Below are 72,089 nucleotides of genomic sequence, written 5' to 3' on the forward strand. Positions count from 1 at the left end.
CGAAGGATGCAAAGAACGTATACTCAGAAAATTATAAGCTGCTGAAGAAAGAAAGAAAGGGAGGAAGATATAAACAAGTGGAAGCACATACCATATTCATGGATAGGAGGAATTAACATAATTAAAATGTCAATATTACCTAAAGGTATCTATAGATTCAATGCAATTCCTACCAAAATGCCAGTGTTGTATTTCACAGAACTAGAATATTCTAAAAATTTATACAGATAAATTAACTAACTTCATAACTTCATCAATTTTGAGGAAAAAAAGAACAAAATTGGAGGACTCACACTGCTTGTTATCAAACCATACATAGTACAAGTCCATAGTAATCAAAACAGCATGGTAATGGCATAAAAACAGGCATATAGATCAATGGAACAGACTAGAGAGCACAGAAATAAACTCACACCTTTATGGTCAATTAATATTTGACATAGAAGGTAAGAAACTACAATGGGGTGAAGATAATGTATTCAGCATGGGCTAGTCTGGCTCAGTGGATTGAGCTCTGGACTAGGAGCTAAGGGATCACCTGTTCAATTCCCAGTCAGGGCACATGCCTAAGTTGTGGGCTAGGTCCCTGGTGGGGGGTGTTCAGGAGGCAACCATACATTAATGTTTTTCTCCCTCTCTTTCTCCCTCTCTCCCCTTCTGTTTAAAAATACATAAATAAAATCTTTTTTAAAAGACAGTATATTCAATAAATGGTGTTGAAAACATTAGACAGATACAAGCAAAAAAATGAAATTAGATTACATTCTTACTCTACACACAAGAATAAATTCAAGATGGACTAAAGACTTAGGTGTTAGACTTGAAACCATAAAAATTCTAGAAGAAAACAAAGGCAATGAAAACTCAAATATTTCTTGTAGCAATATTTATTTTTTTCTGCTATATCTCTTCTGGCAAGGGAAACAAAAAAATGGGGTTACATCAAATAAGTTTTTGCACAGCAAAAAGAAAATCCATCAGCAAAATGAAAAGACAACTCACTGAATGGAAAAACATACTCGCCAATGATACATATGATAAGGGATTAATATCCAAAACTTATAAAGAACTTATAAAACTCAACACCAAAAAAACAAACAATCTCATTAAATAGTGAACAAAGGATATCCTGACCATGTAGGTCCATTGGTTGGAGCATTGTCCCATATATCACAAAGTTGTAGGTTCTATTCCCTGGTTGGGGTGTGTATGAGAGGCAATCTATCAATGTTTCCCTCTCACATCAATGTCTCTCTGTCTCTCTGTCTCTCTGTCTCTCTCTCTCTCTCTCACGCCCCTCCTTCATCTCTCTCTAAATCAATAAACATATCCTCAAGTGGGGATTAAAAAATAATGGCCAAAGGACTTCCGGCCAAGATGGAGGCATAGGTAGGCACACTGTGCCTCTTCCTACAACCAAAATTAAGGACAAAAAATTTTAGAAACAAAAAAATCCCCAGAACTGACAGAAAATTGAACTGTACAGAAGTTCAACAACCATTCATCCAGACTGGTAAGAGGGGCAGAGTCGGCAGCTGAGGAGAGAGGTCGTGGCAGGAAAAAGCAGTGGCTGGCAACCTGGGAGCAGGCAGCAGTTGGCAGACTCCAAGCACGAGGTGGCAACAAGCAGACCCAGTGAGGCACGCAAGGTGGCTGGCTGATCACAGTCCCACACTGGCGTGCAGATAAACCAGGCGAAATGAGCAGCAAAACAGACTGCGCAACCCAGGGCCACACTGCCAGGAAATAAAGCCTAAAAGCACTGATTGAAAACTCTTGTGGAGGTTGAGGTGCTGGGAGAGACTGCCAGCCTCGCAGGAAAGTTCGTTGGAAAGACCCAAAGGGTCCTAGAATGTACACAAGCCCACCCACCCGGGAACCAGCACCATAAGGGCCAATTGCTTGTGGGAACTGGCAAAGTGGACTGAAATCCAAGAGAGAGTGGAGCCACTGTTCCCTCTCTGACCCCACCCTCATATATAGTATCACAACCCAGTGACTGGGTTGCCCCACCCTGGCGAACACCTAAGCCTCCGCCCCTCATACGTAACAGTTGTGACCTGACTAAAACATTATGGCTCAAACAGAAGAACAAGTCAAAGCCCCAGAGCCAATACGTCTAAGTGACCAAGAGATAACCAACCTATCAGATGTACAGTTCAAAGCACTGGTGATCAAAATGCTCACAGAATTGGTTGATTTTGGTATCAAATTAGATGAAAAAATGAAAGCTACACTAAGTGAAATGAAGCAAAATGCACAGGGAACCAATAGAGATGGGAAGAAAACTGGGACTCAAATCAATGGAATGAACCAGAAGGAAAAAAGAAACAACGAAACACAAAAGAAGGAAGAAAGAAGAATTAAATATAATTAGGAGAGGCTTAGGAACCTTCAGGACATCTTTAAATGTTCCAACATCCATATCATAGGAGTACCAGAAGGGGAACAGGAAGAGAGACAAGTGAAAAACTTATCTGAACAAATAATAAATAAATAAATAAATTTAATCATAATAAATGATTATGATTAATAAATTCCCCAATCTGGCAAAGGTAATAGAATTCCAGGAAGTTCAGGAAGCTCAGAGAGTCCCAAAGAAGGTGGACCCAAGGAGGAACACACTAAGGCACATCATAATCACATCACCCAAGGTTAAAGTGAAGGAGAGAACTCTAGAAGCAGCAAGAGATAAGGGGACAGTCACCTACAAAGGAGTCCCCATCAGACTGTGAGCGGATTTCTCAAAAGAGACCTTACAGGCAAGAAGGGGCTGAAAAGAAGTATTCCAAGTCATGAAATCCAAAGACCTATATCCAAGATTGCTTTATCCAGCAAAGCTTTCATTTAGAATGGAAGGGCAGATAAAGTGCTTCTCAGACAAGGTCAAGTTCAAGGAGTTCATCATCACCAAGCCCTTATTATGTGAAATGTTAATGGGACTTATCTAAGAAAAAGAAGATGAAAAATATGAACAGTGAAAGGACAGCCAACTCACAGTTATTAATAACCACACCTAAAACAAAAGCAAACTAAGCAAACAACTAGAACAGGAACACAACCACAGAAATGAAGATGACATGGAGAGTTAGCAACAGGGGAATGGGAGGAGGAGAAGGGGGGAGAAGGTACAGAGAATAAGTGCATAGACAGTAGATAGAAAATAGACAGGAGGGAGGGCAAGAGTAGTGTGGGAAATACAGAATCTAAAGAACTTGTGACACATGGACATGAACTAAAGGGAGGGAATGTGTGGGGGGGTGTGCAGGGTGGAGGGGAATGAAGGGGGGGAAATGGGACAACTGTAATAGCATAATCAATAAAATGTATTTTAAAAATAATAATAATAATAATGGGCAAAGGACTTAAATAGACAATTCTCCAAAGAAGACATACAGGTGGCCAATAGATACATGAAAACATGCTCAAGGTCACGAATCATCAGAGAGATGCAAATTAAAGCCACAATGAGCTATCACCTCACACCTGTCAGAATGGCTATCATCAATAAATCAACAAACAACAAGAGCTGGCAAGGATATGGAGAACAGGGGACCCTCATGCACTGTTGGTAGGAATGCGGACTGCTGCAGTGACTGTGGACAGCAGTATGGAGATACCTCAAAAAATTAAAAATGAACTGCCTTATGACCCAGCAATTCCACTTCTGAGAATATATCCAGAGATATTCAAAACACTAATTTGAAAGAACATATGCATCCCTATGTTCATTGGAGCATTATTTATAATAGCCAAGATTTGGAAACACCCCAGTGTCCATCAGTAAATGAGTGGATAAAAAATTTTGGTACATTTACACAATGGAGTACATAAAAAAGAAGGAAATCTTACATTTTGCACAGCATGGATAGACCTGGAGAGCATTATGTTAAGTGAAATAATTCAGTCAGAGAAAGACAGATACCACAGATTTCACTTATATGTGAAATCTAATTACCAAAATAAACAAATGAAAGAGAAATGGCCTCATAGATACAGAGAATGGATTGACAGTTGTCAAGATAGGAGGTGGGGTGTGGGACTGGGTGGAAAAAGGTGAAGGGATTAAGGAAAAAAAAAAAAAACCCTTGTAGACCCCAACAACAGTGTGGGAAAGCAGGGTGGTGAAAGGTAGAAAAGGGCAAGGATGGGGATAAATGGTTATGGAAGGACACTTGACTTGGAGTGGTGAACACACAATACAATGTACAGATAATATATCACAGAATTGTACACTTGAAACCTATATAATTTCATTAAGCAGTCAACCCAATACATTTAATACTTTTTTAAAAAAGTAACTGCATCAATAACCAGAAGACTAGCCTGAAGAAAAGTGAAAATGAATACATGAAGTTCAATAGAGGGGCAGTCTCGAAACATCAGGCAAAATTAATGAAAGGAATGAGGAGGCTGTGACTAGTAAAAAGAAAAAGACTCAATGCAGACTCAAAAAGACTCAATTTGCCATCAAATTTTGATGTGGTTCCACTTAATTCAGTTTCAACGCCTGTGTCTTTAATTGTTCTCAACTGACCCTTTTCTTCTCTCCTGCTACCCTTTCTCAAATATCTACTACAAAGTAATATGAAAAATATGCTTTTGTGTAGCAGGATATTAACATAGAACTACTATGTCTGTTTTGGCTAAGACATCAGGGAGTTGGGGAGAGGTCCCTAAACTCCCACAACCCCCACTGGGAGTGTCAGCTGTAAATACTCACCAAAGCTAGAAGCCAAGGTCTTTGTAATTTGGAACCAGTCAAATAAATCCTTTTTTCTTACATTCCCCATATTTCCCCTTCTTCCCCATATTTCAGACTTGGAGGGATTGGAAGTCAAGGCTAGAAGGTGAAGATAAGGGAATAGCAGCTGGTTTGGGGAAGAGGAAAAAGGCAGCCGATGCTGCCCTTTAGACTGAAGGCTGGAGCTGAGGTAGAGAAGTTTTAACTTAGTTTTGGCTAGTTCATGATTCTTGATATTTTAGTTATGAAAATGAGACACTTTAAATAGGAATAGAACACAATATTGGACATGAGATGTCAACCAGAGGTAAAGTAAAAACTATCTTCGCAAAATGGATTTAAAAGAGGGATGGTACATGAATAAAAGTGCTTTTGCTATGCCTAAATGTTCTACTCCTTTAACATACAAGTCGAAGTTATAACCCTTGAGCAGAATTAAATGAGAAATTAATTTTTATGCTTTACTTTTTTTTAAGACAGGCTGCCTCTATTTTTTTTACAACCCACTTATTCCTTATAACCCTATAATTCATTTTCTATGGAAATTGCCTATACCAGTTATTGGTGGGTTCTATCAAATAATTTTTTAATTTTATTATAATGTAAACTGTTTCAGAAATACTATCACCAAGTGCAATCCAACCATTTCACTCTATTACTTGAAATAAAGTACTGAACAGTTATCAGAATTCTGCATTGGACTTGGCCAGATGTTTTCCAACTTGCCTAGTCCACCCATGACAAGGGACTAGTGCCTAAGTTAAACAACCATGAAATGCTGTGGTAAAGAGCTGGGTACATGACATTCCAATTACAGTTGACTCTTGAAGAGCATAGGCTTTAGGGGTGCTGACCCCTCGTGCGATTGAAAATCCATGTACAACCTTTGACTCCACAAAACCTTAACTACTACTATCCTGCTATAGACTTGAAGCCTCGCCCTCAAAATAAAGTCAACACATATTTTTGTATGTTACATGTATTATAAACTGCATTCTTATAATACAGGAGGCTAGAGAAAATATTAAGAAAATCATAAGGAAGAGAAAGTACATTTACAGTATTTATTGAAAAAAATAAGCATATAACTGGACCCTCATAGTTCAAACCCATGTTATTCAAGGGTCAACTCTAGTTCCAAGACAATTACTTCAAAGTAACTCATATGTTTGTTTTTTAGTTTCTCAGTTACATAGTATTCATCATAAAACAAAGGGAATGTGATCTATTCTTCGGCAGCAAATCTGTGGCATAGGAAGGCTTTTTAAAAAACTAACGGTGATTTGCCCTGGCTGGCATAGCTCAGTGGATTGAGCGCGGGCCTGTGAACCACATGATCACAGTTCCATTCCTAGTCAGGGCACATGCCTGGGTTGCAGGCCAGCTCCCAGTAGGGGACGCACAAGAGGCAACCATACATTGATGTTTCTCTCCTTCTCTCCTTCCCTTTTCCTCTAAAGATAAATAAATAAAATCTTTTTAAAAAAACTAACGGTGATTTAATCTCTCATCAAAGATACTGTCTTCTACCCTGAACAATGCTACCTGTTAATTCTGAAAGTAAAGAAACACCTTCCCAAAACAGTGGGATACAAAGTCTATATCCAGAAATCAAAGGCATTTTTGTATACCAACAATGAAACAGAAGAAGCAGAAATCAAGAAAAAAATCCCATTCGATATAGCAAAAACAAAAATAAAATATCTGGGAGGAAACCTAACCCAGGAGGTAAAAGACCTGTATGCAGAAAACTACACAACACTGAAGAAAGAAATCAAGGAAGACACAAATAAATGGAACACATACCGTGTTCATGGATTGGAAAAATTAACATCATCAAAATGTCCATACTACCCAAAGCAATTTACAGATTCAATGCAATACCTATTAAAGTACCAATGGCATATTTCACAGACATAGAACAAACACTTCAAAAATTTATATGGAACCATAAAAGACCCCAAATAGCAGCTGCAATTTTGAGAAAGAAGAACAAAGTAGGAAGGATCACAATACCTGATATCAAGCTGTATTACAAGGCCACTGTAATCAAAACAGCCTGGTACTGGCATAAAAACAGGCACATAGACCAATGGAATAGAACAGAGAGCCCAGAAATAAACCCAAATCTCTATAGTCAATTAATATTTGACAAAGGGGGCAATAACATAAAATGGAGTAAAGATAGCCTCTTCAACAAATGGTGTTGGGAGAACTGGACAGCTACATGCAAAAAAATGAAACTTGAGCACCAACTTACACCATACACCAAAATAAATTCAAGGTGGATAAAAGACTTAAATATAAGCCGTGAAACCATTAAAGCCCTAGAGGAGAGCATTGGCAAGAAAATCTCAGATATTCCACGCAGCAATATTTTTACTGATACGTCCCCTAGAGCAAGGGATATAAAGGAAAGAATAAACAAATGGGATCTCATCAAAATTAAAAGCTTCTGCATGGCTAAGGAAAACAGTATCAAGATAAAAAGAGAAGCAACAGCTTGGGAAAACATATTTGCCAATGATACCTCAGATAAGGGTTTAATCTCCAAAATATACAAAGAACTCATTCGGCTCCACTCAAAGAAGACAAGCAACCCAATCAAAAAATGGGCAGAGGACTTGAACAGACATTTCTCCAAGGAGGACATACAGAGGATCCAGAGACACATGAAAAGATGCTCGATATCACTAGCTATCAGAGAGATGCAAATTAAAACCACAATGAGATACCACTTAACACCAGTCAGAATGGCTATCATAAACAAAGAAACAAACAACAAGTGCTGGAGAGGTTGTGGGGAAAAGGGGACCCTAGTTCACTGTTGGTGGGATTGCAGACTGGTACAACCACTATGGAAAACAGTATGGAATTTTCTAAGAAAACTAAAAATGAACGTGCCTTTTGACCCAGCAATTCCACTCTTGGGAGTATATCCTAAGAACCCTGAAACACCAATCCAAAAGAACCTATGCACCCCAATGTTCATAGCAGCACAATTCACGATAGCCAAGAGTTGGAAGCAACTTAGATGCCCATCAGTCAATGACTGGATCAAAAAACTATGGTACATTTACACAATGGAATTCTATGCTGCAGAAAGGAAGAAGGAACTACTACCCTTTGCAACATCATGGATGGAACTGGAAAGCATTATGCTGAGTGAAATAAACCAGGTGGTGAAAGACAAATACCATATGATATCACCATTAACAGGGATCTAAACAAAACAAACAAGCAAGCAAAATATGACCAATGACACTCAGCTATGGAACAGGCTGACAGGGTCCAGAGGGGAGAGGGGAGAGAATCACAGGGGAAAAGGGGAAGGACTCACATGAACAAGTATAAAGGACACATGGACAATAACTAAGGGTGGGGAGCGGAAATGGGAGGGAGGCAGGAAGCATGGGGTGGGGGGAGGGCAGGGTTGTGAATATAAGACAGAAAGCTGTACTTGAACAAGAATTAAATTAAAAAATTATTTAAAAAAAAAGAAACACCTTCCTTGAGGGCAGATCTGGTTTCTGGTTAGTGTTTACTTCAAAGATCACGATTCTGAGTCCCCCTGCACCCTATGAAAACCTCTTACACTTTATAATTGCAAATCTACTGTTCTCCTCAATGAAAACGTGCAATGCAGGGACTAATTAGCTAAAGAAATTTCGTGTACTTATATTTGTGAAGACGGGAGGACAGGACTTACAAGATCAGACAAGGCAGGCAGCACACATTGCCGCTGGCACAGGCAGAGCTCTGAACTCCTTTTCCAAATCAGTGTTTGTCAGGCAAAAAAAGAGAGAACAAACAAAAATCCTGCCAAGAAGGCGGGAAGGTTTCAGAATGGACTCCGAGACATTTCACACATGAGCACAAAAACATCTTCACACTAAGTACTAAACACCACTCGAGTTCTCTCTCTAGAGGGAAAAGTATCCCTCCCCTTTGGTGTTGTCTTTAAGGACTTAAAAATGTGGTCCCCAGCCACCAAACATCTCATGACAAATACCTTGGACTGGTTTTACACCCTACCGGGTTCTGTTGAAATTCTTAATTTTGGCAAAATTATTTGACCTGTTAGTATGTTTATCCTACTTAACCTAGATAATTTGAACTAGCTTCTTAAGAGCCAGGAATGTTCTTTCCATCTCTGTCCCATGGCAACTGGTACCAATTAGCACTCAGATAACAACTGAATGACACTTGTTTAAATCTTCTTCACCTTAAAACAAGAGTTCACATATATGAACCCAAATACACAGTCCTGGGGTAACAGAAGCCTCCCCAAGATCTATTTGTCAAAATGATCTGCCCCGTTAAGATACCCAGTTATAGGAGGAAAGGGAGGGGCAGCTAAAAATGGTAGAAAAGGCAACTCTTTGGCTTTGGGAGCATTAGAAGGAATCTCCCTCCATTTCTCCATTCTCCAACATTCTCTATTGCCATGGGGAGCCACAAAGGGCCTCGGCAGCAGAAAACCCCCACAGGGAACCCCACAGGAGAACAGGCTGGGGTGACTGTGATTCTCATGTTGATTTGTGGTCAAAGAGGCACTTCTTTGGGAGAAAGTCAGAAACATGGAAAGGGTCACTTTGCAGGGAAATGAAAGGTTTTATGTACGCCTTTGGAGGCAAGAAGGGGAACTTTGGCTTATGTCTTTGTGCCCCCTCAGGGGGTATCCTCAGGCTCATAAAAGATACTCATGTTGAGTTCTTACATATGAGAATGCCAGAGATGTATCAAATGAGCTTTCTCCGAATGCTCCCCAGTCCTAAATCTATTTTCATCATGCCTCCCAGCTACCCCAAACCCCTTTGCCAACAACACCAACCACAAATGGGTAACGGGTGGGCTTGTGGAGTGAAGATTCAAATCTTAGATGGTGCAACATATTCAAAGCCCAGGCACTTCTTCCTACACCATGCAGGCCTAAGTCAGACCGGCAAATAATGAAATGTGAAGTAGAGTGCACCTTTCACAGAACTTACTACTATTATGGAAAAAGTATTCAAAGCATAGAAATTTGGTAAAAGGAAGAAAGATGCATATCTTTTCCACGCAGGGTTTGTTTGTTTTGTAATAAAAGAGGCTTAGAGACTTCAAGAATCTCTGTTGAAAATTAGACGTGGAGTATGAGCTATCCATACAAACCAGTTGGAAAGAAGTCAGATAACTTACTTTGCCTAATCAACACTTTAAACCTTCATCCTCAAACTCATAACATTTTCCACTTATTAAATTTGTCATCTGTGAAAATCAAAAGCTGATACTGTAAAAGATAGCCATCTAAGCAAAACATCCTTTAGAGGAATAAAACCACAGCTACTGTACAGGCAACAATACTCTCTATTATATTCAATTACTAAAATCAAAACAAATATAAAGTATTTAAAATGGGTCAGCTAACAAACACCTATTACTTACTGCTTAAGGGCTGTCAGGAAATATTTCACATAATAAACACGGGCTCACAAAGAGGACATTTTTATTGTTCTCACTAAACATAGAGCTGTTTCTCAGTCAGTAGTTACTCAATTCACCCTTCAACAACTCACCCACCTCTCTTCCAACCACTGCCGTCTAGGAGGACGTGCTGTGTACTTGGCGCTAACCCCATACTAGTGAATTTTAGTTTTCCATATTTCAAAACTTACCTTACACATCTGACAGTTTTAGGTGGTATCTCACTCCTTGTGATATTAATCAGACGTTAATGCGATATGTTAACAGTCGCATTTAAAATCTAATCCCCTAATCATTTTGTGCAAGTATGAATTAGCTTCTACAACACGGATTTCTCTCTGGAATAGCTCTCTCCTGAAGTCTGTTACTAAAATCTGCATCAAGAAAACTCCAAGCAAGAAAAACTCCAGAATCTCTTTGCCATTCCAAAAGCAATTCTGAAGTCCCACTGAGCAAAACGGAGTTTGAATAGTTAATTATATGCTGTTAAACACGCCAACATCCTTATCAAAGTGTATGTATGAGTTGGCCAGCACAGGAAGGCAGGTTGCTCACCTGCTTCCTGACTTTCACTGGCTCTGTCAGCAAGGTTATTGGGAAGATCAGGACATTCACAGGTGGCACAGACAGTGCTGGGAAGGTGGAGGTTTCAAAATAGCTTTCTGCTTCTACAGGGAGCATTACAGAAAGTCATTAAAGCTGTCCAACTGCCAGAAATGACTGCGGTAAGACGAGCCCAGCTGACAAGTGAGTGTCTCTCACCCCACCCCACACTGCCATCAAGCCAGCCTCCACTTCCAAGCTGCTTTGCCCGCTGCCTTGAAACCTTGAGAGCTTAATTCACCTGTTTAAAGACAAACCCAACCTAAACCAGGTTCTAAATCCCCTAAAGGCACAGGTTTTCAAATGCTCTATCGTGTAATGAGAATTACCTGGAGTGTCTCATCCTAGCTCTTTTGAATGGGGATGTTGTTGTAGGGCTGAGGCATGGGAATGTGCTCCTTTATATACTGCCCAGGTGTTTCTGGAAGAGTTAATGCCCTTTTAGAAACACTGATGTCAGGGAGTGCAGAGCGGGGAATCCACTCCCTACTGGAAAGGCACAAGAAATGACTGCTTAAAGGAAGTCAGACTGGTGTTTAAAGCCCCCAAGAATAAAAGCTACTGGGAGAAAAAAAGAATTGAAGTCTGTCTAGGCCTGATAGCTCCATCACATCTCACTTAAACCTAGATCAGGTTATACTAGCGTTTCTTCAAAAGCAATACACCCAATCCACTCAGTTAAATGGCAGAGAGGTAGAGAGAGGGAGAAATATAAAGAGAGGGAGAGAGGGGGAGGGAGAGAGAGATGTCACCAGCATGGGACTGATTCCCACTGTATTGAGGCCTTGGTGCAGAGAGAGCCAGGACTGAGGGCATGGTTATGGAAAGAGTAAGGAAACCTGTGTTTCTCAGAAGCAGGGAGCTGTAATACTTAAAAGCAGAGACTCAGACTCCAAAATGAATGCTATCTTTGTTTTTCATATCTCAAACCTCAGCTGAGTCCTTCACTCACTGGGAGAAAATTCCATGTGGCAAATGACCACACCGTTGCCTTCAATCTGTAAACCCAGAGGACAAGAGCTCACCCTCTATCTTATCTTCTCCTTTTTCACCAGTCTTCCCCTTAATTAGCTCCTTCTTGGAAAAACCTGGTGTAAGCCCATTCCATATTTGCTGGAAATATATTGATGTAGCCATAGGTATTAACTTCACTTTTGGAAATCTTATCTAAACTCTAAGTTGGCCTTCTAACAAGCATCTTAGAAAAGGAGATAAAACCAATGTCTCATACATTCAGTGGTCTGGCCAGGAATACTCTTGGAGGCATACCAGTGTGGAAACTTTACTTTCCTTCAGCAGAGATTGACAAGGCTGGCATGCATCTCTGACCAGGTCTGGCACCAAGCCTGTGGCAAGTCCTATAAATAAATCTGAGGCCTCTAAGATCTAGCCAAGACTTCTTAGGAAGAGATAGGAATTTAAAAAATATCAACCAAGATCAAGATTAAGCTAAAGTGAAAATATCCAGGGAAGGGCTAAGCCTTAGCCTACACCTGTCTGACTACAAGTGGACAGTGACCAGTCTGTCACCCCAATGCAGGATGCCTCCTTGTCTGTTAGAAGCAAGTCCACAGGGTGGGAGACATCCAGGAAGGACAAGGGGGAAAATACGGCCACTGGAAGAGTCAGAAGACATTCTTGGGTCCATGTGATTCACAGCAGTCCATGCAGGCAAAGAGGGCCTCAACAGAATGCCTGCAAATGCCTGCAATGACACTGAAGCTTCCAGACCCCTGAACTTGAAAAACAGAACAGCTCAAAGCATAAGAGTGGAAAAAATCTTGCCTAGGTATTAAGAAATCCCCATTGAAAGTTAACTTACATATTCATATATCATAAACTGCACCTATTAATGAGTCCCGGGAAGTCAAAGGGCCTTGTCTGTTCCAGTGTTTACTTAGTTGAAACACTAGTTAATTTATTTTTGGTATACTTATAGTCATTAGTATAAATCGATGATGAGTGTATATGCCATATTTCAGATATTTCCAGGAGTGCTGAAAAAGAAATTATGTCAACTGAAAGTGGAGATAGACGTCATAGTCAAGCCCTACTGCCACTCCCACTATCTTCGTCCTGACTCCAATTTCTGCACCTGACTTCCCAGCATTGCTATGAGTTGACCCTACTTGAATGTCTAAGTTATTTTCTAGCATCAGCATCTGTCCCAAGCATAAAAGCCCCCTGCTGTCATCACAGGATGCCATGTCATAATCCCTGTACCTCTTTACCTTGAATCATGCATTTTCTCTCACTAGATTGCTTTCGCCCCTCTGCCTTTCCCATTGCACAAACTGGGTCTCTTTTGATGGCAAGTGACAGAAAAACCCAACCCAAATTTCTCAAGTAAAAAAGAGAAAGTTTTGGTTTACACAACTAAAATGTACAGAGTGATACCGCTTTCAAGGACTCAAACAAAGCCCTCAGGTCCAATGCTCTGCCTCTCTCAGCTTTTCCCTGCACTGGGTTGGCTTCATTCTCAGTCATGCTTGTTCTTCATGAAGGCAAAAAAGCTGCAGTTAATAGAAAAGCCTCATCCCTGATCATGCAAAAGCTCTTGTGTGGAATCTTATTAGCTTTGATTGAGCTGAACTGGGTCACGTGTTTATTCCTCAGTCGACTGTGGCCTGAGGCATTTGCAGATGGCTCAGCATTTGTGTCGTATGATGCCCAAGGAGCCAACAGGGGCATCAGCACCTAAAATACCTGGGCTGAAAATGGCAAAGGGGCAGTTGGTTTCCCCACAGCAAAAGTAGAGAATTATTGTTTACTATAAGAAGAGGGGATACATGTTGGGTAAAAAACAACAAAAATGTGCTCCACGCTGACACATCTTTTAGGATCCAGCCATGTTTTCCTTCCTCAGTGGAGTTCAGAGTTCAAATCTAATACATTTTGTTTGTTGCACTAATGTTAATAACAAACAATTAGCTCATGTTAGATGGCTCTATTCACTACATGTTATGTGCACTACTGTTTTGTTTCTCTCGCTACAATGTAAGCTTCTCCTAGGCAAAGGCCATGGCATCTCTCCTTTTCTATTTCTCTCTATTGGTGCTCAGTAAATAATTCACTTTGTACTCAACACTGAGAAATTCATAGGCAGAGACACTCAGTAAACGATGTTAGTCCTGCTGCACAACTCAAGATGTAGAGCCCTCCCTGTTGGATGATTAGCTTGGATGTTATTTGGCAATATTTCTCTCCAAAATAACCAACAACAAACCAAAAAAAAGCAAGATTGTTTTCTTCCCCCGCCCTCCCCCCCACACTGTTCTCCACATCAACTCCATTGTTGAAAAGGAGGACCTAGCTGCAGCCTATTAGCTCTAGAGCAGGTCACACTTTCACCTCTCTCCTCAGAGTTCCCCATCTCATTCCGAGTCCCTGTGGGAATTGCTCAGCCCACATGCTGGGGGTTGGACTATATTGAAAATATAATAGTTGGTAGTGAAACAGGTCCTGGCTCTCAGCAAAGGCATTTCTAATTACCAATATTAACCAGTTCCTTGAATGCACAATACTTCCAGCCCAAGTATATTTCCACTCCCTGCTATTTCCATTAAATAGAAAAACGACAATTGAGGTGCTCTCTCTCTCTCTCTCTCTCTCAATCCCCCTACAACTAAACTTTTTATACTAGTCTTTCTAATACTACATTTTATTGAGCAATGGGAAAAAAAACTATTAAGTTGGTAGGAGATGAAAAGAAATCCCAGGAACCTAATAGCCTGAGTGCTCAGATGGGGGATTCAAGTCCCATTGCACCTTCTTAATCTCCTTGTAATCTTGAAAATACTATTTGAATATACTAAACTGCTTTCATATGATAGCTATGGGCTCAAGTTGCATGTTGAGAAATGAGACGTTGAAGATTTAAAAATGAAGACTGATCTCATATGTATTCTTTTTAATCATTCATCAAATATTTACTGAATTCTTGCTGTGTTTTGAGCATTGAGTTAAAAGCTGGGGATAGAACAGAGAAGCAATCAGATAAGATAGGTTGCCCAGGTAGTAAAGGTTTTATCCTGAGAGTTCTAAAAGAACAGGACGCACTCTCTCACTCCCACTGTGAGTTTGAACTAACCTGCAATGCCAACATTGCAGATTCTTGCTGGAGCTGTGATTCTTTGGTGCCCACGCACCTGCCCCCAAGCCCAGATCCACCATGGCGCTGTATCAAAGAGACTGCTCTGAGATCACAAAACAGCCTCAGTGACCTATGTCCCTTTCTGAGTTTTCAAAAATGACATCTTCAGTTTCAAACCAAAAAGTCAACCAGTGGGGTACTCATTAGGGGTCTCAGACTGCCATTTGCTTAAGGGCTTGCCTCACTGTTAAGATAATACTTGGTACGCAGAGGAAAAAGTACAATATAAATGCCAAACTTCTGGAGTGGTTGTTTTCTCATTTTCTATATCCTAATTCTTTATGCTGCCATTCTTAGGCTCTCCTGATCTGCAGAATCTTGCGTTCTTCCCATTGTCATTTAATCTGCCTGCAAAGTAGGATGGCAGGGCATGTTTTGCCATAAGGTGAGAGTCTGATTCCTCTAAGCTGCAGGATCCCTTCCAGTTCCATGATTTCATGAGGAACAGACTGGATATGGGAAATTATATGTAGCTAAAGTATTCTTTCAAGGCATCTAGTGAGAGCAATCTTTTCCCTCCGAGAAGGTAGCACAGGCCCAGTATAATGCCAGTGGGGTAAAGGCTCCAAGCCTTTATCCTGTCTACAGGAACACAAAGTGTCAATGCCAAATGTGAGTTCAAATCCCACCCAAGGAGATGGACCAAAACCAGGAAGACATCACAAAGAGACAAAAACTGTATGATTCCACTTCTATGAGGTACCTAGAGGTGTCAGATTCTTAAAGACAGAAAGTAGAAAGGTAATTGCCAGGGGGTAGGGATGAGGGGGATGGGGAGTTACTGTTTAATGGGTGTAGAGTTTTAGCTCTGCAAGATAAAAAGAGTCTAGACTTGGTTGCACAACAATGGAAATGACTCATCACTACCGAACAGTATGCTAAAAATAGTTGGGATGGCAAATTTTATGTTACATATTTTTAATCATGACTTAAAAAAACAAAAAACAAGGAGCCTAAGCTTGCTGCTGGGTCAAAAATGTTTCAGTGAGGACAGAAATGGAAAGCAAAGACCCAAAACAGGATTAGAAGACATTGGCTTGGAGCAGAGGCTGCAGTGAAGGGACAGTGCCCAGAACTGTTTTCAAAATCAGGGTTTTATATTCAAAATTTGCTTTCTTTGGAAGCTGACTGTGCAATACCGTCTGGCTGTCCCGGTTTGCAGGCACCAGTTGTGGTGGTCATTTGAGGCAGCGCTAAACACCTCCCAGTCTGCACTAGGGAGCAAAGGCATACGCACCTCAGATATACATGACGCTGAGCCATCAGAGCCAGCTTAAGAACAGAGCAAAACTTTTCAAATTGCTCTTAACATATTGTTTCTTGGGACCTCACCAAATTGGGCAGGAGTGTCAGAGAGAAAAGCCTTCTGGCTCTGGTTAATGTATGAAAAAGAGAAGGAAAGAATCAAAGAAAGAATCAACATGAAGAAAGAATCAAAGAAAAATATTGAGTATTATACAGTATCATACAAATTGTATTATTTGTTTGGAAAGCCTTTGTAATGGTTGTGATTTACCAATCAAAAATTGTCTGGTGACTCCAAACTTATGCCCGACAAGATTTTCGGGCTGCATCCCATTATACCGCCCTCTTTCAAGCCATCAGACTCAAATTTTCAACTGTCTGATAGCCATAGCTACACAGATGTGCCCCCTCAACTTCCAGCTCAACATTGCAAAACTGAGTGAGACCAAACATGCTTGTCCTCCTTGGTTCTATCGGCCATGGCCCCAGCATTCTTATAGTCAACCCAGGCTTGAGTTATTAGAATCAAAGAAATTCTTCTCGACCCAAAACAATTTGGGTGCCAAATGCCTGTGCTATTTGCTACACCCAGCTTCTCCTCTCCCCTGACTCTGCAACTGCCCTATTCCAGCCCTAAACACCAATCTTTTGCTCGGTGTGTTGCTGGAGCTTCCTAACCGGTCCCTTATTTGCTACCCAATTCTATTGTTAAATAGACACCTGGGTTACATGCTTACAGTCCCTTCTTAAATGCCTTCAGTGGCTCCCCAGTGTCCACAGATTAAAATGCAAACTCCTCAGCTCAGTTTCAGGTTTCCAAGCAACCTCTCCAAAACTTTCTCCATGTCCCCACCTTCCACTACATCTATTTAGACACCATTGCTATGCCACACTCGCTACTTCCCTAACATGCTGGGGAATTTTACTCATCTGTGCTTTGATTATATAATTCCCTCACCCTTATTATCTGCCCAGTCTTTTTCACTTATTGAAATTTTACCCATCTTTTACAGTTCAACTAAATATCATATTCTCCATGAAACTTAAGTTTTCCCATAGGAATGAATCATTTCTTGTTCACACTCAATTGTTATTAAATACCACTCATACCATATGTTATGTCCTAAGCCACAGGTCTATTCTCAGAAAACTTAGCATGAGATTTAAAGAAGATATACTGTAGTCTTTATGTTTTTCTTGCCTATAACTTGTTTACATTTTTTCTCTCCAGCAAGGTCATAAATTTCTTGATGGTAGAAATTGTGTCTCTATAATCTCTTTAACCAAGGTTTATAATAGGTGGAATAAACCACCCATCAATAAACTTCAACTGATTGAATGATAAAAATAAGTGAATAAATGGATGGAATAATTTATCTTTACATCTCAATTTGTTACACCATTACATTTTAGACTTTAAACGAAACAAAATTTCACATATTTTCATCTTTGAATTTCATCATCAACCAGGAACTCAAATTTATTCCTTTTCATGTTTTTAAAAGCCACTGAATTTCCTGAGTTATATTTGAAATCAAGACACACATGCATTCCAGAAATGTCAGGTACCTTCCTAAAAGGTTCTTTTCATTTTTTAAATACCAGTGTTGATGAGTTTATATGTCAGCTATAGAATATTATAGGCATTCATTTGGTGTAGACATTTCTAAAAATAATGCAGTAAAAAATTACTTTTCTTCCTAGTGCTGAATTGCATTTTAATTTTGCTCCTGTGGAGATGCTGTATGTGTAGGAATTAATGGCAGGATCTGCTGTTAATATATTCTAATTTTATTTTTAGGTAGATAACTGTATGGCTTTGAGGAAGGACAGTGCTAAAGAGAATTTCCAAAGATCCATCAGAAAATCCTCTATCATTTGTCAACATTTCCCTTAACTAATATTTGAAAGGTAACAGGAGGAGAAATGCAGGATCATCTTTGGCGGGTACAATAAACTATTGTTCAGAACTAGCCACACACTTTTCTATCCTAGTCTTGGCCATGTGACTCGTTTTGACCAATAGAACATTACAAGCTGTGTGACATGACCAGAAGCTTGAAGAACACTTACACAATTAGCCTTGGTCCCTTTCACTCTGACCATCTCTGTGAGAAGAGCGTCCACGGTGGGCTTGATGGTCCCAGGATGAAGAGAAACACACAGAAGACACTGCTCTAGCCAGACCACACCAGCTGGGTCCAACCTAGACAACACAGACACATAAGCTAGAAATATATGCCTATTGCAGGTGCCACTTAGATTTTATGATTGTTTGCAATGTAATAATACAGTGAGCTAATAACTATCTCCCTCCCTTCCTTCCTCCCTCATATCCCTTTAATCTGGCAAAAAACTATCTTCTCACTTTTAGACTGAGTTCCATACCTTATATCTTGTGCTGGACATCTTTTATTTGCCCCTCCAGATCCACTCTCTACTTTTCCTTCCTGCCTTCTGCCCTGGGATACTGAACTGGGTGAACTGCATCACTAGGCTGCCTTCTCTCAGACTTCCAGTTGGAATCACCCAATGGGGAACCATAAAAAAGACTGCTGGGAGGGAGAAGAGTGAGGTCAGTGCATTTATTCCCCTGATTCTGTGCCTCACTGTGTCCACTGATTAAGGATCATTTCTCTCAGGAAGGCCTCTTCTGCATGACTCTTTTTTGGGTCCCGGGAATGGTTTCCTCCCTTTTTTCTTTAAGCCTAGATTGGTAATAGTTCAATTGCCATGAATTCCAGGTTACTACATCATATGCTGTGGCGCTCTACACTCCAAAATATGAATCCTTACAGACAGTCTCTTTGCAAATACAAGGTCTGTGCAGAAACAGTCCAGCTATTGTTAATATAACGAGAACAGTTTATGTGACATTGAAGTAACCTGGCAGCCAAGGAGAGTGGACTGGAATGTGCATGTGTCAACAATGACAACTTCACTGTACTAGTCAGTGAGGGCAGTAGACACCATTGAGTGAGCATGTGTACTGTGTGGCCGTCACATTCAAAATGACTGAATGAATACAGCAATGAATCTGCATCAAATTTTGTGCTAAGCTTAAGCATTCTCCTGCAGAAACTTGGATGATTCAGAAGGACTTTGGGGATGATGCAATGAGTGCAGCATAAATAAAAGTGTGGCACAAATGCTTCAAAGGTGGTTGAGAGTCTGTTGAAAGTGAGCCATGTTCTGGAAGGCCCGCAACAAGCAGAACTCCTGAGAATGTTGGACGTGTTTGGGCTGCAATTGACAAAGATAGGCAACTGACAGTGTGAGGACTAGAGGCTGATCTAGGGATTTGAAAAACTATTATGTCCAAGATTTTGATGCAGGATTGTTACATGAAACATGTGGCAAAATTTGTTTCATGTCTTCTGCTACCAGAGCAAAAGGAACATCGTGCTGCAGTTAGAAATGTGTGAGGTCCTGAGAAGGGGACTGAGGCATCATTGTCCTATGTACAATGTTTCTTGTATCTTCTTCAGTAAATGTCTCTAGTTTTCCCATTAGATGGCTGGATACTTTCTGGGCAGGCCTCATATATCTCCCAGAAAATATCCTAATTTGAGCATCCCATTTCTGTCCTGTAGAGGTTCTGACTGACACATGTCCCCTCTTGGCCTGTCATACCTTCTGCCCAGTATGACTTTTCTGATGACAGCCTACCTATGGAATCTATTTCCAGGTGTCCATCATTTAGACCCCTGCTTTAATCAATCTGCTCCTGCTGATTTATTATCTCTGATCTTGGACATACCCAGTGATTCAATCATGGAACAACTTTGATAGAGTGTCTACTAAGTGTTACTAGGCACTGGAGGTACAGAAGTCCCTGCCTTAAGAACTTCATCATCTAGTGGGAGAAACAAATCAAATTAAACTTGAATATGGCAAGAACACTAATAGAGATATGCATAGAACACTATAGAACCCACATAAGAAGAGGTGTATGACAAAGGACATCCGGAAAAAAACAGGAATTGTGGCAGCAATGTTGAGAGGGAGATACAATAATGTATGTGAACAGCAAAATCAACTAACAGCCAGGGAAATGCGGGGCTGGTATTTCCAGTTGTGTGCCTTTGAGTTTACCAGAGGAGTCCGGCTTTCTATTTATTTTATACATTGTGTTTTCATGAAGCAGTTCTTTTGAACAAAAATTCAAATTTGAAAGTTTCTAAGTCAGAGAATAAATGAAAACAAGTTGGAAAACTGGAACTGCTAAATTCTATGAACTAGAGAATAAAGTCAGATGGACAATAGAGGGAACAGGGAATGGCAAATACTGTATTTCTCGGAACACAAGTCATTAACCCAACGAGCTGCAGAAACTAAAGAGTAGCATTCAGCAACGTATTCACCAAAGGACAAAAGGCAAAGGGCAAGAGACGCTCTGTTGTTATTTTTCTTCATTGAGAATGCATGTGGTTTGATAAAATATCTACTCTAATTACATCTTCTAGGATGTACCATAAAAAATGCTTTCTTTACCGAACTGAGCTGCTAAATTTCAAAGACTATACATACAAGCATAACTAATGCATATTTTTAATTACTCTAATGACTAATTATGAGGTTACATTCCTGTCATTTGGAAATAATTGGGGAGAGAGTTTACAGAAGTTGCAGGATTGAGGGAAAGGTGCAAAATACCCCTGGCCTAAGGAAAACCGTTCCTCGGCAGAGAGGGAGAGTGTGTAGGAAGGAGACAGGACTCAGTAATTATCAACTATCATTATCCAAGCTCCTGTTCTTTTGCGCTGTATACTATGCACTGATTCTTATTCATAATCAGAGCTAACATTTATTGAGTCTTACTATATCCCAGGAATTATGTTACAGGTTTATTAATTGTAAGAATAACATAATATAAAATTGATAGTCTCACTAATGAAAGTAATTACTAATTTTAAAAGATAATTATTGAGTAGTTGCTATGTGGCAGGTATTGTGGCAAGGGTTTTATGTATATTTTTGCATCCTTGCAATAGCCACAGGGGGTAGTATTCATTCAACGAATATTTTACTTTTTCTCCATATACATCTATATTGTGTGAATTGTTTTTAAAAACATTGTGAATTTTGTGAACAAACAAACAAGACATAAATGCATATGACTGTCTCCTATATTTTAGTCCCTATGCTCGACCTGGAGATGGAACCATAAACTATTCTCGAGAAGGGAAACACACAATTGCAAATAAACAAGTAAGTACATGATATATCTGATTGTGCTAAGTCATGAAGTACAGAAAAATAAAGGAGAATAAGCAAGATGATGGAAATATGATGAGCGAGGGGGCTGGAGGGGCTCTTCTAGTTAAGGTGGAAGGAAAGCCCTCTCGGAAAAGAAGGCATTTGAGCAGAGAGCTGAAAGAGGTGAAGGTAGAATTGTTCCAAGAAGAGGTGACTACCATTATTAGACCTCTCCCAGAAATGCAGCATTGGACCAACAGTGGTGGCACAGACGGTCAAGATCACTAAATGTTTCGCTTGTTCCCTTTCATCTCCCCTTCTCCTTTCAGCTAAGCAGCAGAATGACAAAACCAGGAAAAGGTTACAATACAACATGTAATATTTGAGTTATTTGTCATTTATTAGACTTCTATGTTTTTTATTACAATATTATCAATGTTTTTGAAAATCATTCAAGCAATACAGACATATGTTAAGAAGGAATGAAAGTAACCCTTCATCCCACTATCCAAAGGTTCCCATCATTAATGTGTGTGTCCTAAACATTTTATTATACTAGCATATAATTACGTAGAAATGGGGAGGGTAATTTCATATCTATTAAAATTAAGTATGAATTCCATTTGACAGACTGATACCACTAGTCAGGATGATTCAATACAAGTGGAAATGAAATTTGTCACTTCTGGAGTGAGGCAGTAAGAAGATGACACACAGTGCTCTAGTTCCTCTCTTCCCCAGCCACTGCTGGTGTGGGACCTCCACATTCCTGACCTAGCTACAGAACGGTGGACCCGTCATCAGCCTTACTGACTGTATGGAACAGAGCCCTCCTCTCCCCATTGCTAGCTTGCATTCACCATGAGTGAGCAATAAAACTCATTATGTAAAAAGTCTCTGAGATCTGGAGATTGCTTGTTATTGCAGCATTGTTATTGCACTGACTGATACAGAGAAGTGAGGAAAATTGCCCAAGTTTTCCTAGCTACCAACAGGAGGAGCTAGATTAAAATCTAAATTTGAGTCAATAATACCAAGAAGCAATGTTGGGTAGTTCACCTATATCTTAATTTATATGTGACGAATGTATACATTTCTGGAACAAAGTAATGAAAATGCTATCTCATTTAAAATCTACCTACTTATCACTTTCAAAATTGCATGTGTTAGACCAGCCACCCAAACCCTGGCCCCATCTCCCACCTCAGTGTAGCTCAGGAGCGCTGTGAGCTGAGCATAAGCATCACGCAACACTCCCCATGTGACCCAAGGGGATTTCCAAGCCACTGTCCCCCAGACTCAGAGGAAGGAAAGGTTGTTGGCAATGGATTCAAAAGAGAGAGTATAAATTGCTTTGAAAAAGGTAAGAGGATCACTGACCTTTCTGATTGCATCTTCTTAGAAAAACCGTAGAAAAAGTGTTGTCATCAGGGTAAAAGAGAAAGCTAAGTCTGAAACATCACGGAGTAGGACAGAAGGCTCCTCAGCAATGATACCCTAATGGGAATAGACAGATGGACAGGGTCTGTTAACCAACAGTTCAGTCTGACCGTTTTACCCACAGCGATAACTTATTATTATCTCTCAGCAATTAGTGGGCTGCTGGACTCAAAATTTAGCATGCATTGGAATTACCTGAAGAGCATGTTAAAACAGATTCCTAAGCCCCATCCTTAAAAATTCTGATTCAGTAGGTCTGGGGGTATCAAGAATTCCCATTTCTAACAGGGCTCCAAAGGGCAATGCATTAGGCATTCTGGGGAGGACTGGGTAGATGAAGGAGAAACTGTTGTAAAGAAGACAACAGAAATAAATAAAATACATTCTTTTTCTGACGTAACAAAAAGCTTCAGTGTTCAGAGTGGAAGAGCACACTGGCACAGTCAGAAGACATATTGAAATAAAATCTATCTAGAATAAATAAATATCAGAAAAAATCTATCTAGTGACATTTCTGAATTCCAACATGTGTTACATTACATGTTAAAAAGTACTTTGCAGATGTGATTAAGGTTGTGGACCTTGAGATGGGGAGACTAGCCTGTATTATCCAGGTGTGCCTAATCTAATCGTATAAATACTTCAAAACAGAAAATCTTTCTCAGCTCCAGAGAAACAGAAATGGCAGCATGGGTAAGAATTGACCTGTCATTGCTAGCTTGAAAATGGAGGAAGGAAGCCATGAGCCAAGAAATATGGGTAGCTTGTAGAAGCTGGAAAACGCACAAAAATGGATTCTTCCCCAGAGCCTCCAGAAAGAAACATGGTATGCTGACTTGCTGATTTTAGCCTAATGAAACCCATGTTGGATTTCTAATCTACTGAACTATAAGATAATATGTTTGTGTTATTTAAGCCACAAAATCTGTGGCGATTTGTTATAGCAGCAGTTAGAAACTGATACAGGCCTGAAAGGAGGAGGGTGCGAGGGGAGATCCTCTTTGGATACCAGGTACCACCTACGGTATAAAAGTTCTTCCCTAAAGCTTTAGAAATCACTCACCCTCTTAGACAAAACAGATCTAACTCCAGAAATTGCTGGATATACCCATTTTCTAACATATGTTCTGTAATCAGAATATACCACTTATAATTTTAAAAATACATTAATAATATTGAAAAGTGAAATTAAAAAGTGGAAAATGTCAGACACTCCACTTATGTTGTGCAAAAGAGGTCTTACTGATTTACTTAAACAATCAGTCTATGTCCTCCACTGATGAAATCATTTAAGCTTAGAAACAATCATTACACCTTGGGTAAATTCCGTAGGTAAGAAAAATGTGTATGTATCACTTGGTAGATGAAATATTCAAATACAACTAAATGTAAGTAGGAATTAGAATGTGTGAAGCTGAATATTCTGAGAGGAGAGTTTAGGAGACTAAGAATTTAGTCATCTGAGTGTCTACCTGATTGAAAGGCAACCAATCTTTGCCAACAAACTGGAGATCACCGGTCAGAGAGAGATTAAATATTTAGGAGTTTCTGGTACAAGTCCTTATATGATTATATGTCAAATTTGGTTACAGGATAATGAGGTAGAAATAAACTAATGTCTTGATAATATTCACTTTCCCTTCTTGAATGGTTCTGTTGTTTATACAAGCAAAAAAGAAACATAAACTTAGAGAGTGTGGGACTGTCCTGCCCTCCACTACTACTTTACTCTTCTTGCAACTCACCAGCAATCACTACCCCCAAAAATCTGTAGCGAAATTTTTGGCCAAATCTTTGTTAATGAAAAGTTGAATTTTTAACTTGTTTAGAATAAAAATAATACTTAACTCGGAGATCATAAAGAACCAAGTCAGAGTTCTTCCTTCGATACCAACAAAATTTTGGTGAGTGAAGGAAAACTCATGTTTTAAACATGCATGTCTCTATTTGTTTAGACAAGGGACAGAAGTAGAGGTGCCAAGAAAATGTCATAAAGTCACTTTACTAAAACAGGCCCAAACTATTTTTACAGTCAAAGTTAAATTTGTGAAATACCTAGGTAATCCAATGAGATAAGGAAGTTCAAACTTTATAAACTCACTGTGGTATTATTTATTATAGCTATTATGCAGTTGAATTTGTTGATTTTTTTACCTTCATAAGAAAACAAATATATCCTATGAATCCTTTCATCTATTTCACATCCTACTAATTTTATTAGTCTAATAATAAATGTCTTATAGATTGCTTTTTCTACTTTACTCCTTCAAAAATATTGTATAAAGAGCTGAAAAAAACATATTATTGGATTATTTTAAGAAATATTCTCTTTCCTATGACCCCTGTAACCAACCACTGCAAAAACAAATAAAAAGGCAAAACAAGTTAGTCCATGTTCCTTTTTATTTCAGTCATTGCATGGCATAGTCTCACTCCTCAGAACTGGAAGACTCAGAGGCAAGAACCACTGACTACCCCCTTCCTTTACCCTCTACCCGCCCCCCCCCCCAGTGCAGCCAATTGCACACATTCTGTCTGGGCCTTCTTTTCCATTCTCATTTTACTCCAGATCTCAGGTCCTTGTTACTGTTCTCTCCTGTTACCTTTCTCTCCCTTAAAAGCTTCCCAACTATCCTCTGGCTGTGTCCTTTAACGTCCATAAGCCATCGTTCACACAGTTTCACTCTCTTACAATCTTCCCCTGAGGGTTGACTTAAGATTCCTAAAACCCATTCCTTGCTCACTTCTCTCCTGCAATGGCCTTTGTTGCCCCTGGAATAAAATCTAAACCCTACATAATAGTCAAAGCCCCCATAATTTAGGCTCAACATGTTCTATCTCAGTCTCCCATAAAATTTTACAGCTCATCCTTCTTCTCATCTTTACTCTCACCCCCACCACAGCCTGAACACTCACTACAGTTTTCCACCTTCGCTTACACTACTTTCTCAACCTTCAATACCTTTCTTCTTCATCTCAATGTTTCCAAATTTTGCTCTCCCCCTGAAGCTTTGGTCCCTCCACTCTCAAGTCAGAAATAACCTCTTCTGTGCCTATGTACACGGCTACGTCATTTTAAGGTCTGCTACATCCCCATGGAAAGCTGACTTACAGCACAGTCATGAGCACCTGATGACTGTACCTCATCCTTCGTAACACAGGGCTTGGTTTATACTGAACCTTGATCAATAACATTTTGCTTAATTGAACTCAAAAGGGTCAAGCTAAAGGGAAAAAAGGGTCAGAGATGGGGGAGTGATATTCTATTAAAATCAGAAGTCACTATTTTCAATTTGACAAATTCTAAATTTACTTATACCACTGGTATATGTGAAAGACTCTACCCAACAGCTACTGATTGCACACACACACAAAAACGAATTTCTAAGAAAAAAAAGGTTAATGACAAAACCATATTATTCTTTTCACTATTTTTATTTCAAAATCTTTGTTCTGTTCTCCTGGCATTTTTCCAAATAAAAGCTGGAAAACAGACTGGAACTGAGTCATGATGTCTACGTGCTTTATTGTTAGCATGCTGTCCAGAGCGGCATGGACCAGAATTATCCATCCACATACCAATAGCCACAGAAAGCCCACCTATGCCTCACCTGACCTTTGAGTCAATAGTCTGAGTGGGCAAGGAGCAGAAGGAGCTGAGGTCACCACTTGATGATGTAGATGGTTTCTCACCACCATCATTACAAAAAATACCATGCAGAAAATTGATTTTATTTATTAGCATCCTGACTTACACCTCTAGCTGTATAACCCTGGGAGAATTACTAAGCCTATCCGTGCTTCAGTTTCCTCAACTCTTCAAAGGGGATAATAATAGTATCTACCTTTGTTTTCCCCACGATATAAATAGTATATTACTCATACATGTGAATTACTTATATAATATACATGTGAATACATGTATTTCACTTTATATATGTGAAATATAATTGCTTCCAAGAGTAATCATACTCAGTAAATATTAGTTTTAAGTAAAACTAAAACTAATATTAGTTTTTCACTATTATTAGTATCATTTTAATTAATGAGAAACACATTGAAGAGCATAACTGGAATCAACAATATGAAGAAGGTGACAACGTAATTTATGCTTTCAGTGGGAACATCTGTACACACAGTCATAAAGACCCAAACAAAAGTAATAAAATCCAGATCTGCACTCATCAGATTCATCTGGAAAAAGTTCCAAGTATCTTTATTAATGAAAGTTAATCTATGACTCTTCATCTTACCCCAAGGACAGTCCTTTAATATTGAATTTATCTAAAACTTTAATCCAATTCTCCATCAAACCTTGGATAGGTTAATTAATATGATGCCCGCTGTTGGCCTGGCAGATTATCTTCCTTCCTCCTACAATCTTTCAGGCAAAAATGAAGAGGTGAGAAAGGAAGATAGGGACTTTTTAACAATCAGTGGTAAATATGGGCAAAGATAGACACTCCAAAATAGGCAAAACACCAGATAAACTGTCTTCTGACTATCACTTTCTGCATAATTGTACACTGATTTTAGTGAACAAAACGAAGGTGTCTTTTAAATCATGTTTTCAGTGACACAACACAAGAAGTGATTTGAAGGTGATGTAGTTGAATTTCTACAGCTCTTGAGACTATAGCTCTATCCCTAAATGGTAAAATAATCAGCAGATTCCATAAAACAAGAAGACATTTGATTTCTAGCAAAAAAAATAATAAATTCTTGGCATCATAGTGGTATTTGGAAAGCTGTATTAGACTAAATTTCATTAGTCTGAAAAAGACAGTAAATGAGCATCCCAGCTGTTATTCCATGGAATAAAGCAACGTGATTGTCTTTCTTGGGGATTTTTTTCTGTTTCATTTTATATATTTACCCATCAAATGCCAATTAGTCCTTCCCAAATTCAACTTTTAAACTTACATTTAAAGAGTTGGATTTGAGGGAAAAGAGGTAATGTTCCTAAAGAAACAGATACACTAATATAATTTATTAACCGTCTCTGCATGTTTGACTTTCAAAACTATTGTTTTTCCACTTCTGGAATTTGTATCAGAAATTTGTGTATCTTTTTGAGAAAACCATTTTTTTAAAGAACAATCAAGAAAATGCCTGTTGATTCTCTAGGTTTCTCATACAAATCTTGTGGTCTCAGCAGAGAAATGAACAATATAGTGAACTTGTTTGGGGCTATACAATAATTTAACATGGTGGTGATTTAGAGATGAACAACCTTGAGTTAGAGATGTACAACACTGAAAGCTGGTGGCCCTTGTTGGATGCATTGTACAGCCTTCGTGAACTCCACCCCAGTAAGCCATAAGAATATGAACAATCAAGGAAGTTCTGCTCAATAATTGAATTATGCTTCATTCTCATAAATATAACCTAAGATGACACAACAAGTATTGAGGTGTGTGCTAGGACATCGATTTTCTCTATGCTTCCTCATATTTGGAACTTCCTCATACTCTCTACACTAAGCCCCACGGTGTTAGAAGCTAGATTCCAGAGTCTTTGAAGATGGTAAATATTAAGTAGCTTAAAAACAGTGAGAGCTGAAAGCTCATTAACTTGTTTTGTAATTTTTAATGTCTCACAATATGAAATTGAGCAATTTATTTGTCTAAGTGCATTACTTTTTCCAAGAGAGATATTAGGAAAGATCATGAAAGCTAATAAAAGCATGATGTTCTACCTAGAAATGAACCATCTCTACTATAAATACAAAAATTATAGTCACATCAGACTTAACTTATACATTGCACAAAACAATAAAAATACCTTGAAGTTAGTATAAACTTGTCTGTGAGTATTTTCTTTGAAATAAGCAGTTCACACAACTTAAATTGTGGCTAAATGACTTTGTTTTACCAATTTTGTCAGCAAACACCAGAATAATCCAGGATCAGAATGTTCCTTACACATGACTTCATATTCTCTTCTTTATCTCTAAGAACACAATATATATTATGTATGTGTACATGTTCCGAGCCACAATACAGTACTATCAGGACACAACTATCTGAAATTTCTTAGTTTTGCTAAAATATGATGGTGATCATTTTAAAAGATGAAGAAGAGAATACAGTGCTCAATTTTACCATTAATCTTCTTGTTAAACATCAACGCAACTCTGGATTAGAATTTTACACTCCTTCATGAGCAAATAAACTCTTTCAAAGATGTGGCAAGTACTCTGCAAAGCAAACTGTGAACACTTTTCAAGGTGAAGTAGTAAAGATATTTTAATAACCAAACCAATATCCTTAGACACTTCCAGTGAAAAATATAATCGGAAATGTCAAGTTAGAGAATTGCCAGACTTTATACACATATATAAATCTTTGTTCTAACATCAGAGCCATTCATTGAGGCTTTGGGAGAAAAATGAAACATATTTCATACTATATGTAGTGATTCATGTATATGTACCTAATGGTAAAAATTCTAAATATTGTGAAATGCAAATTCCCCTCAATTGAAGGGAGGTACACTAAAAACTATCTTATATGCTTTAATGTATTATTGTTTCATATAGCAATTCTATATAAAACACCATATTGAATACTAATAGACAAGAAATAAAATAAATATTTTGTATTCTCAATTGCTAAACTTCTGTTTTACTCAAATTTTATTTGTATTGAGTTCTAAAACACTTCTAAAATACAATAAGAAATCTCTCAGAAAAAACCTTCAAGGCCTTAATAAACATTTTGTGAATAAATGAATGAATAAATAAAATCTAAAAATAAAATAAATTTTTTAAATAAAATAAAGTCCTCTTATTTGTCAAACTAGTTGAGAAAGATGTTGTAATAACCTATTAATATGCCTCATAACTTTTCTCAGTCTCCAGATGCTGTGAATGAGACAAAATTAGGTTACAATCCAGAAGGTAAATCAATTTATAGTCTACCCTAAACTTCATGAAATGGACCATATCCCTGAAAATTCACTTTAAAGGTTACAACTGATATACAGAGAAAACCATAAAGAAATTTAGAAGGCCCTGTAAATAGTATTTCAATTAAGGTGCTGCCAAAATTAATTAATGCCCACTTAATTAAGATTGACTATTTTAAAGTTTATCTTTAGAGTTTTATTTTACTCAATTAGCAGATAAGAGGTGGAGTACCTTGTGCATTTTCAAGGACTTGACTTAAAGGTAATCTTTCTCTACAAATATTTTTATTGTTATTCTATTATAGATGTCCTAATTTCCCCCCTTTGCCCTCCTCCACCCAGCTCCTCTCCTTACTCCCACAGTCAGTCCCCACACCATTGTGCATGTCTATGGGTCATTCATATGTTTTTAGACTGATCTCTTTCCCTTCTTCTCACCATTATCCCCCTCCACCATCCCCTCTGGCAGTTGTCAGTCTGTTCCATATTTCCATGTCTCGGGTCCTATTTTCTTCATTAGTTTATTCATTAGATTCCTCTTATAAGTAAGATTATACAGTGCTTATCTTTCACTGACTGCCTTATTTCACTTAGCATAATACTCTCCCGTTCCATCCATGCCATCACAAAAGGTAGGAATTCCTTCTTTCTTTCTACTGCATAGTATTCCTTTGGGTAAATGAACCACAGTTTTTTAATCCACTCATCTACTAATGGGCGTTTGCCATATTTTGCCATGTATAATGCACACTTTTTACCAAAATTTTTAGGGAAAAATAAGGATGTACATTATATATGTGTAGTACTAATTCCATATCTGTTTACGGATTTTTAATTCTATTATTTATGTTTATGCACTAAAAATATAGCTATAGAAAGCAATAACAATATCTGTATGCAAAATAATACCCTGAAAATTAAATTTTAGAGATCCAAGATGGCAGAGGAATGAATGGAAGTTACACTAACCTCCTCTCAGGACCAATCTGGAATTACAACTTACTACTGGGGAAATTATCCAGACTAAACAACTGAACAATAGCAAGAGAGAAGCTTTATAACCATAGACAGACAGAAGAAACAGCTTCCACACAGCATAACTGGTAGGGAGTGCAGTGGAGACACAAGAGTGTTGGCTGGTTGCCCGTGAGCAGCAGCTGAAGTGCCAGAGAGGTATTTAAGTAGCCGGGGTTATCCCCTTGAGAAGTGTCAGAACTAAACCCCAAACTTGGTTCCCCAAACTGGCTTCCTCAGCCTACAGCACCACAGCCCAAAAAGTACACAGATAACAACCACTGGGTGAAAGCAGCAGGGTTTCTCTCTTCCAGAGACAGGCTGCTGGAGATGCAAAGAGCTGTTTAAAGGGCCAACACAACAATTTTCATATGCAGCCACTTACCCTGAGCTCTGGCAAAGGGTGGGTGCGGAGTTCGGAATGGACTAGAGACACTTGAGGAGATGCTGGGAATGGTTGCTTTGGGGAGAAACTGAGAGAACAGCTGCCAGGATCCAGGTGCTCAATCAACTGTCTTACTGCAGTAGCCATCTTGCTCAGACCACTTCTCTCCTAGTGGCATCAGCCTGAGAGGAAGCAATAGCCTCACCCACAGGAGGTACCCTTCTCCTCCCTGTGGTGCCTAAGCCCGACTGCTGAGTGTAGAGTGACTAGATTAACACCTGAAGGAGACAGCCACAGACAGTAGGTCCCTGGAAGTCTCAAACAGGCTGCTTAAGGCCAGATGGGGTCACCACCTGACATCACCAGAGGTAGATCCAGAAAGAAAAAAACAGTGGTAAATACTAGATGCTACCAAGACAAAATCCACTGTGGTCTTCACCATGATTAGCAATATGTTCTGTCCTGAATAGTTTTTTAACATCCATTTCTTGTCCTTCAAATTTGTACATATTAAATCACTAGATTTTATATTATAGTTTATTTGTTTTGATATGTTGCTCCTTCCTTCTCTTACCCTATTTTACCTTCTTTCCTCTTCTTATTTTTGTTATAAAATTTTCTTTCTCTCTTGCTACAATTTGTTTCCATTCCACACTCTTACTATTTCTCACCCATCCAGTCTCTCAAAACCAATTTTCCTGTCAATGGTCATCTCACATTCTTTTTGCTGCTCTTACAATACCCTCGTTCTCTCTCCACTGTTAGCAATCTTTGCTCATGCATAGGGTAGTTGTTGCATTTTTTTTCAACTTTATCTCTAGATCTTCACTATTTTTGTATTTCCAATCTCAGATTTTTACCTTTCCCTCTTCTACTCCATTCTGCCTTCATTCAGCCCATTTTTTTGTCTCAAATTTCAATTTTTCCATTTCAGCCTGGTTTTCATTCATCACTCTTAGTATTTTCTCACCCTCTGTCATCTCAAAATCACTTCTCTTTTCTCTACACATCTCTTAAGCTTTTCTGTTTTTTCCCATCTTATTCCCATCCCACATATATTAATTTTAGTTCATTTATTTTTGATAGTGCTATGGTGGATCTTTTTCTCCAACTTGGTTCTTATTTCTTTTTTTTTAATTAATTAATTTATTTATTTTTAGAGAGAAGGAAAGGGAGGGAGGAGAGGGAGAGAAACATCAATGTACGGTTGCCTCTCCTGTGCCCCCTACTGGGGACCTGGCCTGCAACTGAGGCATGTGCCCTGACTGGGAATCAAACTGGTGACCCTTTGGTTCGCAGGCCAGCACTCAATCCACTAAGCCACAACAACCAGAGCTGGTTTCTATTTTTTAATTATTATTTATTTACTTTTTTTCTTTCACTTTATTTTGTTTAATTTCTGTTTAAAACTAATATTATATGTTTCCTTTCTCTTACTACATTCTGCCTTCTTCATTCCTCTTTTTATTTATGATGTAAATTTTACTTTCTCTTCACATTGCTCCTATTCCCTACTCTTATTAGTGCTCCTTCCTCTACCCTCTCAAAATCATTTTTCATTCTATAGGTCATCTCATATTTGCTCTCCTTTCTTATAAATCTTACTCTCTTTACACTCTTATTAAAACTGGTTCATTTGCTGTTGATAGTGGGATTGTGGGTGGGAGTTATTTTTGAAGATGTGGGTTTATCCCATTTGTTTATATTTGCCTTTATTTCCCTTACCCTAGGAGATAAATCAGTAAAAATATTGCTGCATGAGATATCTGAAATTGTACCACCTATGTTTTCCTCTAGAACTTTTATGGTATCATGATTTATATTTAAGTCCTTTATCCATCTTGAGCTTTCTGGTTAGAAAACTTTTATCAGATTTTAATATATTTACTAGTCACTTGGGGTTCTTGTTAAAATGTAGAATCTTCTTTGCAGATCTGGGCAGAGAGCTGAGTTTTTCTTTTTCTTTTGAGTAAGTTCCTGGTGATGGTGGTAATGACAGTGGTCTTCAGATCAAACTTTGAATGGCAAGATCCTAGATGAATTTGAACAGCTGAAAAATCATTTTTGTGTCAATTAAAATCCCCAGTGTTTCTAGAAAGTTTTACTTCAAACTCAAGATCTTAGTTTCTCAAGTGATGGATCTAAATTTTTATTTCCAATACCATCAGATTTATTTTATAAAACTGGCTACTTACATAAAGTGCCAGAAAGGCCTAAGCTCTTTATCAGTTTTTCTATTTTAAAAAAAAAGTTAAGCACAGTATACATTGTATCAGGCTTCTTCTAACTGATCCTTTTCAGAGATTTCTATGGCCCACAGTATTAACACAGAAAAAAATCAAAATGAAATGTTATTATATAGGTATCTGTATTTACGTACAAGGAGTTATGGTGTCATATTCATTCCCTGTATAACATCCATTGCCAGTGAGCTTAAGAAATTATGACCACTAGTCTTACTAGACTTCTGTGCCCACAACCTGGCTGACAGCTTTATCAACACCCAGGAGGGACAACAGGCCCCAGCCTGGCTTCTCAACTCTGTATGTAGTGCCAAGTGCAGTCTGAATGTTTGAGCTTCAGCAGGAACAGAAGCAGACAGGCCTTAAAGATCTAAAGTGAGCAGCTGTTACTCTTACTAACAACAGTGAAAACTCAATCAGTGACATTCAGAAGTTGCAAGTACTTTTAAGGCAATGGTGGCTTAAGCAGCAGTAATATAAATTCCTCAGTGAATAACTGACTATTATATTCAAAATACCAATAATCACATTAGTTACTAAAAATCACTTTTTAATATATACACCAGACCCTCAGAGCAAACCAGATCCTCATAGCAAAAAGAACAGAACAATCAACAGAGCAATGGATGAGGCCAAACCTGTCAAATCCCTCTTCACCTATATGGATAGTAAAAGTTGAATAAGAGGACATGCTTGAGGAAGATCTTGTAAATAACGTTGATTAGAAATTTTGTTCCTTAACTATTTTGGTTAAATAAGGTTAAATAAACTCATCTGTTATTCACTCATAAACTTCCCAGAGAGTTTGACTGGAGGTGACAAGGGGAAAGCCATAGCTAAGCAGTTCGGTCTTGGCAGTTTTGCTCCAGGGGCAAGTCTGCTGCTGATGCAAGGATAGCCAGAAAGATGCAAGTAACAAACTAGTAAATAGAAAAATATTATTCACATTATGGTTATTTACTAGTAAGACTTGGCAAAAAATAGGTAAGACACCCATTTGGATGCTAATCATCAAAAAAATCACAGAAAAATAACAAGCATTGGCAAACTGTGGAGAAATTGAAATCCTTATACATTACATTGAGACTAGAAATGTAAAATGGCATAGGCGCTGTGGCAAACAGTGTGGTGATCCCTCAAGAATTTAAATACGGAATCCCCAAGACTTCTGGCCAAGATGGAACCATAGGCGGTAACACTATGCCTCCTCGCACAACCAAGTTTAAAGACAACAAAGTTTTAGTAACAAAAAACGCAGCCAAAACACAGAAAATTGAACTGCACAGAAGTCCAACAACAACGAACCATTCATTGGGACCGGTAAGAGGGGCAGAGTCAGCAGCTCACAGAGTGGAGTCGGGCAGGGAAAATCGGATGGACCAACCCAGGAGCACAGGTGGTGGGTGGCAATGGGTGGACCCACTGAGGGCGCAAGGCAGCTGGCTGACCATGGTCACACATTCGCACACAGACACACCAAGCAAAGGAGCGAGCAATGAGACAGACTGTGCAGGCTAGGGCCCCAGCGCCAGGAATTAAAACCTGAAAGCACCAACTGGAAAAATTTCTGGGGTCGAGGTGCTGGGAGAAGCTCCCAGGCTGGCTTACAGGATTTCATTGGAGAGACCCACAGGGTCCTGGAGGGTGCACAGGCCCACACCCCCAGGGAGCTGGCACCAGGGGGGCCAGGTTTGCTTTTGGAAAGCAGCAGAGGGGACCGAGATCCAAGAGAGAGCAGAACAAACGCCATTGCCCCTCTCTGACCCTGCCCCCACATACAGCATCACAACCCAGCAACCCGGGTCACCCCACCCTGGTGAATACCTAAGGCCCCCCCTTCATACGTAACAGGCGCGAACAGACCAAAACATGGCTCAAGAACAGCTCAAAGTCCCAGAGCCAATCATTCTAAGCAGACAGNACTTGGCAAAAAATAGGTAAGACACCCATTTGGATGCTAATCATCAAAAAAATCACAGAAAAATAACAAGCATTGGCAAACTGTGGAGAAATTGAAATCCTTATACATTACATTGAGACTAGAAATGTAAAATGGCATAGGCGCTGTGGCAAACAGTGTGGTGATCCCTCAAGAATTTAAATACGGAATCCCCAAGACTTCTGGCCAAGATGGAACCATAGGCGGTAACACTATGCCTCCTCGCACAACCAAGTTTAAAGACAACAAAGTTTTAGTAACAAAAAACGCAGCCAAAACACAGAAAATTGAACTGCACAGAAGTCCAACAACAACGAACCATTCATTGAGACTGGTAAGAGGGGCAGAGTCAGCAGCTCACAGAGCGGAGTCAGGCAGGGAAAATTGGATGGACTGACCCAGGAGCACAGGTGGTGGGTGGCAGTGGGTGGACCCACTGAGGGTGCAAGGCAGCTGGCTGACCATGGTCACACATTCGCACACAGACACACCAAGCAAAGGAGCGAGCAATGAGACAGACCGTGCAGGCTAGGGCCCCAGCGCCAGGAATTAAAGCCTGAAAGCACCAACTGGAAAAATTTCTGGGGTCAAGGTGCTGGGAGAAGCTCCCAGGCTGGCTTACAGGATTTCATTGGAGAGACCCACAGGGTCCTGGAGGGTGCACAGGCCCACACCCCCGGGAACTGGCACCAGGGGGGCCAGGTTTGCTTTCAGAAAGCATCAGAGGGGACTGAGATCCGAGAGAGAGCAGAACAAACGCCATTGCCCCTCTCTGACCCCGCCCCCACATACAGCATCAGAACCCAGCAACCCGGGTCACCCCACCCTGGTGAATACCTAAGGCCCACCCTTTATACGTAACAGGTGCGAAGAGACCAAAACATGGCTCGAGAACAGCTCAAAGTCCCAGAGCCAATCATTCTAAGTGAACAGCTAAATCAGAAATGAAACCATAGAAATGGAGATCACATGGAGGGTTAGCAACAGGAGAGTGGGAGGAAGAGAAGGGGAGAGAAGAAACAGAGAATAAGTAGCATAGATGGTATGTAGAAAATAGATAGGGGGAGGGCAAGAATAATATGGGAAATATAGAATCTAAAGAACTTGTGACACATGGACATGAACTAAAGAGGGGAATGGTGGGGGAGGGGTGTGCAGGGTGGAGGGGAATGAAGGGGGACTAGGACAACTGTAATGGCACAATCAATAAAATATATTTAAAAATAAAAATTAAAAAATATATATGTGTGTGTATATGTGTGTGTGTATGTATATATATATATATATATATATATATATATAATCACCAGCAAGTCAAATTCTGGATATAAATGTAAAAGAATTAAAAACACGAAGCCAAATATATACTTGTATACCAATGTTTATAGCAATATTCACAGTAGCCAAAATGTGCAAACAACCCAAATGTCCATCTACATGAATGGTTAAACAAAATGTGGTATATATAGACAATGGGATATTATTAACCCTTAAAAGGAAGAAAACCCTGTTACATACTACAATGTGAACTTTGAAAACATTATGCTAAGTGAAACAAGCCAAATATGAAAGGACAAATATTGTATGATTCCACTTATGAGGGCCCTAGAATAGTCAAACACACACAACTGAAAGTCAAATAGAAATTACCAGGGGATAGGGCAAGAGGGATGAAATGATATAGTACACATTTTCTATCTGGGAAGGTGAAAAAGATTGGAAGTAAATAGTGATGATTTTTGCACAACAATGAATGCACTTAATACCACTGAACTGTACACTTAAAATGGTTAAATAGCTTCTGGTCAAGGTAGTGGCATAGGTAAACATGGCTCACCTCCATGCACAACCACATTGAAATTACAACAAAATTATAAAACAGTCATCACTCCAAATCATCAGAAATCAACTTGAATGGAGTTTGACAACTACGGAATTAAAGAAACCACATCCATCCAAACTAGTAGGGGAGGTGGAGACGTGGAATGGTCTTGCCCCACATACACAGGTGGTAGATAAAAATTCAGGAGGTATATTTCAGGAGTGAGGAGTCCTAGCCCCATACCAGATACCCCAGCTCAGGGTTCCAGTGCCAGGAAGATAAGTCCCTATAACTTCTGGCTGCAGTTGGGATTGAGTCAGTCAGTGGAAGAAACTACTGGAGTCCAAGAAGTTCCTCTTAAAGAACCCACATATGAACTCACTCAGACTCACTCCCTCTGAGCTCCAGCACTGGGATAGCATCTTGAAAGGCACCAGTGGCATACTGGGAGGAATTGAAGTTTCTGGCATCAAGGCAGGAGCTGGGGGACAGCTATCTCTCAGACAGAAAGGTGGGCAGACCCACAGAGCCAGCAGGCATGCGCCATATCTGAGACTCCATCAAGCTGGCTAACACTATTTGTCCCAACCTGGAGAACCCCTGAGACTCTGTCTCACTCAACTTATAGCTGTTAACAGTGGCTTTTCCATATGAATGATTGGTCTGAGCTAATGCTTCACAACTTTCTAAATCCTTTCAAACGAGGAGACGAGGAGACGTTGGTCTCAGTGAGTCCCCAGGCCCCATATCTCTTGCTAAGTGGCCCCAGGCCAGGCACTAGCAGCAGCCAGCCTAGAATCACAGTTTAGCTTAGCTGGGAATCTCCAAGACCAGCACAAGTAACAGTCACCTCAGATTGCTTTATAGTGCAGGCAAGATGGTCCCAGGCAAAACACAGGTGGAGGCTGACCTTGCCTGCACCATCTGGGAAACCTCAAGGCTTGAACACCCGGGGGACAGCTACAGACCACATCAGAGCACCACCACCCTGCCCCTGAAGCTGAGCCTCCACAGAGGGCAGAGGGTGGTAGTCAGGGTCACAGCCAGTCCTTGAAACTGACTAGCCTGAGTAAATCCCTCCCATTGACCTGCCAATAACAACTATGGCTCAACTACAAGAGGAGGATGCACTCAACTCACATGAAGGGCACACCTTGAGTACCCGGGTTGGGTATTAGGAGAAGCTGTGCCACTGCACCTTATGGGACACCTATTACATTAAACCATGATACCAAGACAGGGAGTCATAGCAGCTCTGTCTGACACACAGAAACAAATGCAGGGAGGCTGCCAAAATGAGAAGAAAAAACAAACATGGCCCAAACGAAAGAACAGATCAAAACTTTCAGAAAAAGAGCTAAACAAAATGAAGATAAACAATTCTATAAGATGCAGAGTTCAAAACACTGGTTATAAGGATGCTCAAGGAACTTAGTGGGGAGCTCAGCAGCAGAAAAAAAATCCAGTTAGGAACAGAGGATACACTAGTTGAAATAAAGAGTAATTTAAAGGGAAACAACAGCAACTGTGCTGTTGAAGCCAAGAATCAAATCAATGATTTGGGACATAAGGAACCATAAAACAACCACACAAAACAATGAAAAGGGAAAACAGTTTTTAAAAAATGAGGAGAGTGTAAATAGCCTCTGGAACAATTTCAAGCATTCCAACATTTGCATCATCGGGGTTGCAGATGGAGAAGAGAAAGAGCAAAAAATTAGAAATCTATTTGAAAAAATAGTGAAAGAAAACTTCCCTAATTTGGTGAAGGAAGTAGACATGCAAGTCAAGGAAGCACAGAGAATCCCAGTTATGATGGATGCAAAGAGGCTCACTCTAAGACACATCATAATTAAAATGCTAAACATTAAGGATAAAGAGAGAATCTTAAAAGCAGTTAGAGAAAAGTAGTTAGTTACCTTCAGGGGAGTTCTCACAAGACTGTCAGCCGATTTCTCAGAAGAAACTTGGTAGGCTAGAAGGGATTGACAAGAAATATTCAAAGTCATAAAATGCAGAGACCTACAGCCAAGATTACTCTACCCAGCAAAGCTATCATTTAGAATGGAAGAGCAGATAAAGAGTTTCCAAGACAAGAAAAAATACTAAAGGAGTTCATCACCACCAAACCATAATATATGAAATGTTAAAAGGACTTTTTTAAGAAAAAGAAGAAGATCAAAAGTACGAACAATAAAAATGGCAATAAATACATATCTATCAACAATTGAATCTAAAAACAAACTAAGCAAACAAGAAGAACAGAGTCAGAATCATGGATCAGAGAGCATTCTGATGGTTGCCAGATGGAAGAGGGTTTGGGGAGAATGGGTGAAGAGGAAAAGGCATTAAGAAGCACAAATAGGTAGTCACAGAATATCCAGGGGGATGTAAAGTACAGCATAGGAAATGGAGTAGCCAAAAAACGTATACGCATGACCCATGGACATAAACAATAGTGTGGGGATTGCCTGAGGGGGTGAAGGGTACTGGGTGGAGGAGGGCAATGGGGGGAAAATCAGGACAACTGTAATAACATAATTAGTAAAATGTAATTTAAAAACTAAAAACATGGTAAAAAGTAAATTTTATGTTACATATATTTTACTACAATTAAAAATAGAAAAAAATTAATCCACTGAATACTTGAAGAACCTTATTAAAAACTTTCCTTTTTTATTTTTCTCCATAAATTAAATTTGGACAATTGTGAAACAAAAGCTAAGACTAGTAAGTATATCTTAGAAGTCAGGCACATGCACTTGGAACCATTTCCTCTGTTTTCTTTGCTTTAGTTAACTATTGTTTGAGGTACGCAAAGTATCAGACTCACATAATCAAGATCTTACTCAGTATCAACAGTTTGTAGTGATGTAAAAGATTCATGTAATCCAGAGGCTCAGAAAAACAGAGAGAAGTCTGGAATATCAAGTGTGGCTCCCCCGATCCGTTCTTCTTATGATGAGCACACACTCTCTGGCCCAGAGTGAAAAATGAGTCCTCCAATGAGGGATTTGGGGGGTTAATCCACAAAGTTAGGGAACATTTCATTCTGTCCATTTTCAAGGACATATTGCTAAGATCATTCCATAGAGAAGACCCTTCTGCTACCATTTATTATTAGTGTATTTTCCTGGAAGTCCAGAAGTACACTGACTTGGAGATCAGATAGGGCTACCTGCCTTCTTTCCCCATCCCATGTGGAGCACCCCTTGGTAGCCATGGGAAAACTGGGTCCCGGTCCAGCTCCACTAATGCATTCCTCTTCACTGACCAACTACTAGGATTGTACAAGTGAACAGACATGTATTTGTCTTTAGAAATAATCATTTGATGTACAAAACTCATATAATATTTCCACAGAAGCTTTCTACTCCTACAGTTTGATGTCTAGACCTCTGTATTAGGAATGTTCATCAAATAAGTTCATCAAAATATTGCCTGATGGTGGTGAGGAGGAAAGGCCAAGATCCCTATGGACGGGTCTCTATTTCCTCACCTGGCACAAGTTCTCAGACCAATCACTCAGATGTAAGGCACTGAGAACCTAAAGTAGGAGGAAAATTTCTCCCCCATCAGTCACATTTCAAGCCATAAGAAATTAAACAGGTCAAAGCACTGTTGCCTCAGAAGGGCTCTCCAGGCTCTGCCTGCCTTGCTCCATCTTTTCTGTTCTCTGTTACTAATCTTTCATGTAACAGCTCTTGCTCTCCAGCAATTGGTTTGGAGTGAAGAATTCAGACATTTCTTTGCATCCCAAGTCAGCCTAGCCTTTACTAAGAATATAAATTGCTCTCTGCCCCAAATCCTTGATTTGGCCTCTGGACCCAATTGGCCCAACCCGTTCCATCCAGGTCCTCCTCTTCAGAGCTGACCTGGGTAACAGGGCCAGGTCTCCCACAAATGCAGGAGGAATACTTGAAAAAAACTCCCCAAGTTTCCGGACCGGTAGTGGTGGCGGCAGCAGCCGCCACAACCTGAGCACCATGCAGAAGATTTGCCCTTTTACCACCACTTGCCCTCAGGACAAGGTTTCCCCAGCCTCTCCTCCTCCTCCCAAAGCAACTCATTTACAAACGAGGCAAAGCAGCAGTCACAGGGAGATGCCTAAGCCCTGGTGACTTAACACTCTTCTCAAAGTTGCCTGATGGTGCTGGTGAGTCTGGGCAATACCATCAGCACCTAAAATTCTGAGTTTAACAGTGGTGCCAGGGAACCAAAGCTGGCATCTCAGTCATAAATAGATAGAGTCCCTAAGTTATCTGAGCAGAAATGCCTTTGACGTTATTTGAATCTCAGATTTATCTCTGGTTTCTGCTGGTAGTTACAGAGCCCTTTCTTCAAAAGCATGCAGCAAGGCAAGCACAGGAAACAATATGCTTTTTAAAGACGTATGCCCTGGACTGTATGCCCTGCCCTGCCCTGAAGTCACTAAGAGACTTCTGCTGGGTGAAATACAACCAGAATCATAATCAATAATCATTAAATGTCCTTGCTTTAAATAGTGCCAAATGGAATTTCCAAAACCTTGGAAGTCATGGCAGTTTAAGTATGAATGGCACGTCACAGCTTACAAAGTATTTCCACCAATTTTCCCATTTGAAAGAAAAATAGAGCAAACTGTCACAACTTGAAACTAAAAACAAATGACTATGTAAGTCTGGTTGTATAGACTTTTCAGAAACTCATGATAGAGAATTCATTCATGGTAAGATAATGATTTGGTTTAACCTACAGAATGGGTTTTCAAGAACTGCTATGTTATTATCACATCTGTCCTTTATGATCTTTACATTTCAGACACTGAAGAAAGCAAAACAGAATTTTCACCTCATTTATATGCATCAGAGGAGTACAAGAAAACATTTCCATGAAACTTGCTGTGGCAGACAATCTGCTTAATCGCAGCAATGTGTTTGATGTGGGCTCTGGACAGAAAGCAAACCCCCAAATTGGAGATGACAACTGATGCCTTTGCCAAAGCGTGTCAGCAGCTGGTGACTGTGACTCACTGAATTCTGACTGTCTCCTAGGGTGGTTTCCTGTGTGTGTGTGCACCACCAGAGTTCTCTGGGTGGGTGGTCTATGAAACATTTGGAATCATGGCTGACTTTGCCCACCTTCAGTTAGGCACACACTCCAAATGCAATTGCTTGCAGTTTATTAGCCCAGAATGAAACCAAATGCTAAGAATACTAAGACATCCTGGTCACTTCTAGCATGATTCCCTTATGAATAAGGGGAAGAATGGCCAATACATACAACATATCCTTCAGAACCAGGGAGAAAAAGAAATTGTTCTTTGCCATTCCTTTGGAAAAGAAGAGAAAGGACAAAAATAGATTCTATTCTTATTGTAAGCCCATAGTAGCTTGTTTTCTGCTAAGAGTTTCATAATTTTGTCCAGAGTCTAATGTATGTCAAATCACTTTGCACACCATTTCTTAAACTTTCCATGTCAGTAAGAATTCCAAAGTAAAAACAATTGATTAATTAATCCTCACAGTAACCCCCTGTAGTAGGGACTGTAAGCCTTTTTAATGAACTAAATAAAGTTAGTTGATTAGCATCACACAATTGCTACTGACAGAATCAAGCCTCACTAGAACCTGAACCCCTGGGCCTGTGCGCATTTTGCTGCACAAGAGGGCACCACAGAAAATGCCCAGAACACCTCCTAAGCAGTTACCCAGGAGGAATGGAAACACAGGTTCACACAAAGACTTGCACACAAATGTTCTTAGCAGCATTCCTCATAATAGCCAGAAAACTGGGGAAAGAAACAGCAAATGCCTATCAATTGATGAACAGGTAAAGAAAATGGGATATAGTCATACAATGGAATGTTATTTGGCAATAAAAAGAAATGAACTATTGATACTTATACAACATGGTTGAAGCCCAGAAAACAGTATCGTGAATGAAAGAAGACAAAGTGAGTATATATTGAAAAAAAATCTTTCCCTATTATGAAAATTGTAATTCAAATGCCATGCTAAGCCATCATTTTTTCTTTTTTAATTATATTTTATTGCTTATGCTATTAGAGTTGTCCTGATTTTTCCTTCTTTGTCACCCTCCACCCAGCATCCCTCACTCCCTCAGGCAATCCCCCCATCATTGTTCATGGCCATGGGTCATGTGTATAAGTTGGCTACTCCGTTTCCTATACTGTATACTAAAGTATACATCCCCATGGCTATTCTGTAACTACCTATTTGTACTTTTTAATCCCCTCAACACTTCACCCATTCCCTTACAACTCCCCTCCCATTTGGCACCCTCCTGGTAATTTCTTTTCTCTTGTTTTTAAGAGTGTCTCTTTATCTTTAAGATTTGGCATTTTAATAATGATGTATGTAGGCATAGGCTTCTTTGCATCCATCATAATTGGTATTCTCTGGCCTTCCTGGACTTACATGTCTATTTCCTTCACCAAATTAGGGAAGTTTTCTTTCACTATTTTTTCAGATAGATTTCCAATTTCTTGTTCTTTCTCTTCTCCTTCTGGTACACATATGGGGCAAATGTTGGACCTTTTAAATTTTTCCCAGAGGCTATTTATACTAATCAAATTTTTTGAATTCTTTTCTCTTCTTGTTCTGATTGGTTGTTTTTTTGGTTCCTTATGTTCCAAATTATATATTTGATTATCAGCTTCATCCACTCTGCTGCTGTTTCCCTGAAAATTGTTCTTTACCCTTTGTTTCTGACTGGATCTTTTTCATGCTGCTGAGATCCTCACTAAGTTCCTTGAGCATAGTTATAATCAGTGTTTTGAACTCTGCATCTAATAGATTGCTTATCTCCATTCCATTTATCTCTTTTTCTGAAGTTTTGATCTGTTCTTTCATTTGGGCCATGTTTCTTTGTTTTCTCATTTTGGCAATTTCCCTGTGTCTGTTTCTATGTATTATATAGAGCTGCTATGACTCCCTGTCCTGGTAGCATGGCCTAATGTAGTAGGTGGATGCTATGACTCCCTGTCCTGTGGCACAGCCTCCCCTGTTACCCAACCTGGGTACTCAGGGTGTGCCCTTTATGTGGGATCAGCACAGCCTCCTATTGTACTTGAGCCTTGGTTGCTATTGGCAGATCAATGGGAGGGACTTACTCAGGCCAGTCAGTTGCAAGGACTGGCTGTCACCACTGTTCCCAAACCTCATCTCTCCATGCAGAATCAGCTGTAGGGACAGGGTAGTCATGTTCCAGTGTGGTCTGTAGCTGTCCACTGGGTGCTTTGGCCCTGGGGTTTCCCGGGTGGTGCAGGCCTATATCAGCTCTCACCTGTGTTTTGCCTGGGGCTACCCTGCCTTAGATATTAAGCAATCTGAGATGGGTGCTACTCATGCTGGGCTTGGAGATTCCCACGCAAAACCAAGCTGTGACACTACTCTGGCTGCCACAACTAGGGCTCACTGAAGCCAGCTGTTGCTTCTTTGATAGAATTTAGGAGCCAAGACCAGTCATTCTTATTGAAAAGCAGCTTGGGTGGGGCCTGTAAGTTGGATGGGGTGGAGCTTCTGTGGATCTCCAAGGTGGGTCACATAGTGTTAGCCAGGTTGATGGAGTTGCTGATATAGCACCACCCTACTGACTCTGTTGGGGGAGGGTTCAGAAAGGGACAATGCCCTCTGCTCACCCTGTTGCCAGACATTTCAGTCCCTCCTTGTATACTACTGGTGCCCTTCAAGCTGCCACCACAGTGCTGGACCCCAGAGGAGTGAGTCTGAGTAGGTGAGTCCATGTGTGGGTTCCCCAAGAGGAACTGCTTAGAGGTCCAGCAGCATCCTCCACTGACTCAATCCCTGTTGTAGACTGCTTTGCCTGGTTTTAGGAATTGTATCTTGATCCCTTGTGGCTAAGGGTGAGGGACGACCTTTGGAGTGCCAGCCGAAGCAGACAAAGCCTGTCTATAGTAGCAAATGCTGCCTCAGTTTCCTCTCCCTGCCCCCAAAGCTTGATTGGAAGTCAATGACTGGTAAGACCCCTCACAGCAGGGGTGGGGCAACCTAAGCCAGACTAGATCACTTGGGAGGCCTTCATGGAAAGACTTGGGCGGGGGAGGGCGGGGGGGGGGCTGCAATGGGCTCTCGTNCTTGGGCGGGGGGGGGGGGGGGGGGGGGCTGCAATGGGCTCTCGTACCCCCCCCCCACCACCACCACCACCACACATCCCCCCTCCCCGCTTTGTCAAAGCCCAGTCCCCATGTTCTCTGGGAGAAGCACTTCCTGGCTCTAATCCCCTTAAGCCTGAATACCTATTGGGGAGAGGTGCAGCTCCTTACCTTGCTAGAGTGTGTCCTGGGGAAAAATCTGGCATCACAAAGACTTCCTGATGAACCTGTGAAATCTGCTCTGCTAAGAGTGCTTTCATTCATATGATAAGGGTCCGAGAGGAAATGAGTATGTCTCCCAAAGTTTCTGCAACTCTCTTCCTGACAGACACTGACTCAGACTCTGAAGCCCTCAGATATCTTTGAAATGTTATCTACTGTTTGATCCTTGCCACCCTGTATTCCTGTGTATTACAACCCAATAAAAGGCTATGGAGCAAGGTACTCAGGGCCTTTTTCTCCTCAGAGAAACTGGCCACTGCTGGCCTTTGTCTCTCCTGAGAAACTGGCCACAGCCAACTTTGCCTCCCCAAACAGATCTCAGCATGTCTCGGTCATTATTCACTTTCATCGGTGGCACTTGGGGGGACTTGAGAGAGAAAAGTTGCCCCTACAAATCCCTGTTGATTTTTGCAGCCAGAAGTTATAGGAACTTACCTTCCTGGCACTGTGATACTGGGATGGGGGCTGGGACTGCTCGCTCCCAAGATATTTATCCTGAATTTTTATCCACACGGTTGTGGAGCTTGCCCATTTCATACTCATGCCCCTCCTACCAGTCTGAATGGATGTGGTTTCTTCAATTCTGTGGTTATCAGACTTCCATTCAACTCAATTTCTGACATTTTTGAGTGATGCTTGTTCTATATTTTAATTTTAATTTTGACATGGTTATGAGAATAGGGGAGCCATGTCTGCCTATATTACCATCTTGACTGAAAGCCATCATCTTTTCAATTTGGAAAATGTAAACACCCTTGGAAGAATAATAATGAAAACCTTGACATTTTCTACATTTTATATGAAGTATATGAGAATTTATCTTGACTGGGAAGAAGATAAAATTAAAACATTAACTTTTACCAAGAAATGACAGAGGAATAAATAAAATAAACAACTCACTTAAGACCAAAGTTCAACATCAATTTTATACGTGCCTCTGTTAAAGGGACAAGGATGTGTAGTCCCAACGTGGTTGGTGGTAGGCTTCACCTGTGTTTGGGTATTTCTGATGTTCTTGACTTCATGTTTAGAATAATGGATTTATTCAACATTTATTGAGTTTCTACAAGCATCTACTATGTGCCAGGCACTGTTCTCAATAGTGGGGAGATAGCAGCAAACAAAACACTCTCTGATTTCATGTAGCTTTTAGTATACTATAATTTTAATGTAATTAAAATAAAATATGGTATATACACTGATATCCAAATTTATAAAGCAGTCATCCCATATGAACCTACAACCTTGTACAAACACCTAATTCCCTGTTGTGATTCTATCTTGGTCACCAACCCTCCTTTCTTAGGGATTGTACCAAGATAACAAAGGTTGCATCTTCAGCCACAAGGTCAGATTTGAGCCATCTCATAGCCTGTTTTGAACTCTTCTATTCAGTCTTACTCTTCATTGAACTGTGCTGCCATTGCCCAAGTCCCATTTCTCTGGAGAACCATCCTCCACACGGAGGAGCTGCCCCCACAACAGGCCAATGGCCGGGACCCAACAGCTGCCTCTGATCTGCTCAGTGTCCTCAAAGCCTTTCTCTCTCTTCCCTTTTCACCACATGGCTTCTTTGATCTGCATGCTCTTAAATGGGCTTAGCAAACACATTCTTGAGTCCACAATGTGATTGCCCAGTGAAAAACAACAATTCCTGCCCATTCTGTGAGACTATTAATTCTTCAGGCCCCCTCCCTGCTATTTAGAGAGAGCAACAAACTAGTTTCTGGAACGTTGCAAAGTGATTCTGCTAGTTCAAATAATTCTTCCTCAACTTATCTCCTATAAAGCTTTTTAAAGGTAAAAGTGCCACCCTTGGAGAGTCTGTTTTAAAAGGCTTCAGGTAAGACTCAGAGAGCTATTTGTTTTAACCTCAAGAGTTATTCAGATGTGTCCTGGTTTGAGAGCATTTCCCAGAAAGCTAATTAGTTAAAGCACACTTACTGCAGTCACCCCTGCACATGCACCATGCCCAGCCTTCCTCTAGATACACCACCTTCTAGCAGTATATTCAGCCTAAACATCTGATTTTGTGACCACACTTATGGTGCATCATTCATGATCTCACCATCCCTGCTCCTTTTATTTTCCTCAGTGATCTTAGCCCATGCACTGCCACCATTTGGCTCTTTTCATACTTTACTTATCACCTACCAACATTAAATTCTTGTCAAAATTAAGCATGAGACCATTGCTAGGCTAGGCTTGACTTCTATGGGTTTTTTTAAATAAGCAATAAGGCAAACAATAACCTAGAAATCAAAATTTCATCTTGCTGCCTTATCACCTCCATTCAAAACAATCATGCAGAATACTCTGGGTGTGCACCAGACTGGGTGTGCCTGGGGTGTGGACCTATGGTCATCTTGGCTTTCTGGGAAAAGGCAGTATGAGAGGAAAAAGTTGTAGGAGAGGGTGGCCCAACTGTGGAGGGCTAGATAGCCCTCATACCCCATCACCAGTCTCAGAACCAGACCAGCAGACCAGACAGTGATAGCAGCGAGGGCAGAAGAAAAGGAAGAAGGCAGGACAGCTACCAGCTTCTGTGGTGAATCATGGCACTGAGTCTACACCATTGGAACATGATGCCAACACAGACCACAGCCTATTATCCTTCTATGTACTGCAGTCAATGATTCAGAAACAGTGGGCAGCCAAGTGTAAAAGAGAGTGAGGGGAGTGGCCACCTTCTAGACTTCTTTACTGGAATGAAGTAATAGAAAAGGCCACAGGTACCATAATCTGGGGCCAATGCACATGGTACTTTGAAGACTGACTTGATGGAAAGGCTTATGAAGCAAGTGTTCTCTAAATACTTAAAAGGCCATTGTATTCTTTTGATTAAACCTCCACTAAATAATCAAGAAAACTGAATACACTGCTCAAACACTATTTTAGTCCTTCAATACTCCAGGTTTATACATAGCTACAAAGGCTGTTTTTGCATTAATGACAGCCTGGGCATCAAAACAAGTAAGAAAACTGCTAGTCACTAGTATGGCGCCAGATAGTGAAGATTGTGTCACTCTAGTCCCTCCTGTGGCTGAGGAACCCTTGACTGGCTGCTGTGGTGAGCACGTGCCAATCACAGAGTGGGCTATAACATAGTTCACTGTGACTGCTGAGGCTGAGAAGTAGAAATTCCTCTAAAACAATCCCTAGAAATAGCCATGAAAGTAAAGAAGTGCTATAGTTATGTCTGCCCAGATTTAGTAAAAGAATTTAACGAGCATTACACACACGGGCCAAGTGGATTAAATAGTGTGCTGATTCAAGGCAATTTCAAAGAAAGAATTTGCCGTTGACGTTGGTTGTGACAGATCCTGAAGTCTTTCTTCAAGAACTTGCTAATCCAGACTTCACATGGCCTACCTAACAAGTAGTAGATAAAGTAATTCAAAATTAGTCTTATTAATGTCATTCTCTCTACAAGAACACTGACCTCACTGAACTGAGTGTGTCCGGACTTTGAGTGTCACTGTTATATTCTGAAGGGAAAATGTGACTAAGTAGAAAATAAATTTCAAAACATAGCCTCATACACAACAATGTGAATGTATTTAATATCACTGAACTGTATACTTTAAAATGGTTAAAATGGTACGTTTTTTGTTATGTATATGTTACCATAATAAAAGAAATAAATTTAAAATTTTTTCAAAAGTGGCCTCATAAACTTGTCATTACTCATTAATAGGACAAGGGATTCCAGTAATTATTAATTGCTACCATTCCCCCCCGCTAAAAATTGATTTTTGTTACAAGTGTTTTTAGAATGAAGAAGCTAGTATATCAGATTTTCTAATAACTTGCATTCTTTTTCCTGCTCAAAAAAAAATTTTTAAGTAAAGAAAAGACTGTGGGCCCAGTTTTAAAATAAATTTAAAAAGCAATGCTCATAACATTCAGGTTTCAGCCTCTGCTCATTGAGATATCTTCCTGGTTCATGTGTTCAAACAGGTGCCATTGACCCAAGGTGTGAGAGGCATACCCAGGGCTGTGTCATGTGTGCCAGCTGTTCTCTGCTCCTAAAGAGATCAAAAGATGTTTTGATCTCTCTTAGAATCTTTCCTATGGTAGAAATGATTGGCAGTGCTGAGGTCCAATCAAATCTCTGTTAGCTGATTTAAGGGGCTTTAATGAACCTGCTCCCTCTCAGCTGCTGCTTTTCTTTTCTTTTTTTTAAAATTGTTGTTGAAGTACAGTTTTCTGCCCTTTAACCCTATCCCAGCCCACCTCCCCAGCTATTTTGTCTAAGTCGCTTTTTTCACTTAACACTGTGTTTTCAAGGTCCATCATATATAACATGTATCAGTACTTCATTCCTTTTCAAAACCTTAACTCAAGCTATTATAACAAAATATCATCAAGTGGGTAGCTTAAATAACAGACATTTATTTCTCATAATTCTGGAGACTGGAAGCCCACCAACATGCTGTCAAATTTGACTCTTTGTGGGCGTCCTCTATCTCAACTTGCAGATGGCCACCTTCTCACTATATCCTCACATGGCAGAGAGAGGAAGCTCAAATGTCTCTTTTCTTATAAGAGCACTAATCCCATTAGGTCCACTCACAGGATCTGATATAAATCTAATTACCTCCCCAAAGCCCCAACTCCTTATATCACCACATTGTGACTAAGGGCTTCAACATATGAATTCGGGGGAACACAAACATTCAGTCCATAGCACAAGTCAATAATATCCCATTGTACAGATATACCACATTTTATTCATTCATTCATCAGTTTGCAGGCACTTGGGTTGTTTCACTTTGGGGCCATTAGGAGTAATGCTGCAATGAATATTTGTGCACAACTTTTGTGTGGACATGTGTTTTCAGTTCTCTTGCATAGGTGTGGAATTACTAACTCACATAGTAATTCTATGTTTAACCACTTGAGAAACTGCCAATCTGATTTCCCAAGTGGTTGCACCATTTTACAGTCCTTTCAGCAATATATGAGGGTTCTAATTTCTACAAACCCTCCCCAACATTTGTCACTGTTTGTTTTTTTTATTATTATTATTACCCATCCTAGTGTCTGTGAATTGGTATCTCATTGTGGTTTTGATCTGCATTTCCCTGGTGACTACTGATGTTGAGCATCTTTTCCTGAGCTTTATGGTCACTTGCATATCTTCTTTGGAGAAATGTCTATTTGAATCCTTTTCCCTTATTTTAATTGTTTTATTTGTCTTTTTTATCACATGTATAACTCTTTATATGTTCTAGATATAAGTCTTTTGTCAGATATATGATTTGCAAATATTTTTCTCATTCTTTGATTGTCTTTTCACTTTCTTCATAGTATCCTTTGGAGCACAAAAGTGGGTTTTTTTTCATTTTTGAAGATAAATTGCTCTTTTATTACTTTATTTTTTAACAATTTGCTTTTTAAAAAACTCCTGAGGAGGTCTGGATTCACAGTAATATTTTGCTGTGAATACATGATAGTTTCATAGAATTTACTGAATGTAGTGAAGTAATTCAATAATGTATTATAAGACAAATAAGTTAACCTAATTGTTAATTAATTAAAATGAAAACTATTTTGGTGTGTAGGATACTGAATTTCACATAGATATTATATAAACATTGAGGCTTTGTGATACGGTATTTTTTTTCACATGTGTGAATGCCCATAAAGCAGATTGTAAGAAGTTATTTTACAAAACAAGCCACAGAAAAATCCGTGCTTACTCCAAAACTTCACTAAGTGGAAGTGGAGAGAATAGAGTTGATTATTCAGGTTAATGGGAGGATGGTGTTTGTAAATGACAAATGGCTGTATTAAAGAAGTTATTACGTTTATATACTGAACTATGCTAACAATATTTTAATTAACAAAAGTTGCTCTTGAAATAAAACTTGCTGGTGAATTTCTCCCTTTTCTCTGGAATCCGTGGCAGTTAAAAAAACACTAAATTTATTATGTATTTGGAACTTTTGCAACAGTCCATGAAGAGCACACAAAGTTAACAGCTCAGGAATTCTCCTTACCTCAAGAAAGAAAACAGGCATGAGAAACTGAACCACAATTGTGTCACTCTTGCTAAAACACTTCTCCAGTGTAGTTTGGGCTATTCACTCGCTTCTTTTTAGAATAACTGACATGTAGCATTCTATTGGTTTCAGATGTACAATATAATGATTTACTATTCAAAACAATCACAGCAATAAGTCTAACATCTACCTCCACACAGGAACCATATTTTTTCTGGTAATAAGATGATTCTCTGAGAAACTTTTAAATCTACAATACAGTACCATTAACTGTAGTTGTACATTATATCCTAGGACTTTTTTATTCTCCAACTAAAAGTTTATACATTAAAACCACCCTCCCATTTTGCCCATCCCATATCCCCTGGCAACCACCACTTTGTTCTCTGTATCTATTAGTTCAGCTTTGTTTGTTTGTATTTTAAATTCCACAATTAAGTGAGATCTCATGGTATTTGTCTTTGTCTGACATTTCACTTACTATAATGCCCTCATGTTGCAAGTGGCAAAATTTTATTCTTTTTTATCTTATTGATAATATTCCACTGTGTGTATGTGTGTGTGTGTGTGTGTGTGTGTGCGTTACATTTTCTTTGTCCACTCATCCATTGATGAACATTTGGGTTGCTTTCATGTCTTGGCTACTATAAACAAGGCCACAGTGAGCATGGAGTACAGACATCTTCCAAATTAGTGCTTTTGTTTCCTTTGGATAAATACCTAGAAGTGGAATTTCTGGATCATAGAGTAGTTCTATTTTTAATTTTTTTTAGAAACCTCCATACTGTGTTCCACAGTGGCTGCACCATTTTGCCCCTGCTACCGGTGAACAGGGTTCCTTTTCCCAACAGTCTCATCAACACTCATTTCTTGTCTTTTCTGGTAAGTCATCCTAACATGGGTGAGGTGACATCTCTTTGTGGTTTTGATTTGCCTTTATGTGATGATTAGTCATTTTGAACATTTTTTTATGTACCTGTTGGGCATGTGTATGTCTTTGAAAAAATATCTATTCAAGATCTTCTGCCCATTTTTTAAATTAAATTGCTATTTTTCTATTGAGGTGTATGAGGGGTTTTTTTGTTTGTTTTGGATATTAACCTTTTATCAGATACAGGCATAGCCCATTTTATTGTGCTTCACGGGCATCATGTTCTTTTCTTTCTTTCTTCCTTTCTTTTTTTCCTAACTGAAGTGCAAGGGCAGGAGAAGACCAACATTTGGTTCAATTGGGCAAGTAGCGAGAAAAATAATGAGTTCCTCTTTCTTCCATCTTTTGCTGTATTCTGGCCTCACTGGATTGAATGATTATATCCACCCACATTGGGGAGAACAGTGTACTTTACTGAGTCCACCAATTCAGATGCTAATTTCATCTAGAAATACCCTCACAGACACACCCAAAAGTAATGCTTAATCTGAGCACTCCATGGCCAGTCAAATGGACACATAAAATTAGTCATCACATGAACATTACTCTTCTTTCCTTCATAATAATTGATCCTCAGTCCTCATTGCAACTGACCCCATATGAGCCCACCCCATACTATTTCCACCAAATACGTCCATGTTGACTGAGAATCCCTACTACAACATGTTTAAAAATTCAGGACCTGCCACAATCAGACCTTCCTCATTTATCCAACCTAATTTCCCTTTATTACTTACAGTGGGTTAATAGTATCTCCCAAAAAGATATGTCTAAGTGTTAACCACTGATACCTGTAAATGTGACCTTATTTGGACACAGGGTCTCTATAGATTTAATTAAATTAAGGGTCTGTAGGTAGCATTACTCTTAATTTAGAGTGAGCACTAAGTACAATGACTGGCATCCTTATAAGAGAAAGGAGGGAAAATGTTAAGACACAGGGACACAAGGAAGAAGGCATGTGAAGACAGAGGCAGAGACTGGAGTGATGCATCTATGAGCCAAGGAACAACAAAGACAACCACCAGCAGGTCGGAGAGAGGTGTGAAGTTGTTTCTCCCCCAGAGCCTCCACAAGGAACCAACTCTGTGGACCATGAGTCTAGACTTCAAGCCTCAAGAACTGTGAAAGAATAGATTTCTGATGTTTTAAACACCAAGTTTGTGGTATTTGTAATAATAGCCCCAGGGAATGAATACCCAGTCAATATTCTCCTCATTGTCCCTGAAACATACTTTTCTCTTTCCAATTTCTTTTCCTTTGCTTAACTATTCCCCAAATACAGTAGCCTTCGCACTCATCCTTCCTAGACTTTGGAACTTCTCTCAGTTCCACTTATCAAGCAATTTTCTCCAACTGTTTCTACCCACTTATGTCCTTAACTATTCATCTTAATATATATCATATACTGCCTTCCCCTGCTATGTAAGGTTCTGTGTCTTGTTCCCCTAAAGAAGCTGAAAGTTCCACAAGTGCAGACTGTTATGCTGTACCTAAATAACCTTGAACTAGTAAGCACTTGTCAAGACGTATTTAATTACTGTTTATCATTGAGTAACCCAAAAGAACAGGCTTCATAGCCATAGCACCACTGATACTAAAAACCAGGTCTCAGAGATCTTACTGCAGACTCACTCCCTGGGTTTCACGCCTTACAGGCTGAATCTGCTGCAGCCCAATTAGACTGAAGTGAATGAGACCCCAGGTAATTCCTTAGGTGCTGCTCAAGGTTGAGAGTTTGCCACCCCAAAGCTGTTACTGTCACTTTGTCATCATTTTTGGAAATAAAAAGGGGCTAATGGGAGGTTTCCACAGCAAGGCTATGTAGTTCCTACACCATTACAGTAATTAGTAATATTGAAGATCATTGATCAATTTAGGGTACAGAGATCTGAGGCTGCTAAAGCTTAATACTAATTAAATGGAAGACTAATAGTATAAAACAAGATAAATAAAACAGACCTCCAGAAAAACCTTCCACTCTTCATTTGTGATTCAAACACGAATGAAACATTTTCTCAGAGTAGAATGGCTTCAAGTGTTGATTACAAATTATCTCTCCTTTTCTTCCTCTGTTAGCCCCAAGTAAGGGCTTTAGGTAAACTCTGTTATCACCATACCTTCTTCCCTACATGTTCTCTGGACTCTGAGGTAGAAACCTATAACTCTGCTCCTTGTAAAATATAGGTAACCTAAGTTCTTCATACACAAAACTAACCTTGCTGCAGAGAAGGACTTAAAAGGGAGTTATGGACCCACCATCAAACATGTTGTTTGGACAAGATATACAACAGACACTTCTCCCTCTGGCCTCCCTTGTTAACAGAACATGAGTTGTAATGTGACTAAGTAGGCAGGGTCGTGAGGACACTATATAAGTCATTATTAGGGAGACAAAAACTTTGTGGAAACTTCCCTTTCTGTGTCAGCCTCGGCCAGGACATTGCCTTCCTGCATGGAATAGTGGAGTTCATGTGATCAAAAATATCTTAGAGACGCTCCAAGCCAAGAAGTCATTGTCTCCCTTAAATTATCTTAGAATCCAAAGGGAAATGTCACAATGTCCTGATGATACAACTCTTTTCATTTACCACCAAGATTAGTTCAGTAAACACTTCACACCCAGAGGCCTCAGGTCCCACAAAGAGGATTTCACAAGTCATTATCCTGCTCCCAGAGACCTCGCCACCACCTGCCACGGCCACACGGGCTACAGAACTGCCCGTGACCTCAACCGCTTCATCTGGGCAACAGTGCTTCTTCAAATGGGGAATTTTCCCAATTTTGTACTCAGTTTGGATAAGTTCTCAGAAAAATTGAATCTCTAGAGACTCACATTCTTTCCCTCCCACCCAACCCCTCCTCTTTCTCTCTGTCTCTCTCTCTCATAAACACACATGCATGCCCTCATTTGCAAGGGTCAGGCTTGGCTCATTATTTCCTTTTCCAGGATTTACATTCACTTGATAAGTTACTAAGTATCAAAAAAAACATTCATAAGACACTGGAAAATAGCGTTGGCTTCTCTCTGTAGATGTTTATGATATGCAGGGACCTCTTGCTACGCCTGTGGGCACAGCATACACATGCACTGAGCAGGCAGGGTGGCTAACTGCACAAGAACCACCAACCACTACCTTGTTGGGTTTTGAGGCCTTCATAGTGAATTGTCTTTCGAAGACCTGCAGTCTTTTTCTGAAGTCTGACCACAATTGTCAACACGATGAGTCTGCAAATAATTTTGTATATTCTAGGTTCTCAACCCTGGGTGGATACTAGAATCACCTGGGAAATTTTATTTAAAAGATTATGCATGCTCACCCTAGAGATCCTGGTTTAATTGGCACAGTCCTCTAGGATCAGTGGATTAAAAGTCCCCAGGGCTATGCTGAAAGGCCCAGGTCAAGAGAACCTGGGAAGTTCAAAGTGGGTCAGAGTTCCTGCCTCCTTTCCAAATGGTGTGTAGCCTCTTATTAAATTTGTATTTGCAAATACATTTGTGAGGGGAATGAAATGCTAATTCCCTTTAATCCTCCTTCTGCCCACCTATTACAACTATTTCCCTTTTGATTGTAGCCAAAAGTAAATATAAAATATATGGTTGTAAACAACATTGTTTCTCCTTCTATACTGTCACAGTAGGAAAATATAAATGTTAATATTGCATTAGATAGCAAAGAGGAAAACAATTCCATTCCAAGAGACATCAGAATGTGTTCATCATTTAATCTTGTACTTCATCACTCATTTTTATTCAAATTCATAGTAGGAAAAAAGGTCAAATCTTGCCCTGACTGGTGTGGCTCAGTGGATTGAGTGCCAGCATGCAAACCAGAGAATCACTAGTTCAATTCCCAGTTGGGGCACATGCCTGAGTTGTGGGCCAGGTTCCCAGTAGGGGGTGTGCAAGAGGCAACCACACATTGATGTTTCTCTCCCTTTCTTTCTCCCTCCCTTCCCCTGTCTAAAAATAAATAAATAAAATCTGTTAAAAAAGAGAAAAAAGGGTAAAATCTTTTCTGTTTTGTGCAACTGGAAGCAAGCATAGACAATTATCTAAAAGGTCTTCTTCTAACAACATAAATGGGGCCTCTGGTCAAGACGGTGGTACAGGCAGACATGGCTTACCTCTTCTCACAACAGCATCAAAATTACAACTAAAATATAGAACAACCATCACTCATAAAGGTCAGAAACGGAATGGAATGGAAGTCTGACAACTATAGAATTGAAGAAACCACATCCATCCAGACTGCTAGAGGGTGCCATAGATGCAGAACGGGCTGGCTCCACAAACCACCAGCATAAGAATGCAGGAGGGATATCTCAGGAGTGAGGAGTCCCAGACCTGTACCAGGCACCCCAGCCCTGGATCCCAGTGCCGGAAAGATAAGTCCCCACAGCTTCTGGCTGTGAAAACTAGCAGGATTGAGTTGGTGGAGGAGGCTGCTGAAGCCCTATGCAGTTCCTCTTGGAGAACCCACACACAGACTCACCTACTCAGACTCGCTCCTCTGAGGCCCATCGCTGTGGTGGCAGCTTGAAGGGCATGAGCAGGATACTGGGAGAAGCTGAACTGTCTGGCATTGGGGTAAGCAGGGACCATTGTCCACTTTCTGAGCCCTTTCCCCTCTGAGCCATGAAACCAGCAGGGAGTTGCCATATCAAGGACTCTATCAACCTAGATAATCCTGTTTGACCGCCCCTGATACTTGATCCGCCACAACTCACAGGCCCACCCAAGCTACTTTTCCATATGAATGGCTGGTCTTGGCTAAAGCTTCTCAATTTCCTAAACTCTATCAAACAAACAACAGCTGGACTCAGTCAGCCCTTCCCAGGCCCAGCATTAGCAGCAGCCAGCCTAGATTCACAGCTTGGCTTCACCTGAAAGTCTCCAAGCCCAGCACAAGTAGCAGCCTTCTCAGACTGCTTTATAGCTCAGGAAGGATGACCCCAGGAAAAACACAGGTAGGGGCTGCCCCCGGTCTGCACCACCTGGGAAACCCTAGGGCCAGTGCACCCAGTGGGCAGCCACAGACCACATCAGAGCACTAGCACCCTGCCTCTGCACAGCTGGTCCTCCACAGAGAACAGCTGGGTCAGTGGTCACAGCCAGGCTTTGCAGCTTACTGGCCTGTGTAAATCCCTCCCATTGATCTGCGAACAGCAACCAAGGCTCAACTACCAGAGAAGAGTGTACTCAGCCCGCACAAAAAGCACACCTTGAATAGCCAGCCTGGGTGAGAGGGGAAGGTGTGCCACTGAATCCTACAGGACACCTACTACTTTAGGTTACACTGCCAAAAATGGAGTCAAAGCAGCTCTCCCTAATACATAGAAACAAACACAGGGAGGCTGCCAAAATGAGCAGATAAGGAAACATGGCCCAAATGAAAGAACAGATCAAAGCTCCAGAAAAAGAGCTAAATGAAATGGAGATAAACAATTATCAGATGCAGATTTCAAAACACTGGTTATAAGGATTCTCAAGGAACTTAGTGAGGATCTCAGCAGCATAAAAAAGATCCAGTCAGAAATGAAGGATACACTAATTAAAATAAAGAACAATTTATAGGGAAACAACAGTATAGTCAATGAAGTCAAGAATCAAATCAATGATTTGGAACATAAGAAAGAAAAAAAACAACCAATCAGAACAACAAGAAGAAAAAAATAATTTCTAAAAATGAAGAAGGTATAAACAGCCTCTGGGACAACTTCAAGAGGTCTAATATTCAGATCATAGAGGTGCCAGAAAAAGAAGAGAATGAGCAAGAAATTGGAAATCTATTTTAAAAAATAATGGAAGAAAATTTCCCTAATTTGGTGAAGGAAATAGACATACAAGTCCTGGAAGTACAGAGAATCCCAATCATGTTGCACCCAAAGAGGACCACACCAAGACACATCATAATTAAAATGCCAAGGGTTAAAAATAAAGAGAGAATCTTACAAGCAGCAAGAGAAAAGCAGAGAGTTACCTACAAAGGAATGCCCATAAGGCTGTCAGCTGATTTCTTGAAAGAAACTTTGCAGGCAAGAAGGGACTGGTAAGAAGTACTCAAAGTGATGAAGAGCAAGGACCAACAACCAAGATTACTCTATCCAGCAAAGCTATCATTTAAAATGGAAGGGCAGATAAAGTGCTTCCCAGACAAGGTAAAGCTAAAGGAATTCATCATCACCAAGCCATTAATACTTGAAATGTTAAAGGGACTTATTTAATAAAAAGAAGAAGATGAAAACTATGAACATTAAAATGGCAATAAACTCACAACTATCAACAACTGCATCTAAAAAATAAAAACAAAAGTAAAAACAAACTAAGCAAACAACCAGAATAGGAATAAGGCCATAGGTATGGGGATCATTTGGAGGATTATCAGCTGGGACAAGGAAAGGAGAGAAAGGGAGAAATGGTGCAGGGATAAAGAAGCATAATTGGTAGGAACAAAATAGACAGGTGTATGTTTAGAATAGTTTAGGAAAGTGAGAAGTCAAAGAACTTACACACACAACCCGTGGATAGGAACTAAGGGGCAGGGAGATTGTTTTAGGGAAGAGGAATATTGAGTCAAGGTGGGTAAAAGGGGAAAAAATGAAACAACTGTAGCAGCATAATCAATAAAATATACTTGAAAAACGTTAAAAAAATAAAAGGTCTTCTACTATTATAAGAAGCAAATCTTTCTCCAAAAAATGCTAGTAAATAACAACTTACATGCCATATGGTCACAACCCTGCTCCCAGTGAGGACAAGGCCAGTTTCTTTCATTTTCCTCTGCCTCATAAAATTCTCCATTCTTTTATGGCCTGTAATTTAATTACAGAGAGAAACTATAAATGACCCTGTGGAGCACATGAGGAAGAAGTAGCCATTATCTTTATTTATGAGTGCTCTAAACAAAGAAGCTAGCAAATATGGATGCAGTGGATGTCTCCCGGGCTACGCCAAGCAGGGGGTAAAAATAGGGTCACCACATGCTATAAAAATGATCTGCTGGCTTTATTCTCCATCAGCTCTGCCAACACTCTGGTCCTCTCTTAGAGAACATGCAAAGAGTTCTGGGAGACTTCAGTGGGTACAGGCTCTAATGTGTGTTTGCAATGGGAGTCTACTCTCTCCCTCCGTTCTGCTCAAGCTCACTGAAGTGACAGTGCCCATCTCAGGAGGCTGCAGTGTAGTGAGCTACACCATCACTACCTTTAAATTTTTATGCCTAGAGCAGCTGCTATTACACAGCCAATGATGTCTGATGCAGTATTAATACCTGTGGAGGTTTCAGCAAAATGGCTCTTTCTACTTTGACTCTTGGTGTTGCCTTGGTCTGGGACTTAAGCACAACACCATGGAGCCTGGGACAGAGAACAACACGGTTAAAAGGTGTTTGTTCTACTTAAAATCATCTCTCCCTTCTGGCTTTGCTCCATTGCCCTAGATTCAAGCATGTTTGTCCTCATTTTCTCCTATGAAAATTTTTATTGAAGACTCTTCAGTTCATCTATCCACCCCTCTTCACTCCAGTCCTCCAGGTGTGTTCGTTCATTCCTTCATTCACTCAGGAACATGCTGAACAACGTTGAGGGTACAACAGACTGAGTGCCATGAGCAGGGTCTCTGTGGGGAAGGTCAGAATGCTGTGAGCATGCAGACGACAGGCACATTTTCTTCATATTTGTGCTGTCAAGGAAATGTTTTCAAAGGAAAGCAATGGTCTCAAAATGGAAACTCAAAGAAGGAGTAGGAGCCAGGCAGCAGGGCAGAGCAAGAGCCAGAGTTCAGAGAGAGGGCTAGGGGCTGAGAGGAGAAAGGGGCAACTCCAGACATAAGGAATATCATATACCAAGCCCAGAGGTTAGATAGAGCATATCAAATTCCAAACATAATTTTGGAAGACTCACTTCCATCTGAAGTTTTAACTTTCTGCACCAATAACTTGTAACCACAAAGGGGACAAAAACGGCTGACTTGTCTCACTCTCCTGAGTTTTTCTTTGAGAAGGAGTTCATTAAGCAGGGTCAGACTCTGAAGTCTGATGGAAATAGAGTTGCAAGATAAACTACAGAGTGTGCAGTAAAACTTGAATTTCAGATAAATGATAAATTTTTTAGTATAAATATGTCTCAAATATTGCATGTGACATACTATTGTACTTGTACTAAAAACTATTTGCTGTTGATCTGGAATTCTAATTTACCTGCAGAACTGTTATTTATACTTGCCAAATTTGGCAATCAGAGTTCATGAAAATGACCACAAACTTGGTCACATTCACTGGAAAATCAACTGGAAAAAGAAGAGATAACATTACAAAAGCAGACACCAATGGTAAAAACATAAAAATGTACAACTGACAAAAAAAAGACTACAACATGCCAAAGCGAATTTTCTTGTCTGAATTCTCAATAACCAAAACCCATGGAGCATGCTTTACAATAGCAAGTAGAGGGTTCTTCGCCAGAAGCACTTCATAAGAAGATCGTTGCAGAGGAAGGACCCTTAAGACTGAGTCTCCAACTCTCCAGTAGCCATCACCTCATGCAATGAACCTAATACCAACAGAAAAGAGACCCTACACTTATCACCCAACAGTGTTGGCATCCCTAGACTTCTGGTCACAGTGGGCCAAGGTGGTGACTACATCGCAGTTGAAAATCCTGCTGGGTAGAAGCACATCTGAATGCATGCATGTTTGTTTGTGATGCCAACAGACAGGCCTGTGTCCATGTCTTGTGGCCCAGTCTTAATATGTGGGCCCCACCTCTACCTCAGAAGGAAATGATGAGAATCGGCATATGGACTGGGAAGAGCGACGTTTACAGCAGCAGAAAACCCACAAAGCAGATCAAGAAGAGGGAGAAGGATGGTTTTCTGCTTTCTTGGTCCTGATCTGAATAACAGTAGTGTTTGATGAAGAAATGAAATGGGAAGGAATGGAATTTCATAGACAGCATTGTGGCAAATCTGGGTGTTTCATGTCTCCATAGGGTTGGTTTGGGGGAGGAGCTGAGAGAGAAACAGTCAGAGGGACAAAGAGACAGAAAGTTTCAGAGATTACCCTGACTAATACAAGAGAAAGATTGAAAAAAGAATATTTTTATTATGTTGCAACTTCCATGAAGTTGTTGACCTTAAGTGGAAATGCATTAAATTTGAAGACAGATGAGAAAAGAACAATAAACTTTATAGGACTGTAGTGAACACCAGATGCTGAAAGGCTTACAGACCAGATGTCTGCTTGCACCTCTAATACACAAGAGAAATTATATAAAATATATTTTTTAAAAGACACAAAGCAAGAAGCACTAGAGATGACTAAGCACAAATTCACAGCCCCAGATTTCAAATCAGGAAGCAGCTTAATTGTCCATTGTCCAAATATTCCTCACCCCCTGTCTCGTGCTCCAGATCCTTGAGCTTCCACCAAGATCAATTGATCTCAGTTCTTCATATTCAATCCTAATCTGAAATTATGATCTGGGGTCCATTTTGAACTATCCAAAGCTGGCACACCTAGAGACATCCTCCATCCAATTCCTTACCCCCTTACACTCTTCCTCCACCACCCACACCCCAACCACAGTAAACCTAAGTGTTCTCATTCCCATGTCCATTGAAGACAACCTTTTCTTTCCAGAAACAGGCAGAGCAGTGGGGTGGGTCATGCAGGTTGACCTTTCCACCTAGTTCTTTATATCACATTAGGTAAAAAGTGTTTTGCTCAGGAGATTCATATGGCACACTACACTCATATATACTGTATTTTATTATTTTAAAAGCATGACTTTTGTGGAGGCACTCACAAAAACATAGCCTTTGCGTACATGTAATAATGTACAATGGAGGTGGGTCATGTGAAGCATGATCTGAGATGGATGTTCTAATGAACCAAAGCTGCTATACTTTCAGATCAAATTATCTGTTGCAAAATGAACATGGCCTTAAAACAGGTGATTATTTTCTATTCTTTTTCCTTTGAGAACATTTTTCTTGTCTTTAAAAGCAATATAAAAAAATTGGGGAAACCAAAAGCGCAGAAAAGAAAATTTAAATCAGCTATATTCCTATCTTAGAAGTAACCATTATTAATTAACATTTTAGCATTTCGCCTCTCAGTCTTTGTTCAGTATTTATGCAATGTTATTTTTAAAATGAGATCATTCTTGTGTTTCTTGTTTAGTAACAACTCTACCAATAAATAATAAATAGGCAACATTTTCACATCATTAAATATTCTTTTAAAACACATAGGTCACTTTGGTGCATTGCAAATATTTCATTGCTTACCTTAAGTAGAAATGCACTAAATTTGAGGACAGATGAGAACAAACCAATAAGCTAGTTTTGTTTTATTGATGTGCCTTAATTTACTTAACCAATCCTCCTAAATTATTGAGAATTTATATTATTCCCTATCACGAGTTCTCTCACTCTCCCCCCTTACCATCAGTAAAAATAATTGTAACACCCTTGTAGCTAAATCTTTTTGTACATCTAGTTATTCTTTGGGACAAATTCCTAGAAGTGTAATTGCTGGTTGGAGGAGAGTTTACCATAATTTCTGAACTGAATGTTTGTGTTTTTCTTCTGAAATTTTCTAGAATTAAGCAAGAGCTCCACATGGGCCTTTTTAGTGATAGATGCAGTTTACATGTGTGAGAGACATCTTGCACAATTCATCTACAATTGTAATTTTGTTCTACCAAGTGGCAGATGTTAAACATATGTGTATTTAATTATCTACTAAAATATCTGAATCATTTCAACTCTCATGCTGACAGCTCTAATCATTTTCAGCTCATTAAACTATATCAGAAAATTAAATCAATTCATGGAAGCAACTTTACATTGTAAAACCAAGAAAGAGCTAATTTCTGTCCAAAGCAACATGGAGAAATATATTATTGTTAAATCTAAAGTCAGGGAACTGCAGGCACATACAGCAATGTGAATGAATCTCATGGGCATTATGTTGAGCAGAAGACACCAGACACAAAAGAGCACATATTTACAATCATGTGAAATTCATAAATAAGCAGAACAGATAAATGTGGGGGTGACTTTCCTCACAAGTCCCCCTGTGTGCCACGGATGAGAGTAAACATGACTGAGACATGATGTGATCTGCTTGGGGAGGAGAAATGGCCAGTTTCTCAGGGGAAAAAGGCATTGAGCCCCCTCTTCCAGGGGCTTTTATTGGGTTGTAATACACAGGAATACAGGGCAGCAAGGATCAAACAGTAGATAACATTTCAAAGAAATCTGAGGGCTTACTGTGAGTCAGAGTCTATCAGGAACAGAGTTTTAGGGTTTCCTGCTCAAACCCTTAACATATGAACGAAAGTACTCTTACCAGAGCAGATTTCACAGGTTTATCAGGAAGTCTTTGTGATGCCAGATTTTTCCCCAGGACACACTCTAGCAAGGCAAGGAGCTGCACCCCTCCCCAACAGGTATTCAGGCTTAAGGGGATTAGAGCCAGGAAGTGCTTCTCCCCCAAAACATGGGGACTTGGGCTTTGTCAAAGCCAGGGGGAGAGAGTCCATTGTTCCCTCTTTGTTGAAGCCCCCTGAGTCCTTCCATGATGGCCTCCCATATGACCGAGCCTGGCTTGGGTTGCCCCCCACTGTGAGGGGTCTTACCTGTCATTGACTTCCAACCAAGCTTTGGGGGCAGAGAGAGGAAACTGAGGTAGCGTTTGCTACCAGAGACAAGCTTTGTCTCCTGCAGCTCGCATTCCAGAGGTCACTCACTCACCCTTAGCTACAGGGGGTCGAGTTACAATTCCTAGAACCAGGCAGAGTTGTCCCCAACAGATAAATATAGCAGTTACTTCTTAGGGTCAGGGGAGATGGCATTGACTGGGAAAGTAGCCCNAGAGAAAAAAGGCATTGAGCCCCCTCTTCCAGGGGCTTTTATTGGGTTGTAATACACAGGAATACAGGGCAGCAAGGATCAAACAGTAGATAACATTTCAAAGAAATCTGAGGGCTTACTGTGAGTCAGAGTCTATCAGGAACAGAGTTTTAGGGTTTCCTGCTCAAACCCTTAACATATGAACGAAAGTACTCTTACCAGAGCAGATTTCACAGGTTTATCAGCAAGTCTTTGTGATGCCAGATTTTTCCCCAGGACACACTGTAGCAAGGCAAGGAGCTGCACCCCTCCCCAACAGGTATTCAGGCTTAAGGGGATTAGAGCCAGGAAGTGCTTCTCCCCAAAAACATGGGGACTTGGGCTTTGTCAAAGCCAGGGGGAGAGAGTCCATTGTTCCCTCTTTGTTGAAGCCCCCTGAGTCCTTCCATGATGGCCTCCCACATGACCGAGCCTGGCTTAGGTTGCCCCCCACTGTGAGGGGTCTTACCTGTCATTGACTTCCAACCAAGCTTTGGGGGCAAAGATAGGAAACTGAGGTAGTGTTTGCTACCAGAGACAAGCTTTGTCTCCTGCAGCTCGCATTCCAGAGGTCACTCACTCACCCTTAGCTGCAGGAGGTCGAGTTACAATTCCTAGAACCAGGCAGAGCTGTCCCCAACAGATAAATATAGCAGTTACTTCTTAGGGTCAGGGGAGATGGCATTGACTGGGAAAGTAGCCCACGAGAGCCTACGTGATTTCTAGGAGTATTTATCTATTGGTTACTAGGGTATATGTAAGAAACTACTGAAATGTACACATAAAAAAATTGAACAACACATTTAAAATGTGTGTATTTTCACTTTGTGTGCTTTATTGTTGTATGTTTTACCTCAATTTTGTAAAAAACATGAAAGAAACCTAAGTTCTAAACCAATGATTTATATATTAGTTTCCTAGGGCCGTCATAACAAAGTCTCACAAACCAGGTAGCTTAAAACAACAGAAATTTGTTTCTCATAGTCCTGGAGGTCCCAAGACTGAAATCAAGATGTCAGCGGGGCCTGCTCCCTCTCAGGTCTCTAAGGGAGTGTCCTTCCTGCTTCTTCCTAATTTTTGGTAGTTTGCTGGAAATCTTTAGCATTTGTCGGCGTATAGATGCATCACTCTGATTTTTACCTTTACATAATGTCTTTTTTGAGTCTCTGTCTTCACATGGCTATATTCTTATAAGGACACCAGTCATATAAAATTAGGGGTCCACCATATCCCCATATGACCCCCATCTGCTCAGTTCAGATCTAAATAAGAAAATATAAGGAATATTTGACATGCTGTTCAGGATATAAGAGCATGAAAAGAACTCAGACCAACAATGGCTGGTCATGTCTTGCCCATGAAAATAAAGATGAGAAGCAGAGAAATGCTGTGAAAAAGGATTCCTCTGGAGAGTAGGATGTGTCTCGCTGCTTTTCGTAAATTCATCTGCCAACATTACCTTGACCATGATTGACTCTCCAGCTTTAAAAAAAAAAGTGCTCTATAAACTTAACCACTTTTAGAAAAGACANGAAAATATAAGAAATATTTGACATGCTGTTCAGGATATAAGAGCATGAAAAGAACTCAGACCAACAATGGCTGGTCATGTCTTGCCCATGAAAATAAAGATGAGAAGCAGAGAAATGCTGTGAAAAAGGATTCCTCTGGAGAGTAGGATGTGTCTCACTGCTTTTCGTAAATTCATCTGCCAACATTACCTTGACCATGATTGACTATCCAGCTTTAAAAAAAAAGTGCTCTATAAACTTAACCACTTTTAGAAAAGACATCAACTAAAAGCAGATGTATTTTACATACTTCTACAAATAGATGCTGCTTTTTACAGAGAGGACTGGCCAGTATCCGTGTGATGTGTTCATTTTTAAGTAGTTCTACCTCCTATTTTAGCACCATTATTTCTGCCTTTTGCCTGACCTTTAGATGGCCATGATTTATGAACCAAAATTTAGAAAGCCTGGTCTGACAAAGGAATCTTTCTTCTTTCTCATTTGTAAATTTATTATATATATATATATATATATATATATATACACACATATATTATATATATATATATATATATATACACACACATATATTTACATATATAGTCTTATAAATTAGGATCAATTGTGTGAGATTTAGTTAGAAATTTAATTAATCATTTTATTCAAAAGAATAATATTACACAAAAGTCAGACTCAACTAGAAAATCCAGGACAGGTCAGCATATGAGGGAAATGGAGCTTTTTAGAGGAGAGAATAGGAGTCATCTGGCAACACAAACATTTGCCTCAGGACAGTTGATCACTTTCTGAGTGCACAGTCCAGCCTGGCACCATGTGCCAAGGAAGACATAACTATCATCTGGTGATGATAATGAGGAAGAACAATTCCACAGACTGAAGCAAAGCATTTATTAGGATCCAGCTTCCTTCAACTCTATTTGCACAGCCCCTGATCTGCTCTCAGCCGTTCCCTACATGCTCCTTTCCATCCTAAGTACCCTTATGCTTTTCCACGATGTCTGAGGCTTCCATCCAACAACCTAACCACGAGACAGCCTTTTCTGCACATTCGTCAGTTCTGTTAGCTACATCTTGTGCCTTGCATCTCAAATGAATTCATCAGCAGATGAACATTTTGGCCAGAGTAAGGTAGTGAGTATTTCCCTTTCTAAAATAGCAGAAATTATTATGGAAAATAAATGTCATTTCCATTTATTGATTACTCTCTACCATGTACCTATGCACTTAATTTTTTAAATAAATAAATAAGTTGAGGTAAAATTATGACACTTCTCTTTTTTAATTACCTGCATAGTTTCTTTTTTTAATAATTACAGTTAACATTTAATATTATATTAGTTTCAGGTGTACAGCATTGTAGACATTCATATAACTTCCAAAGTGATTCCCCCATTAAGTCCAGTACCCACCTGGCACCGTACAGTTATTACAATATTGTTGACATATTCCCTGTGCTATACTTTACAATCTCATGACAATTTTGTAACTGTCAATTTGTACTTTTTAATCTTTTTATCTTTTTCATTCATCTCCTCAACTACCCTCTCATCTGCCAAACAGTAGTCTGTTCTCCATATCCATGAGTTTATTTCTGTTTTATTTGTTAACTTATTTTGTTTTTTACATTTCACATATAAGTGAAATCACATGGTATTCGACTTTCTCTGTCTTACTTATTTCACTTAACATAATACCCTCTAGGTCCATCCATGTTGAAAATTAATACTTCTAAAATCATGAAAAAAAATTTGAAATTTATCATTTCAGCACTATAAGAGAGACTTCAGAACATCTAGTAAAACACGATATTTTGTGGATGAGGAACATGAGTCACAAAGAGCTTTGGGCAGCTGGTGTCAAGTTTGAATATGCATCACAATCACCTAGGAAGTGTTGACAAATGAAACTTCTATAACCAAGAGTACTTTACCCAGAAAAGCTATCATTTAAAATTAAAGGAAAAATAAAGAGCTTCTCAGACAAGAAATAGTGAAAGGAGTTTTGTTACCTCCAAACCAGTATTGCAGCAAATGTTAAAGTGTTGCTTTAAGAAAAAGGAGAAAAAGAAGAGGAAAAAAGTTAAAAAACAAAATGGCAATAAATGTGTATCTATCAAAAATCACTTTATATGTAAGTGGTTCAAATGCTCCAATCAAAAGACATGGGGTAGCTGAGTGGATTAATAAACAAGACACATACATGTCTACAAGACACATATGCTGTCTACAAGAAGCCAAACTCTGAACAAAAAATACACACAGACTAAAAGTAAAAGAGTAGAAAAAGATATTTCATGCAAATGGAAAGGGGGAAAAAAGCTGGTATAGCAAAACTTCTATCTGACAAAATAGACTTTAAAACCAAGGCTATGGTAAGGGACAAAAGAGGACACTGAATGATGATAATGAGAACAATCCAACAAGAGGATATAACCCTAGTAAACATTTATGCACCCAACATAGGAGCACCTACATATGTGAAGCAAATCTTGAAGGACATAAAGAGAGAGACTGACAGAAATACAGTCATAGTAAGTAGTTGTAACACTTCATTTACGTCAATGAATAGATCTTCTTAACAGAATGTCAACAAAGAGAAAGTGCCCTTAAATGATACTATACCAAATGGATTTAACTGATATCTTCAGAGCATTTTACCCCAAAGCAGCAAAATATACAATCTTCTCCAGTGTGCATGGAACTTTTTCTAGGATAGACCACATGTTAGGACAAAAAGAAGTCTACTATTTATAAGAATATTGAAATAATATCAAGCATCTTCTCTGACCACAATGGTATGAAAGTAGAAATTGATCACAAGAAATAATAACTTTAAGAAAACCACAAAAGTTTTTTTATATACAGAAGCTATATAACATGTTACCAAGCATTGGACAGGTTAACAATGATATCAAGGAAGAAATCAAAATAACTCAAAACAAACGAGAATCAGAACACAACAACCCCAAATCTGTGGGACATCAGAAAGGAATCCTAAGAGGGAAATTCATAGCATTGCAGGCCTATCTCAAGGAACAAGGAAAAGCTCAAATAAACAATCTAACTTTATGCTTGTAGGAGCTTGAAAGAAACAACAAACAGAGCCCAAAGTGAGTAGAAAAGGATGCAATAAAGATCAGAGCAGAAATAAAACAGAGTCTGGAAAAACAATGCAAAAGATCAATGAAACAAAGAGCTGGCTCTTCAAAAAGAAAAATAAGATTGACAAACCTTTAACCAGACTCCAAGAGAGAGAAAGGGAGGACTCAAATGAAAGAGGAAAAGTAACAACTGACACCAAAGAAATACAAAGGTTTGTAAAAATAAATTATGAAAAACTATATGCCAACAAACTGGACAATCTGGAGGAAATACATAAATTCCTAGAAATATACAATCTTCCAAAACTGAATCAGGAAGAATCAGAGAATATGAATAAATAAACTACAACTAGTGAAATTAAAGCAATAATCAAAAAACTCCCAACAAACAAAAGTTCTGGACTGGATGGCTTCACTGAATTTTACCTAACATTCTGAGAAGAATTAACACCTCTCCTTCTCAACTTATTCCAAAAAATTCAAGAGGAGGGAAGATTTTCAAGCTCATTTTACAATGCCAGCATTATCCTAATACCAAAATAAGATGAAAACCCTACAAATAAAGAAAAGTATAGGCCAAAATCCCCGATAAACATAGATGCTAAATTCCTTAACAAAATATGATCTACTGGATCCAGCAATATATCAAAAAGATCACACACCATGATCAAGTGGCCTTTATTCTGATGATGCAGGGTTGGGACAATATCCACAAATCAATAAATGCTATACACTACATAAAAAATGAAGGATAAAAATCACATGATCATATCAATAGATGCATAAAAAGCATCTGATAAAACCCAACACCTATTTATGATAAAAATGCTCAGCAAAGTGGGTGTAGAGGTAAATACCCCAAAATAATAAAGGCCACATATGAAAAACCCACAGCCATCATACTCAATGGGCAAAAACTAAAAGCTTTCCAGCCCTGGCTGGTGTAGCTCAGTGAATTGAGCGCGGGCCTGCAAACCAGAGGATCGCAATTCGATTCCCAGTCAGGGCACATGCCTGGGTTGCAGGCCAGTTCCTGGCAGGGGACACACGGTACATTGTGTGTTTCCGGCAGAGGCAAACATACACTGATATTTCTCTCCCTCCTTCCATTCCCCTCTAAAAATAAATAAATAAAATTAAAAGAAAAACTAAAAGCTTTCTCACTAAGATCAGGAACAAGACAGGGATGTCTGTTTTCGCCTCTCTTATTCAATACACTATATTGGAAGTCCTAGCCACAGCAATCGGACCAAAAAAAAGAAATATAAGGCTTCCAAATTGGAAAGGAAGAAGTAAAACTGTCATATCTGCAGATAACATGACACTGTATATAGAGAACCCTGAAGATGCCACCAAAAAAAAAACTACCAAAACTAACAAATGAATTCAGTAAAGTAGCAAGATACAAAATAAATATCCAGAAGTCAGTTGCATTTTTATTCACCAATAATGAACAAAGAGAAATTAAGAAAAAAATCCCATTCACAATAGCTTCAAAATAATAAAATAACTGGAAATAAATTTAACCAAGGATGGAAAAGACCTGTACTCAGAAAATTATAAGACACTGGAGAAAAAGACTGAAGAAGATACAAGTACGTGGAAGCATATACCGTGTTTGTGAATTGAAAGAATTTACATTAGAATGTCCATTGTACCCAAGGCAATCTACAGATCAACACAATTCCTATCAAGATACCAATGGCATACACCACATAACTAGAATAAATATTCCAAAAATTTATGTGGAACCACAGAAGACCCTGAATAGCAACAGCAATCTTGAGAAAGAACAAAGTTGGAGGAATCATGCTTTCTGATATCAAACTATACTACAAGGCCGTAGTAGTCTAAATAGCATGATACTAGCATAAAAACAGACATATAGATTAGTGGAACAGAATTGAGAGCCCAGAGATAAGCCTACACCTTTATAGTCGATTAATATTTGAGAAAGGCAAAAACATACAATGAGGTAAAGATAGTCTATGCAATAAAGTGTTTCAAAAATTGGATCGGTACATGCAAAAAAAGAAAAAGAAAAAGAAACCACTTCCTTACAGCATACGAACAATAAACTTGGAATGGGTTAAAAACTTAAATATTAGACTTGAAACCACGAAAATCCTAGAAGAAAATATAGGCAGAAAAAAATCTCAGACATCTTTTTTTTAAATCGTATTTCAATTACAGTTGTCCCACCTTTTCCCCATTGCTCACCATCAGGCATTTCTCATGGTAATATTTTTTTTCTAATTTATCACCCTGAGGAAACAAAGAGAAAAATAAACAAATGGGGCTACACCAAACTAAAAAGTTTTTGCACAGCAAAAGAAACCATCAACAAATGAAAATACAGCCCACACAATGGAAGAACATATTTGCCAATGATACTTCTGATAAACGGTTAATATCCAAAATTTATATAAGAACTTACAAAGCTCAACTCCAAATAAAAAAACACAAACAATCTAATTAAAAAATGGGCAGATGGACTGAATAGACACTTCTCCAAATAGACATACAGATGGCCAATAGCCATATGAAAAGATGCTCAACGTCACTAATCATCAGAGAAATGCAAATGAAAACAATAATGTCATAGCACCTCACACTTGTCAAAATGGCTACCATCAATAAATCAACAAAAAAGCTCTGGTTAGGTGTGGAGAAAAAGAACCCCCATGTACTGTTGGTAGGAATGCAGATTGGTGCAGCCACTTTGGAAAGCAGTATGGAGATACCTCAAAATATTAAAAATGAAGTTGCCTTATGACCCAGTGGTTTACTTTTGGGAATTTATCCAAAGAAACCAAAAACACTCATTTGAAAGAATAAATGCACCCCTTTGTTCATTGCAGCATTACTGAAACAGCCAAGATTTGGAAGCAGCCCATATNTCACACTTGTCAAAATGGCTACCATCAATAAATCAACAAAAAAGCTCTGGTTAGGTGTGGAGAAAAAGAACCCCCATGTACTGTTAGTAGGAATGCAGATTGGTGCAGCCACTTTGGAAAGCAGTATGGAGATACCTCAAAATATTAAAAATGAAGTTGCCTTATGACCCAGTGGTTTACTTTTGGGAATTTATCCAAAGAAACCCAAAACACTCATTT

Source organism: Sturnira hondurensis, unplaced genomic scaffold, assembly GCF_014824575.4.
Source record: "Sturnira hondurensis isolate 20B ecotype Veracruz unplaced genomic scaffold, ASM1482457v3 Scaffold0010428, whole genome shotgun sequence".
Classification (NCBI taxonomy): Eukaryota; Metazoa; Chordata; class Mammalia; order Chiroptera; family Phyllostomidae; genus Sturnira; species Sturnira hondurensis.